Source organism: Eretmochelys imbricata, chromosome 1 (assembly GCF_965152235.1).
Source record: "Eretmochelys imbricata isolate rEreImb1 chromosome 1, rEreImb1.hap1, whole genome shotgun sequence".
NCBI lineage: Eukaryota > Metazoa > Chordata > Testudines > Cheloniidae > Eretmochelys > Eretmochelys imbricata.
The window spans coordinates 154366714-154431013 of record NC_135572.1 but is presented as its reverse complement, the minus strand read 5'-3'; the positions used below and the strand labels follow the sequence as shown (position 1 = coordinate 154431013).

The 64300-nt window shown below is 41.9% G+C and overlaps 2 protein-coding genes across 4 annotated transcripts; one reads left to right on the top strand and one right to left on the bottom strand.

Annotated features, from left to right (window-relative positions):
* Window positions 1-4464: 4464 nt before the first annotated feature.
* On the top strand, window positions 4465-30959 carry C1HXorf38 (chromosome 1 CXorf38 homolog). Of its 3 annotated transcripts, none has more exons than XM_077817359.1 (7): window positions 4465-4706; window positions 12166-12300; window positions 19025-19147; window positions 19279-19428; window positions 23863-24045; window positions 28512-28683; window positions 29320-30959. In XM_077817359.1, exons 1-7 carry the CDS (start codon window positions 4503-4505, stop codon window positions 29367-29369), a joined length of 1017 nt encoding a protein of 338 aa, XP_077673485.1. In that variant the 5' UTR covers window positions 4465-4502; the 3' UTR covers window positions 29370-30959. The 3 variants fall into 3 exon arrangements, with proteins under 3 accessions (XP_077673485.1, XP_077673503.1, XP_077673494.1); XM_077817377.1 differs by lacking the exon at window positions 4465-4706 and adding an exon at window positions 4843-5174; XM_077817368.1 differs by lacking the exon at window positions 4465-4706 and adding an exon at window positions 7562-7626.
* A 13654-nt stretch (window positions 30960-44613) lies between these two features.
* ATP6AP2 (ATPase H+ transporting accessory protein 2) lies at window positions 44614-60160 on the bottom strand. Its single transcript, XM_077817346.1, has 9 exons — window positions 60032-60160; window positions 57755-57885; window positions 55022-55150; window positions 51897-51992; window positions 51561-51698; window positions 51210-51263; window positions 47266-47415; window positions 46085-46201; window positions 44614-45694 (listed from the first exon to the last, which is right to left on the bottom strand). The coding sequence occupies exons 1-9, from the start codon at window positions 60081-60083 to the stop codon at window positions 45509-45511; spliced, it is 1053 nt and encodes a 350-aa protein (XP_077673472.1). The 5' UTR covers window positions 60084-60160; the 3' UTR covers window positions 44614-45508.
* Window positions 60161-64300: the final 4140 nt, after the last annotated feature.

Genomic DNA, 64300 nt, shown 5'->3' with positions numbered 1-64300 from the left:
TCCGGGTTTTAAATGTTGCCTCACTTGCCAGTCCTCAATCCTGGGGTCTGATGGGCACTCACAATGTCTCTGCTGTCTTGGGGAGCGAGACCTACCATAGAAGTGCTCATACTGCCATACTTTCCTTGTGCCAGGAAAGCTAGGGATCTACAGCTAAAACTCCTCATGATAAAGTCTCTGTGCCTGGTGTCTGAAATCACAGACCCCTCCTGGGCACTGAGCACCAATGGTGGCATCTGGTAGAGGTTCCCCACCACCCTCTCAGAGGAACACTGTGCCAAAAGGACGACAAATAAGCGGGCTCAGACCTCCCGTCCTCAGGAATCCGCCAAAAAGAGACGTTCCCCAAACTGTCGGACCCCATCGGTACTGACCGCACCAACACCGTTCATCTCTGAGGTAGCAGGAACATCCAGTACAATGGGTGCTATGTGAGGGAAAGACCCTAAGCAGGCTGGCTCGGAAAAAGGCCCTAAAGGGAAACTATCACACCTACCTTGGTACTGCCAGAGTTGCTCAAACGTGGCACCAAGCAGCTTGGCAATGCTACAGTCTGGTGCCACCTTCTGCCTCTACAGCACATAGTACATGACCCTCCTCACTGAGGTAAAGGCATCAGTATGGCCGACAATACCCTCCTCGGTACTGATGCTCTTGGTACCGCAGCAATTTCTTCTCCATAAAGATCTTCTAGTCTTGGCACTGGAATCTCCACTCCTCGGTTCCGACCTTACTCCAGCATGCTTGATATTGTGCAATCTTACCACACCACCCAGATCAGCTCCCCCTTCATCTAGCAATGAGGATGATGATAATGAAGAAGGGGAAATCTCCTCCTCCCATCACTCCTCGCCTATCCTCACAGCTACAAGACGAGGTCCACCAGAGCACCATAAATACCAGATCTGAAACTCAAGGATGGTACAGACACCCATGAATGCTGCCACCTATGTCATTTCTACCACAGTGGCCTTACTGGGACCCATGAGCAGCATACTGCACACACTACCCTAAGCCTCCCAGTCCACTCAAGGAGAGGTCAAGGCATTCTCCATCACTCTCTGTACCTGGGCCCTCTGAACCTCTGGAAGAGGCAGTCGAGGAACTGGAGGAGACTTCAGATTAGGAAGTCATGCCAGATGCCAATTTTTCATCCTCCTCTCCAGATGAATCTATTGTGCTTCCACCACCCATGACAGGGATTGACTTTAAATAGTTCCAAGAAAAGTCTGAGGATTGCAGATTCCCTGGAGATTCTGTTGGAAGAAGTTGCGGAGTCCCAACGTAAGTTGCTGGACCTCCTCCAGGATTGCCCTCCCAATAAATGAGGCTCTTGTGGACCCAGCTAAGACCATCTGGCAGATCCCAGCAACAATTCCGCCCGTCTGCAAAAGAGCAGATTAAAAAATACTATGTCCTTTCCAAGGGAATGGAATTTCTGTTTTTACACCCCACATCAAACTCTGTGATGGTAGAGGGCATGAACAAGTGGGGCAGACAACACCATTCCAGATCCACCCCATATGACAGGGAGTGGAAAAGGTTGGACTTTTTTGGACGTAAAGCTTACTCTTAAGCAGTCCTACGGTTTTAGGATCACAAATTATAAAGCACATCACAAATTATAATGGCCAAATACAGTCACTCAGATTACTCAATGTCTGACTTTATTGAACACATACTTGAGGACAAAAAGAAACAATTTAAAGCGTTTATATCCATGGATCAGCTCCTAGTTTGCACAACTTTACAAACTTTATTGGACTCTACAAACATGGCGGCACATTTCAGTGCCATGCCCATAGGAATGCAACAAGCTTCCTGGCTCCACCTTTCTGGTTTTCCCAAAGAGGTACAAACAGCTGTGTCCTGTTCAAAGGCCCCAAGTTGTTTGCAGCCAAAACACACGAGTCCCTTCACACTTTGAAGGACTCCCGAATGACTCAGATCTTTGGGGACACACACACACACACACACTCGGGGAGGTATTACTTGACGATGGAAAGATCTAGATCTGCGCCTTACACACAACCTCAGAGGCAAAGTGACCCGCAGAGGCAGCGACTTGCAAGATGGAGACCACTCCCTTCCCAGCCCTCAACATCCCAACAACTTCCCTCTAAACAACAATGTTAAGGGTTCGGTCAAGGACCAGAGACACCTGCCACTTTTTCTATTGCTGGACCCATCCAACACCATCCATCCATTCGTTTCTCCACCTCTCGATTAAAGGTGGCCTTTCTCGTCACTATCACATCTGCCCGACCAGTAGGAGAACAGGGCCCTTGTGCCACACCCTCTACACAGTATTTTTTTAAAACTATTACCCTGAGACCAGATCCGAAGAGTGCTAGCATTTTACATTGAGAGGCCAAAGTCTTTCAAAAAGTCACTAAAGTCATTTCTTTCCATCACACAATGATCTAAGGGGGATACCATTTCCAAACACAGGCGGTATAAATGGATCTCCAGCTGCTTTTACCTTTGCTGTCGCCATCAACAGCTAGAACGCCCACCAGGGATCCATACACACTCCACCAGAGCACACTCTGCCTTGATGGCCTTCCTCAACAATGTACCAATTATGAACATCTTCAAAGCAGCAATCTGGGCATCAGCCTATACATTCACACAGCATTATGCCATAGAGCAGCACTTGTCATCAGATGCTTTACTGGTAACTGGTTTTATCATCTGCCATGGCTGCAACTTCGAAGCCCCTTCTTTCCATAGAGGGGCACTGCTCTACAGTCACCTAAAGTGGAGCACCCACATGGACGCTCCTTGAAGAAGAGAAGGTTCCTCACCTTGTGCAGGAACTGAGGTTCTTTTGAGATAGTTGTCCCTGTGAGTGCTCCACTACCCTCCTCCTTCCCCTCTCCTTTGGAGTTTTTTTGCATCATAGAATGTAATAGAGAAGAAACTGAGGGAGAGTTGGTCGCATAGGGTTATGTAACCATGTCAGATGGCACAAGATTGGGACAGCACATGTGTGACCCAACCAGGTATTGTTATTAAAAATCTCTGATTACAAGTGTGGGGGTGCAGATTCACAAAGTGAAGCACCCATGGGGACAACCTTGAAGAACCTCAGTTACTGCACCCCCTCCCCAAGTCTTATAATGTGGTCAAATTTGGGTGTGTTTTCACAAGGATGATAAAAGGCACATCCCTGACTCAAAAGTTCATCCCCTACCAAATTTCAAGTTCCTGCTCCAAAGCTTGGGAGCACTAGAGTTTTCAAAGAAAAGGTTGCCAGAATTTTTTTTTAATGGACAACAAATCATTCCCAACCCTCCTTTTTTTGGCATTGCTGAAGTGTGTTTGGCTGAAATTTTTTATTTTTAAAAAACTGAGGCAGACACCTGGCAGGGAAAATTTCAGTCTAAATACTTATTATGTTGCTAAACTTTTAACTAACTGAAAACAGTGTCTTATAGTGGAAACTACATTGAGATCCTTCTGCTGTTGCACAAATACTAAGGAAGACCATTATGCAAAGTGTGGATATTTATTTTCAAAAGCAGATGAGTGATGCTTCTAAATGCTGTTTACTTTTATTTCCCTCATACTATGTGGGTGGTGTAGATTCCACCTGAGGGATAGTAGGATATATGTATTTTGATAAAAATGTGCAGGAGAATGATCTCTTAGAGAATTTTTAGTCTCTAGCATATGTAATAAGTCTGTCAGAAATAAGCTCCTCTGTCAAAGCAGAAAATGTTTAACTACACTGCATGCTGAGGGATAAACGTGGCTTCTAACAAGGGTTTTTGTAATATATTAGTGAATGGTCAGCCATTCAGCAATCTGAGTGGCTACCAGGAATTCCCCTGCAATTACATTTCAGTAAGATACTTTTTAATTGATCATCACAGGGCTCTGTGCATGGAACCTTTTGAGGTATACTACACTAACAGACTTCTCCCCTTGGACAAAATTAATTTGGCTGGACTTACACCAAGGTAAAGGGTTCTCTTCCTCCATAAAGGTATAAGCCTGAGCTGTAAGAGGTACTATTTTACTTATGCTTTTCCTAACTTCTGGCTCTGGTGACCTTAAGTGTTCAGGGTTCTGCTAAGGGTTTTTTGTCATAGGTTTGTGACATTGCAATGTTTTGGGAATATGGCACCTTATGCTTGGGCTGTATTCTTTATTGTCTTAGTCTTTCCTTCAAAGTAGCAATCTCTCATTATATCAACCTTTAACATACATGCATCATAATCTAAACTGCCATCCTTTGCTATGCTATCAGAGCAGTAAGTAAGTGGCTCATTGAGGTGGTATTCCTTCTCCTTACTTAGCAATGAGGGGTAGATTATATTAATTGAGGAAGATGAGATTTGCATTTGGATCTGAAAAAGAAGGGCCCAGGACAGGCGTAATCATGACTCATGCAAGTACAGCCCCTGAAGGTTAGCTTGTCATTTCAGTAGGCGAATTGCAAGAGGAGTTTCTCTTAAAGCCCCGGAAGGCGATACGGGGCCGGGCCGGGGCGGGCCATGGAGCTGGCGGAGCTGGCCGCGCGGCTGAACTGCGCCGAGTACAAGAACTGGGTGAAGGCCGGGCACTGCCTGGTGCTGCTGCGGGACGCCCTGCAGCGCTTCGCCGGGGAGCAGCTCCGCGCCTTCCACCGCCAGCTGCTCGCCCGCCTGGCGCCCCCGGGCCGCCTCTGCCGCAGCCGCTGCCTCCCCCGCGGCCGGCAGGTGAGAGCCGGAGCCCGCGCGCTCGGTGGGCGGGAATTTGCTCTGGCTGGGCTGCAGGCAGCGCCCACGTGCTGGGGGTCCAGCGCGGGGGAAGCGGGTCCCTTACAGCCCCTCAGGCCCTCCCCGCCGCTCAGGGGCGCTAGGCTCAGCCTGTGCATTTTACTCCCCCAAGGTGTAGCCGGCCTCCCGCAGCCCGGTGCGAGGGTTGCAGGTGTTCCTGGAGGCTTCCTCCCATGACGCTCAGTCTTTAATTCAAGATTCATCTTTAACTCCCGGAGTCTCCGGGACGCTCCTGCAAGGTCGGCACGCCTGTGCCGCGTGGAGAGCCCCAATCTTGCGCTACCCCGAGGAAGGGAGCATGGCCCGCCCTGGCGATGTCATTGTGCCTCTGGTGATAACTGAGAGTTTTCTTAAAGCTCCAGTTTCTGCAGTGGGGTGATGATGAGAGATTCTGGACTGTCATTTGAAGTAAGTTTTTTACCTCTCTTGGTGGCAGAGAGAACCTTGAAAACATGATGTGAGAGCAGCCTGAAGGCTGGAGAACCGGCGGGCAACTAACCCCCCCGCCTCCCTCCAAGCATATTGCTTTTTAAAATTCTAATGATTTTTAGAGGGCTGATTCATGAATTTTGAACACTGGGCATCAGCAGTGTTACGCGTGGCACTGCTGCTTAAATAAGCACCAACAAATATAGGAACTGGGCTGATCTGAGGAGGAGGTGTTGGAGTTTAGGAGCAGAGCACAGAGTTGTGAGCGTTATATTGTGTTAAACCAGGGGTCGGCAACCTTTCAGAAGTGGTGTGCCTAGTCTTCATTTATTCACTCTAATTTAAGGTTTTGCGTGTCAATAATACATTTTAACGTGTTTTAGAAGGTCTCTCTCTATAAGTCTATATATTATATAACTAAACTATTGTCGTATGTAAACTAGGTTTTCAAAATGTTTAAGAAGCTTCATTTGAAATTAAATTAAAATGCTGATCCTACGCCACCGGCCTATTTTGATGGCCTGGGGTTCCGTTCACCTAGGCCGGCAGCGGGCTGAGCAGGGCCTGCGGCCAGGACCCCGGCTGGGAAGGGTCTGGCAGCTAGAACCCCAGACTGGCAGCGGGCTGAGCAGGGCCGGTGGCCAGGACCCCAGACTGGCAGTGGGCTGAGTGGCTCAGCCTGCTGCTGGTCTGGAGTCCCAGCCCTGTCCACATAGAGTAGGTACGTACCTGGTTCTAGCCATTCTTTTCCTTTCACTGAGATGAGGGTCAGAGTGTGCTGTGAACAGGGCTGGGGGTAAAGGAGCAGGCTGGGGGTTGGAGTGCCCTGATTCCACCCCCTTCCCTGAGGTCTCTGGAGCAGAGAGCGTGCTGTGGCTCCACTTTTCCCTCTCCCCCCTGTGGCAAGGGCTGTCAGCTAATTGGCCACAGGGAGGGAGAGAAGGAGGGGCAAGAACCCTGCACACTGGGGGAAGAGGCGGGGGAAGAGGGAAGCTTGCTACCCTGGAAGGAGAGAGCGGTGGGTGGAAAAGAGCGGGCCGGGCAGGATTTTTAGTGGCACGCTGCTGTCTGCCTGGGTCCGGCAGACAGCAGCGTGTCATTAAAAATTGGCTCGCGTGCTGTGTTTGGCACGCGTGCCATAGGTTGCCGACCCCTGTGTTAGACCATTATCCTTTTCTCCTTGTCTATTTCAGTCCTTTATTTTGAATACCTTAGTTCTTAAAGTGTTGGGGGGGCTGCTTCTCTCTTCCAGCCCTAACTGCAACTAGACCCACATGAGACCTCGCAGTTCTACCTGCACAACTCCATTTACTTAATCACTGACTACAGTCCCAGGAAGGCTGCAGGATTGGGCCATCCCTCCTTCCTTCACAGTGGGGTTCCTGATTGTTAGCCCAGAAAAGAAGTTCTAGGTGGGATGTTAGACAAGAAATTAGGAGATGGAGAATTTCTTTGCTTTCTAATTCACAGTTTTATGGTCCATTATTCCCAGCCATTCAATTTATGAGTCCAATATTGGCTCAGCAGAGGGTGCTATGGGACTGACTGGATCTCTACTCTGCTCCTTCTGCAGCTTACTGTGTTCTCATCTACAAGGCACTTAACTGCTAAAGCCCTGTTGACCCTTGTATTTGGTCTCAAACTCCTATCTCTTTGCATGGCATACATAGCAATTATACAGAGCTAGATATCTTTTTGTTGTTGTTTGAAGATCAGTTGTGATTAGGGCTGTTGATTAATTACAGTTAATTTGCAATTAACTCAAAAAAATTAATATCAAAAAATTTATTGCGATTAATCAGTTTTAATCTCACTGTTTAAACAATAGAATATCAATTGAAATGTATTTAATATTTCTGGATGTTTTTCTACATTTTCAAATATATTGGCAAAGAGTCCTGTGGCACCTTATAGACTAACAGATGTATTGGAGCATGAGCTTTCATGGGTGAATACTCACTTCGTTGGATGCATGTAGTGGAAATTTCCAGAGGCAGGTATAAATATGCAAGCAAGAATCAGGTTAGGGATAATGAGGTTAGTTCAATCAGGGAGGATGAGGCCCTCTTCTAGCAGTTGAGATGTGAACGCCAAGGGAGGAGAAACTGCTTTTGTAGTTGGCTAGCCATTCACAGTCGTTGTTTAATCCAGAGCTGATGGTGTCGAATTTGCAAATGAACTGAAGCTCAGCAGTTTCTCTTTGAAGTCTGGTCCTGAAGTTTTTTGCTGCGGGATGGCTACCTTTAAATCTGCTATTGTGTGTCCAGCGAGATTGAAGTGTTCTCCTACCGGTGTTTGTATATTGCCATTCCTAACATCTGATTTGTGTCCATTTATCCTTTTATGTAGGGACTGTCCTGTTTGGCCGATGTACATAGCAGAGGGGCATTGCTGGCACATGATGGCGTATATTACATTGGTGGACGTGCAGGTGAATGAACTGGTGATGGTGCGGCTGATCTGGTTAGGTCCTGTGATGGTGTCGCTGGTGTAGATATGTGGGCAGAGTTGGCATCAAGGTTTGTTGCATGGATTGGTTCCTGAGTTAGAGTTAATATGGTGCGGTGTGTAGTTGCGGGTGAGAATAATGCTTCAGGTTGGCGGGCTGTCTGTGGGCGAGGACTGGCCTGCCTCCCAAGGCCTGTGAAAGTGAGGAATTGTTGTCCAGGATGGGTTGTAGATCAGTGATGATGCATTGGAGAGGTTTTAGCTGAGGACTGTATGTGATGGCCAAGGGAGTTCTGTTGGTTTCTTTCTTGGGCTTGTCTTGCAGCTGGAGGCTTCTGGGTACACGTCTGGCTCTGTTGATCTGTTTCCTTGTTTCCTCATGTGGGTATCGTAGTTTTGAGAATGCTTGGTGAAGATTTTGTAGGTGTTAGTCTCTGTCTGAAGGGTTGGAGCAAATGCGGTTGTACCTCAGCGCTTGGCTGTAGACAATGGATCATGTGGTGTGTCCGGGGTGGAAGCTGGAGGCATGAAGGTAGGCATAGCGGTCAGTGGGTTTTCGGCATCGGGTGGTGTTAAAGTGACCGTCACTTATTTGCACCGTGGTGTCTAGGAAGTGGACCTCCTGTGTAGATTGGTCCAAGCTGAGGTTGATGGTGTGGTGGAAGCTGTTGAAATCGTGGTGTAATTCTTCCAGGATTTCCTTCCAATGTTGTCCAGATGATGATGTCATCAACGTAACATAGGTAGAGAAGGGGCGTGAGCGGACGAGAGCTGAGGAAGCGTTGTTCCAGGTCAGCCATAAAAATGTTGCCATATAGTGGGGCCATGCGGGTGCCCATAGCGGTCCCTCTGTCTGGAGGTATATATGGGCACCAAATTTGAAATAATTGTGCATGAGGATAAAGTTACAGAGCTGAGCAACCAGTTGTGCTGTGGCATCAGGGATACTGTTCCTGACAGCTTGTATTCTATCTGTGTGTGGGATGTTTGTGTAGAGAGCCTCTACATCCATGGTGGCTAGGATGGTGTTTTCTGGAAGATCACCAATGCATTGTAGTTTTCTCAGGAAATCAGTGGTGTCATGGAGATAGCTGGGAGTGCTTGTGGCATAGGGTCTGAGTAGAGAGTCCAAATATCTGGACAGTCCTTCAGCGAGAGTACCAATGCTCGAGATGATGGGGCATCCAGGGTTTGCAGGTTTGTGGATCTTTGGTAGTAGATAGAATAACCCCGGTCAGGGCTCTCAGGGTATGTTGATTTGTTCCGGTGTTAGTGTAGGGAGTGTCCTGAGTAGATGGTGCAGTTTCTTAGGGTATTCCTCAGTGGGATCTGAGGAAAGTGGCCTGTAGAATTTGGTACTGGAGAGTTGTCTGGCAGCCTTCTTTTGGTAGTCAGACCTGTTCATGATGACACAGCACCTCCTTTATCAGCCTCTTTGATTATAATGTCAGGGTTGTTTCTGAGGCTGTGGATGGCATTGCGTTCTGCACAACTTAGGTTATGAGGCAAGCGATGTTGTTTTTCCACAATTTCTGCCTGTGCACGTTGGTGGAAGCATTCTATGTATAGGTCCAGACTGTCATTTCGATCCTCAAATGACAGTCTGGACCTATACATAGAATGCTATCTACTACCCAAGATCCACAAATCTGGAAACCATGGACGCCCCATCATCTCGGGCATCGGTACTCTCACATCCTAGCCACCATGGATGTAGAGGCTCTCTACACAAACATCCCACACACAGGTGGAATACAAGCTTTCAGGAACAGTATCGCATCATCAGCATGGACGCATGTCCTCTGGAATGGTGGTTGAATCATGAAGGGACATATGAATATTTAACATATCTGGCATGTAAATATCTTGTGACGCTGGCCACAACAGTGCCATGCAAACACCCGTTCTTGCTTTCAGGTGATATTGTAAACAAGAAGCGTTATTGAGCAGCATTCTCTCCTGCAAATGTAAACAAACTTGTTTGTCTGAGCGATTGGCTAAACAAGAAGTAGGACTGAGTGGACCTGTAGATGCTAAAGTTTTACATTGTTTGTTTTATTTTTTAATGGAGTTATTTTTATACATAATTCTATATTTGTAAGTTCAACTTTCATGATAAAGCGTTTTCACTACAGTACTTGTATTAGATGAATTGAAAAATATTTTATTTTTACAGTGCAAATATTTGTAATAAAAATAAATAAAAAGTGAGCACTGTATGCTTTGTATTCTGTGTTATAATTCAAACCAATATATTTGAAAATGGAGAAAACATCCAAAAATATTTAAATAAATGTTTAACAGTGTGATTAATCACAATTAATTTTTTTAATCGCTTGACAGCCCTAGTTGTGATAAAACTTTGTTTTCAGTTTCTAGGAAGGAGAAAGAAGGGTTAATACAGTAGAACTTCAGAGTTACGAACATCAGAGTTATGAACTGACCAGTCAACTACACACCTCATTTGGAAGTGGAAGTATGCAATCAGGCAGCAGCAGAGATGACCCCCTTCCCCCCTCCTCCCCATTCCCCCAAAGTAAATACAGTACTGTGTTAAATGTAAACTACTAAAAAAAATTGAGAGATGAGCATTTTCCTTCTGCATAGTAAAGTTTAAAAGCTGTATTAAGTCAACGTTCAGTTGTAAACTTTTGAAAGAACAACCGTAACGTTTTGTTCAGAGTTACGGAACACGTCAGAGTTACAAACCACCTCCATTCCCGAGGTTTCATTACTCTGAGGTTCTACTGTAGTAAGTGTTAATGCACACGAAAGTGAAGGTTTAATAGGACTGGCTAGGGTTGGGCATAGTGGAAGCTTCTCGCATGCCTTCTTTCGTACTCTTGTGAAGAAAATCTGATGCTTGTGCCAATCTATGTAGGGTAGTTTAATATTGTGAAGAGAGCTTCCCCTAAGCACCATAATGAGATTCCTCAGCTCCTTTTCACTCATGTTAATTTATTGTGTTAGATATCGCTTGTGGATATTGTAATTATCTATAAAGAAGCATTATCAACCCAGGAAATTCAGAGTTATGCTTAGATATAAAAGAAGTCCAAACAAATTAAGGTATGGAAATGCAGTAAGGGCACCCAAACTAGCTTGACTGCACTATAGTAACACCATGAAGAAATTAAATAAATTAAATGTATTTTAAAAATCTGTTTAGTCTAATCTGGGACTACATTCTCAAATGCCTTAATCATGATCCTATTGTTGTTATGATGATGTCCGCATACTCCATTATTAAGCTCATAGGGCCAAAAAGGACTTAGACAGGATGAATATTATAAAGGACCTATTTCAATCAATAGAAACTAATGAATGAGTTTACTTGTACATTCTCAGAAAACTCATTCTGTGCTCAGAGTAAATTCCATAGTCTTGTGGAGGATATACTGTGTTTTTCATACGTAACAAAGAGATTGAATTTCTGTGTTAAGTTCAAAACTAAATTCAACTTCAACTGTGGAAGCATGACCTGTGACTCCATAATATCCAGTATTAATCATCACTATTATTACATACCAAAAAATGTGTATTGAGAGCTGGCAGTTCACTGATCCTCTCTGATAGAGTACATTTAAAAAACAAACAAATCCTGTAACATAATTCAAGATAACAAACATTCACTTTAGTGTTCTTCAGTGCCACCCACAATTATTTATTTGTGCAGCCCTATAAGAGTGCTGGGTGCTATATTAGACCTACAAATAAAACAAAGTTTCTGCCCTGGGGAGTTTACAGTCTAATTCACATACTCATTTAATCCATCTGCCCCACAAAGTTAATGAAAAAGGTGGAGGAGTGTTTGTATGTGCGTGCACATGTCCCGATTTTATAGGGGCAGTCCCGATATTTGGGGCTTTTTCTCATATAGGCTCCTATTACCCCTTTCCCCCATCCCGATTTTTCACACTTGCTGTCTGGTCACCCAAGTGCAGATGGAGAAAGAACAATCAGAAAAGTTAAATCGGAATAAACTGTTATACGCTTTAGCTGTTAGGACATGCTTCCCAGTTGAAAATTCCCTAAGGATTCAACCATGTTCAGGTATGGCTTTCATTAACCCTAATGTAAACTGTAAAGAAAAAAATGCATAACTTCAAATTCTGCTGCTAAAGTATTCTTCTCTTTCACCACGGGGTTTGTCATGCAAGCCTCATTTGAGACCTCTGGTTAGCATTGGCCTCAATCCCTGATAGGAGAAGCTTCAGACTCGTTTCTAGTTAAGTCCTGACTCTCATTGAACCCAGGTCTCTAGAGGTGAGAGGCTACTGCCCTAACCTACTGTATTATACCTAAATTTTCAATTACATCTCTGCCTAACAGTTCAGCATACTGCATAAGAGAATTTGTGCATTTGATCAAATTTCTGACTGAACGTTCTTTGAATCCTTTTTCTAGCCTCTGCTGCAATGTAATAATAACCCAGTGCACTTTTTAAAGTGTAATTTAAAGGGTGCAAGTACTAAGGTAAATTACTTTGGATTCTTTCCTATTTTTTTTTTTTTTTTTTTAGTTTCAGCCTATCTGTTCACTGTGCACCGAGTGGAAAAAGGAGATTTTGAATCATCACACCAACAGGAATGGAGAAGTTCACTGGGGAAACTGCAAACCTTGGCTTTGGCCTTCTAACTCATGGGAACTTGCAAAGGTAACATAAATTAAATTAGAATCACACTTGGGGTCAGCTCCTGTTCTCACTTTCATCCGTGTGTGGTTCTATAATGAATTCAGTTTGGTTGCATAGGAGTCTGTCAGGGCAGGATTTAGACCTATGGTGCAATCCTGACCCTGTAGAAGACAATGGCAAAACTCCCATTGTCTTCAGTGGGGGCAGGATTTCATCCATGGAGAGCAAACTGTTGCACATGTATTGTCCTTTTTTCTTGCTAATAGCAGACAAAAGGAAAGGTTTCAGGGGCTAACCTTGTGTCTACCAACAGTGACCAATGCCAGGTGCCCCAGAGGGAGTGAACCTAACAGGTAATGATCTAGTGATCTCTGTCCTGCCATCCATCTCCACCCTCTGACAAACAGGCTAAGGACACCATTCCTTACCCATCCTAGTTAATAGCCATTAATGGACTTAACCTCCATGAATTTATCCAGTTCTCTTTTAAACCCTGTTATAGTCCTAGCCTTCACAACCTCCTCAGGCAAGGAGTTCCACAGGATGACTGCGTGCTGAGTGAAGAAGAACTTCCTTTTATTTATTTTAAACCTGCTGCCCATTAATTTCATTTGGTGGCCCCTAGTTCTTATATTATGGGAACATATAAATAACTTTTCCTTATCCACTTTCTCCACACCACTCATGATTTTATATATCTCTATTATATCCCCTCATAGTCTCCTCTTTTCCAAGCTGAAAAGTTCTAGCCTCTTTAATCTCTCCTCATATGGGACCCGTTCCAAACCCCTAATTATTTTAGTTGCCCTTTTCTGAACCTTTTCTAATGCCAGTATATCTTTTTGAGATGAGGGGACCACATCTGTACGCAGTATTCAGGATGTGGGCATACCATAGATTTATATAAGGGCAATAAGATATTCTCCATCTTATTCTTTATCCCTTTTTTAATGATTCCTAACATCCCGTTTGCTTTTTTGACTGCCGCTGCACACTGCATGGACATCTTCAGAGAACTATCCACGATGACTCCAAGATCTTTCTCCTGATTAGTTGTAGCTAAATTAGCCCCCATCATATTGTATGTATAGTTGTGGTTATTTTTTTCCAATGGGCATTACTTTATGTTTATCCACATTAAATTTCATTTGCCATTTTGTTGCCCAATCACTTAGTTTTGTGAGACCTTTCTGAAGTTCTTCACAGTCTGCTTTGGTCTTAACTTTCTTGAGCAGTTTAGTATCGTCTGCAAACTCTGCCACCTCACTGTTTACCCCTTTCTCCAGATCATTTATGAATAAGTTGAATAGGATTGGTTGTAGGACTGACCCTTGGGGAACACCACTTGTTACCCCTCTCCATTCTGAAAATGTACCATTTATTCCTACCCTTTGTTCCCGGTCTTTTAACCAGTTCTCAATCCATGAAAGGATCTTCCCTCTTATCCCATGACAATTTACATAAGAGGATTTACAATTTAATTTACAATTAAATTTACAATTTAATTTACATAAGAGCCTTTGGTGAGGGACCCTGTCAAAGGCTTTCTGGAAATATAAGTATACTATGTCCACTGGATCCCCCTTGTCCACATGTTTGTTGACCCCCTCAAAGAACTCTAATAGATTAGTAAGACATGATCTCCCTTTACAGAAACCATGTTGACTTTTGCGCAACAATTTATGTTGTTCTGTGTGTCTGACAATTTTATTCTTTACTATTGTTTCAACTAATTTGCCCAGGACTGACGTTAGACTTACCAGTCTGTAATTACCAGGATCACCTCTAGAGCTCTTCTTAAATATTGGCGTTACATTAGCTATCTTCCGGTCATTGGGTACAGTAGCTGATTTAAAGGAGAGGTTACAAACCGTAGTTAATAGTTCCGCAATTTCACATTTGAGTTCTTTCAGAACTCTTGGGTGAATACCATTTCGTCGCGGTGACTTGTTACTGTTAAGTTTCTCAATTAATTCCAAAACCTCCTCTAGTTGCACTTCAGTCTGTGACAATTCCTCAGATTTGTCACCTACAAAAGACGGCTCAGGTTTGGGAATCACCCTAACATCTGAAGACTGAAGCAAAGAATTCATTTATCGTCTTTATCGTCTTTAAGTGCTCCTTTTGTGTATTGATCATCCGGGGCCCCACTAGTTGTTTAGCAGGCTTCCTGCTTGTGATGTAACTTAAAAAACATTTTGTCATTACCTTTTGAGTTTTTGGCTAGCTGTTCTTCAAACTCCTTTCTGGCCTTTCTTATTACATTTTTACATTTAATTTGGCAGTGTTTATGCTCCTTTCTATTTACCTCACTAGGATTTGACATCCACCTTTTAAAAGATGCCTTTTTATCTCTCACTGCTTCTTTTACATGGTTGTTAAGCCACAGTGGCTCTTTTTTAGTTTTTTTTTAATTTGGGGTATACATTTAAGTTGAGCCTCTATTTTGGTGTCTGTCTTTCAGCTTGCAGGGATTTCACTCTACCTTTTAATTTCTATTTAACTAACCTCCTCATTTTTGCATAGTTCCCCTTTCTGAAATTAAATGCCCCAGTGTTGGGCTGTTGAGGTGTTCTTCCCACCACAGGAATGTTAAATGTTATTACATTATGGTCACTATTCCCAAGTGGTCCTGTTATAGTTACTTCTTGGACCAGATCCTACACTCCACTCAGGAATAGATCGAGAGTTGTCTCTCCCCTTGTGGGTTCCTGTACCGGCTGCTCCAAGAAGCAGTCATTTAAAGTATTGAGAAATTTTGTCTCTGCATTTCATCCTGAGGTGACATGTACCCAGTCAATATGGGGATAATTGAAATCCCCCACTATTATTGAGTTTTTTATTTTGATGCCTCTCTAATCTCCCTTAGCATTTAATCGTCACTATCACTGTCCTGGTCAGGTGTTCATAATAAATCCCTACTGTTATATTCTTATTAGAGCATGGAATTACTATCCATAGAAATTCTATGGAACATGTGGATTCATTTAAGATTTTTATTTCATTTGATTCTACATTTTCTTTCACATATAGTGCCACTCCCCCACCCGCACGACCTGTTCTGTCCTTCCGATATATTTTGTACCCCAGAATGATTGTGTCCCATTGATTGTCCTCACTCCACCAGGTTTCTGTGATGCCTATTATATCAATATCCTCCTTTAACACGAGGCACTCTAGTTCATCCATCTTATTATTTAGACTTCTAGCATTTGTGTACAAGCACTTTAAAAACTTGTCACTGTTTATTTGTCTGCCCTTTTCTGATGTCAGATTCTTTATGTGAATGTTTCTTGTCTGATCCCGCCCATACTTTATCCTCTTCCATCCCCTCCTCCTGACTAAAACCTAGAGAATCTCTATCAATAGACTCTCCTCTAAGAGAAGTCTCTGTCCGATCCATGTGCGCGTCTGCAGCAATTGGCTTTCCCCCATCGCTTAGTTTAAAAACTGCTCTGCAATCTTTTTAATGTGAAGTGCCAGCAGTCTGGATCCACTTCGGTTTAGGTGGAGCCCATCCTTCCTGTATAGGCTCCCCTATCCCAAACGTTTCCCCAGTTCCTAATAAATCTAAATCCCTCCTCTCTACGCCATCGTCTCATCCACGCATTGAGACTCTGAAGCTCTGCCTGCCTACCTGGCCCTGCGCGTGGAACTGGAAGCATTTCTGAGAATGCCACCATAGAGGTCCTGGATTTCAGTCTCTTTCCTAGCAGCCTAAATTTGGCCTCCAGGACGTCTCTCCTACCTTTCCCTACGTCACTGGTACCTACATGTACCACGACCACCGGCTCCTCCCCAGCACTTCGCATAAGTCTGTCTAGATGCCTTGAGAGATCCGCAACCTTCGCACCAGGCAGGCAAGTCACCATACGGTTCTCCCGGTCATCACAAACCCAGCTATCATTTAGTTATTCTAATGATCGAATCTCCCATTACTAACACCTGCCTTTTCCTAATGACTGGAGTTCCCTCCCCCAGAGAGAGGTAACCTCAGTGTGAGAGGATATCCCAACATCATCTGGAAGGAGGGTCCCAACTATGGGAAAGTTTCCCTCTGTTCCTGTTGACTGCTCTCCTCTGGGCCTTTCATCCTCCTTAACAGCACAGGGACTATCTGACTGGAGGTGGGACAAATCTACAGTATCCCAGAAAGCCTCATCAACATACCTCTCTGCCTCCCTTAGCTCCTCCAGTTTCACCATCCTGGCCTCCAAAGCCAGTACACGGTCTCTGAGGGCCAGGAGCTCCTTCCACCGAATGTACACATATGCCACCTGCCCACAGGGCAGGTAATCATACATGCTACACTGAATGCAATAAACAGGATAGCCCCCACTCTGCTGCTGGCTTCTGCCTGCATTTTCTCCTACAGCTACCTAGGTTAAAGATCGGGTTTTTGTTTAAATCAAGAAGTTTTGATTATAGTTTAGGTTTTAAAGGTTTTAAAGAATGGCAAGTGTACCTTGCCCCCTTCCCAACTCTCTCTCGAAACTCCTGTCCCTGTTTGCAAAGCTCTCTGTTTGCTTGCTCACTGCTTTATAAAGCCCTGACCTTCTTGATAGCCCCGCCCCCATAGGGCTCAGCCAATGAACAGGGGCTTCTAGATTTCAAACCTTGTTTAGAAGCATATATAGTGTAGCTGGGTCGTGTTCAGGGAACAGGGGTGGTATGTCATGCTGGAACATGTGAACAACAAAGCATCTGAAGTGAAAAGTAATATTTCCCCCCCAAAAAAACTTACTATTTGTGTCTGCTATTGCAGGTATGTGTATTTAAAATATCTTTTTCCTTTCACTCACTAACCTCCCACCTGAATGGCTGAACTTGCATTGCTCTATGCTCAATTTGATGGGATACATCTGTTTGTCTGTAAGGTGATAACTTTTCAGTGCCGCATCGGATCAATTGCAAAATTTCAAAGAATGTTCTAGGCATTGGTGGGGAGAATATCAATTTTGGTGAAAATCACAAAAACAGAAGGGTGAAATGTTGGACACATGGTGCCCTGGCATCTGGTTAGCAGACCTAGCAACTTTAACCAGATCCATTATGGTCTATTGCTGTGGTTCTCAATCTTTCCAGACTACTGTACCTCTTTCAGGAGTCTGATTTGTCTTGCATATCCCAACTTTCACCTCACTTCAACCTCCATTAACGTTCTTGTACACATCTGTAAATGACATAAAATGCATGTCTAATACATTACGTATCCACACATCACGTTACCATATAATACAGTATATAGAGCAGTATAAACAAGTCATTGTATGAAATTTTAGTTTGTACAGACTTCACTAGTGCTTTCTATGTAACCTGTTGTAAAACTAGGCAGATATCTACATCAGTGTATGTACCCCCTGGAAGATCTCTGCATACCCCCAGGAGTACACCTACCCCTGATTGAGAACCATGGATCAAAGAACTGGTTGATGGCAGCCATGAACTCCTTCCATTGTAACAATACTCCCCTGTCTCAGTTCTGCCCAGCCTTTCAATGCAGTTTAAGATGTTGACATCCTGAATGATTTGTCTCCTACTCCATGGGGGAACAGGGGGCAGGGGCAGTGGATTCTTCCTAAAAGTGGTGGGGCTATGAAGCTCTGCCCCCTCCATGGCCCCTGGCCAAGCTGGAGCTGAATTGGGAAGACTGGGCCCCTCCATCTGCCCTGGGTAAGGGGACCCGAGAGCAGTCCCTGGCGTGTGTTTTTCCGCCTCTCCACCCCCCTCCCCCACCTGGACCCTCCATCTGCCCTTGCAGGGGACACAGGTTTGGGGCTGCTTTCGAGCCCGCCGACCCTGGACAGGTGGAGGGGTGGGTCCCCACAGCTTCCTGGGCTCCCAAGGCGGGCTACAGCTTCCAACCTGGCCGGGGGGCAGAAGAGCGGCAGGGGTCCAGACCCGTTTTGAAAAGTGGAAGACTTTCAAAAGTTGGAGGGCCTTGGCCCGCCCTGTTCCGATGCCCCTGAAGGGGGGCACAGCACCTGACATGGGGTGTGGAATTGGGAGGTATAGATGGTGGGAGGGAACACAGAGCCCCTGGCATGAAGGAGAGAGTTGGAGGTTTGGGGTGTCCCTGAAATAGAGGGGGATAGGAGGGTTGCACAAAAGAAGCTCATGGAGGGAAGAGCTGAGCCAACACAAGCTTTAAAGTGTGCAACTCCCTAATGACGTAAGAAAACCATGAGTGTGTATAACTATACAGGTTTCAGAGTAGCAGCCGTGTTAGTCTGTATTCGCAAAAAGAAAAGGAGGACTTGTGGCACCTTAGAGACTAACCAATTTATTTGAGCATAAGCTTTCGTGAGCTACAGCTCACTTCATCAGATGCATTCAGTGGAAAATACAGTTCCACTGAATGCATCCGATGAAGTGAGCTGTAGCTCGCGAAAGCTTATGCTCAAATAAATTGGTTAGTCTCTAAGGTGCCACAAGTCCTCCTTTTCCTATAACTATACAATACATTATAGTGTGTGTTTAACATTGTGACTTCATTGCAGAATCAAATCATCAAGTAGGGAAAGATTTAAGGGTTGTGAAGGAAATAACCATTTGCTTGAACACATTGTTAATTGGCAAAAGTAGCAAGTGGAGTTGTAGAGATTGTGTTCTAGTTTATTGCATTTACTTTAGGCAATATCATTTTGAAACATTAACAGCGCTTATAGGCAGATAAGGAAATCACATATTTGTGTACTTCCTGAAACCAAAAATGACATTGGTATCATGCACTTCTGTTACGTAGGCTTATATGCCTCGTGGGCAGATGGATATTTCTGGACCGGACAAGTGTGATGCAGCTGCTCTTCTAAACCTTTTCAACTTGTGTGATCACTTCAGTGGAATTGACCAGAAGAAAGTCAGAGAGGTAAAATCAACCAGACCATTTCCAAGAACTATTTTTAATTAATATATATTCTGTAAGATACTGTAAATTGTGTGCTAGGATGGCTATGACCATAATGTGGCAGTGCTGTTTTTCTTCATTCTCCTGTTTAGGTGATTAAGTGCCGCAATGAGTTAATGCATTCTTCAGAAATGAAAGTTTCTTCTTTATGGTTGGAAGAGTTTGGAAAGAAGATTCAGAATTTATTAAAGGAACTCCAGAATGTTCCAGAAGTTATGACAGCTAGTACACGGATAGAAAAGGTAAAAGAAATAATTCTGATCTGTAGTTTTTTATTATAAATTGTAGGTATAATCCAGTACATTAGAAATCTGCAAGGACTTCTAAAAGTCTGTGGAATTTCACTGGAGGTTTATATTTTTCTACTCTGTTTATTTAAATGTCCAGTTTCATTGTATGTGACCAAAAAAGTCAGATACCTTACATCAATGGGACTATTCATCATAGGAAGCACTACGCTCTCGTGTTTGGAGGTTCTGGGTCAATGGTAACTCACCACTGTAAATCAAATATTTGTGAGGCTGAGTGGGAACCAGCCAATTCTCAGAAAAAGCCCTTTTTTACCAGATGTTTTGACCCTGATCCTACAGTTCATCCAAGCTCTGTTTGGCACAAGACCTGGTTGGTGTGGCAGAGGTGACTATGCCACCTTTGAGCTTCCCCAGTCCCTGGGCTGCTCAGCCATTTGTTCCTCCGATGCAACCATCCATGCTCCTTTCTCCAGTTTACCCTCCCTCTATGAGGTAGTTACACTAACCTGCGTGTCTCTTCATATTCATATACAGTTCAGAGACTTACCTCTCCCTCCCCCCTATAGTGAAGAGACAGCATCTTCCTAACTTGCCCTCTGAATGCAATCCTCTATCTACTACTGTAAGCAACAGACCTGAGTCTGCCCCATCCATCTATCTTGTACCTAGTCTAGAAGTAGTTATTTATCTAATCCTCTTCCTGATGTTGGGTCAGGACCACACTATTCACATGCAGCGCAGATATCCCTCTTGACTCTGTCTTCTACGCAAATACCATCTCCACATCCCAGAGTATCTCATTCTTCTGCACATGCTCTTGTCTTACCTGTTTATATCTAGAGAGCCTAGGGGAGTTGGCATGTCTATCCAACTTATTACTTGCTCCAATATTAAATACTACAGCTGCTTTTCAGGTGTTTAAGAGGTTATATAGACCTGTATTTACTTTTATATCTGTCTGTTGCACAATGTGGTGGGATGAGGGGATAAAACGAAAGGCTGTCTGTGCCACGCCGCCTATTTGCCAACAGATTTAAGCAGCAGTTGGGAAGGTGGTTTTAAGGGAATATTCATTTGAAGAATTGGTCTGCAGAAAAGAACTGAAATTGATCATGCTGCCTGATCAGAGGAAATGTAGGGTTTTCTGGGCTTAAGTCACTGTTAATATTGCTTGTTTTCTGTTACTAATTGACCGAATAGAGTGGTTTTATTAAAATAGGCTTTTGAGCCTGTGACCGACTGACAAATTTTCTGCAATATCCTGAATGAACTTTATAGAATTAAGCTACACTTACTGAATTAGGCTTACTATCTTTGGGGTCCACTGTACTAAAAATTCAATTGTGTACGTGCTGTTGTGGAATTATATGCACCTGCTCTGGCAGAAGGGGAATGCTAATGAAACTCCTCCCTTATCAGACCTTTGATGCTACCCCTTGGATAGGTTGGAATATACTAGTTCAAACTGGATTCTCCAGGGACCACCAGGCAAAGAGGATTTTTTTGATAAATAGCCTGGTTTTAAACTGGCTCAGGTTCTTCTTCCTGATCCAGCAAATGGACAAGATCCCTGTCCACGGAGGGCCCCACTTCTTAGGGTAAGGCTGGAAAGACTGGGCCTACTGAGGCCACGTAAGACTGTGTGCTAGTTCTGAGCTGAGGCTGTGATGAACTTGTATCCAACACTTTGGTAAAGTGTTGAAGGACTGCTCCTGGAGCCCATGGTGCAGTTGGGGTGATCTCTGGTGAGCTTATTAGCATGCATGTAGCTCTTTTATTGTATTTAATATATTTTCTCGGTACTACTTTTACCTTAAGAATAAAGAAGGCTTGCATAAAAAGAGCTGTGAGGTAGCATACAACCGTTGACAATCGCTCTTATCAGTCTCTGAAGAGAAAGCAAACAATTGTGCTTGGACAGCCTGTCTCTGCTGGGAATAACACAGTGAAGACAGGAAACTGTGCAGCCTAGAAATATTCCATTCTGACCAGGGTGAGAAGTCTGTCTCCGCCCAAGAAAGGCAATGGCTGGAACTGTAAGCCTGAAATGTGGGTGCTGTTGCTGGACCACACAGGGAACTACAGGTGCAGTTGCCCTCAGCTGTGACAAAGCCCATTAAACAAGCTCTTGCAGAGGCTCTAGAGAGAACAAATAACTCTTCTTTCATTCTTCCCTGTAAGGGCTATGTATAAATTCCAAAAAACTGTCACACAGCAAGCTGATAACTTCTGACACTTGGTACGCGGTATCCGTAAATGTCCAAGAGATACAGCCCCTGTCTGTCCTGTCTTTGGGCTGAGGCTACAGACTGAGAATTGGTTCTGAGCTGTTTAATTACACAATACAGTGTAGTTATCATAGATGCTTCCTTTATACACATTATCACCAATCTCTACCACAAGACTGATTTTCGTGTTTCAAACAAACAAAAAATGGGGGGGGGGGGGGAGAGGGGAATGAGTGGGGTTAAAGGGCACTGTATAATGACCATCACACCAAGGGAGTTCAGCCTCTTGTATTGTGAACAACACCATGATGGACAGATTATTTCAGGGATCTCTTCCTCTCCCATTCTCCATCACATGGACCACCTCCCCGTCTTTTTTCCATTCCAAAACCAATTAAGATGGTTTTATTTAACAAAAAAAGACCCTGAGGCAACCACAGCAATTTCTTACATGAAAAGTAACAGCAGGTGTATGGAAGTACGTATTTATGTTTCTGTCTTTGGAATGATAAATGCTTTGTACTTTTCAGAAAGAGTTATTCACATTCTCTCCTTTTTGGGATGGATTCATTTAAATCAAAGCAATTTATATAATTGATTTTAGTTTTGTTTTGCATTGCATTTATACTTTAGTTATTTTCTTAAAGAAAGGTTGAGCCTTACTGGTTGGGAAGCATTAAAACATATTGATTTGCAACTAAATACAGCCTTTGTACTAAATGTGGTACATCTTTTTTGCTAATCAAGAACATATCCTATATATATACACATTTATTTAAGCTAAAGAGCTTAATATACATTTATTCAGATTCTTAACACTTACATTTTTTAATTAGAAAATGGTGAATGGTGCATTTCTTATTTACTAGATTGATTTTTTTTTTTTTTTTTACTTCTGTTGAGCTCTATTTAGATATAAATTCAATTAAAAATGCACAAAAACAGCATGGGGGGGTTGTTAAATAAAACCATCTTAATTGTGCTGGATACATGAGAAAAATTTAACAAAATATGTTTGCATTTAAAATTAATTTATTTATTAAACAAAGGAAGTATTATCTGTAGTTAGTGAATTGAACTGATTGTTTTTGATCACCATGTCCTTCAAGATTTTAGAACTAGTAGATCCTATCCTCTCACATCTAGCTTTTATTCATAGATTAAAAAAAGGAAAACAAGCTTTTATGCTTTTTCAACTCCCATTGTTTTCCTTACTTTGAATGAACTAATCATTGAACTGAACTAGCTGAATAAAATAAAATGAGAAGATATTCTCTCTGCACCTGCAGAAGATGCTACTGTTGTCAAAAGCTGGTTTAACACTTCAACAAAATCAGATTACAAGTGTTTAGCCAGGAACTACCACCAATTCAGTGGTTTGGCTTTCTTTAAAACGTGGCAGCAATCATGTACTGCTTAATATTTTTTTTTATTTAATGTAATTAATTTTAATATAGTAAATTTAGACCTTAACACATTTCATAATTTCACATTTAATTTTAGAGGTTTATTTTTTAAAAATAAATCTGTATTTAATGTAAATTTTAAAAAATCTGATTTAAATAATCTATTTTTCTAAAATCATAGATTTTTATCCAGCCTGTTTGTTTTGCTCTTCCTTTTGTCCCCTCCACCTCACCCGTGCTGTTTCTCTCAATGGAATATGAGAGCCAGTACCATGTGATCAGCCAGCTCTGTACAGACAGCTGTTCAAGAGCACCTAAGTTTGATCGCTTATGCATGTTGGAACAAATTAGCTGAAATCCTGAAATAACCATTTTATATGTACCCCCATATATTCTAAATTATGGAGTTAGTGTTCCATATGTCAGTTTCATGTGCTTAGAGCACTAGACCTTTGTGCTGGGCACCAGGTTAATCAAGACATGACACCACAAGTGCTTGCTTTGTGGTGTTGAAGGTAAAAGTTAGCATAAAAATTCACTTTGTACAGTGATAGAAATGAGGAGCTAAAAGTATTCAGGAGCAACACTGATAAAGATTATAGAAAAGTATTTACAGATTCATTTAATCTGAATTTATTGCATAGTTTAAGTAGTTTGTTACACTACTGAAACCACAGAATGTAGGGCTGCTCTATTACAGTAACATTAACTGGAGCTCTCTCTATGATACCAGAAAGAGTGCCTTTTTAAATTTAATCACTTATTTCATTTTCCTCTTGTACACCAAACAGCTTCTGTCATCGGATTGGACTGTTTATATACCAGGGGAAGAAGATCAACCAGATGGATTGGAAGGAGAAACAGAAGTTTGCATGAGTGGGAGCCAAATAAGTGAAATAGAGATGGAATTAATAAAGGAAAGACTTAAAGAGATCTATCTTCTGGTAGAAGAGCAGGAGATGCTGTCTGAAGAGGTACTTTTAAAATTAAAAAAACATAAATGAAGGCTTAATGTATTAGTCAGATATTTAAAGGAAAGCAGTTAATGGCTCATTCTGGGTAGTGAACAGGATTCCTCTTTTGAGTTCAAACCAATATTTACTGGAAAAGGCCTAGCCAAGTGAAGGCAGGCTTACAGTTTACCATATAGTAAACTTGAAATCCCTCCAGGAGCATAAGAGATATTCCAAAAATCTCCAGCTTTAGTACTACATCTAGGCAGTTTGACGCTGGGATATCGAATGGAATGTGACTGTCCTGAGAGCACCTTTCCAGGGACTCCTAAACTTCAGCATTGAAGACTGGCTAGTTGAGATACAGAAGATGCTTGAAAATGTGAATACTGTATACAACATACATTTAATTTCCCTGGTTTAACATGGCAATAATCTGTGCACAAGATCTCTGATATGCATGTGTCTATATAGTCTGCTTTTCAAGATGGTCTCGTCCTCTTTTGATATAGTTATGTAACTCCCTTCAGCATTAATAGTAGTTACATGTTTGTATCTAGAATAGAACAGTTCCCTTAAGCAAGCAAGATATCTTTGCTGAATTTTCTCCTGTACATGTTCTATATTTTCTTTAAATTTTTGTCCTAAAATTAATGGTGTTACATTTGAGTTATCAGAATTTCTAAAGGTGCATTTTAAAAAAAATAACTTTTGAAGATTTTTAGCACAAACTTCTAATTGTCTTAAAACCTGCCTCTGCATATATAGCTGAAGGAAGCACTACTGGGAATTTTAATTAACAAAAAGTTTTCTTTAAAACAACATTTTTACAAAACCTAAAATTGATTTTTTTTATTCCGATGAAAATTAGTTTTTTAAAATAGAAACATCTCCCTCCCATGTTTGCAAACAGGAGCATTGTATTCACTAACGGAAACAAAATGAAACCGACTAGTCAATTTTCCTTGTTGTACATGTGTAAAAATCAGAGAGCAAACACCACAAAAGGAGAAAAGTAAACTAGGTTCAAATTATTTTGCTTTCAATACTTTAACCTTTTGTTAGTAGCAGACGTATGGGAAGACTTTTTTTATTTAAAAAAAAAAAAAAAATCTTACCTTGACAGTATTTCTGTGAATTTTTAAATCTCTCCTCTATTTAAGTTACAAGAAAATTTTAAAAATGTAACCTTGATCTCAACGTAAGGCTTTGCACAAGCATGCTGAAAGCTGTGACAAATTCTGTAGATCCTCTCCAGGGATAGTCAGAAAGAGGGTTAACACTGACTGTAGTCAAAACTACAGGAACTTGCTGTTATCCTAGTGATTGTCAGAGTAACCAGGCTGGGCCAGCTGTTATGTATTAATTTCCCAGGATACTAATAAGAGGGAGGTACTTCCAGGTGCTGTTGAGTGCCACAGCACTTGGAGAAGAACCTTCCTCGGAGGCAAAAAGAAGAGAAACATGCTATCTAAAAAGCTCTTTCTTGTTTTAAAACAGACTGCAGCCATGACTGCACAAAGCCTTTTTGAGCTCCAAGTAAGCCTTGACTGGGGGAAAGAATGTTTACTTTTTACAAGGCTCTGAACCCAGGCTGAAAGGAAGATTTTTTTCTCTGTTTAAATTCTGTGGGAAGGTATTGAAATAAACTAGTAAAATAATTCCCAAGGCTTGGACAAACCTGGTTGAATCCATGTGATGGTCTGTGGACCTTGTGATACTGTCTCAAATTTCATCTGGCTTGTCACAATAGAAATTAAAAGCTTTAAACAGGTTTGATTAAACAGGGATAGAACCAGACTTGTTGGGTGTCTTTTTTTAAAATCTTTTCTAAGCACCTCTACATCTTTCTTGCATCTTCAAGTTACCTGGAAAGAACCTAAAGTGAAACCTTGAGCAAAAAGCTTTCTTAAAGTAAGTGAAACTTTGGCCCTGAAACCTGGATACTGTCCAATGTGTATGTAATTTCTAGCATCTTTTTTTTCAGTGTCTTCTGTGAAGAGTATGTTGTCTGGATCTCCTTTTTCTGTTGTAAGAAATAGCCCACCTTTTCAACAGTGTCAGTTGTTATTTACACAGCAATTCCTCCCCCTCATTCTGGGAAATGGTGTACATGGCTGTACATGGCTCATTCTCTTCCTCCACTGTAAATTAGGAAGTAAAACAAATGCTTAACAAACTTGGCATTTCTTTATCCTCTGTCTTCCATTCTCATTGACATCTTTATTGAACAAACTCAATTTTACCTTTTGCAAGTGTTTTTGAAGAACTTTGCTAATGAAAATTTTCTCTGCAGTTGAGTATTCCTCTTGGAAAAATGCCCTCAGTTTGGCTTTCCTTTCTGTTTCAGTAAAAAAACAAAATTGTTTACTAAAGTATGTAGCATGCATAATTCTCATATAAATTGAATGCTTCTCACCCCCAGAAGCATGCATGATATGCTTAGCATCCATAAGAAAACATTTTAAAAAGAGGGAAAGACTTTTGCCCTTTGCTGATCATTTCCACGTCCCATATTTCATATTTATTCCCCACTTCTGCTGTGCTCCCAAAACTGAGTTGAGAATATCCCTTCAATACAACTTTAAAATGGTGCCATATTTTAAAATTCATCTTTTTGGTCTAGGTGTTTTCCAACTCTCATTTTTCTGTCCACTTTGAGAGAGAGCCTTTCATGGTCACCTTCTTCCCCTCCTTGCCCGGTCACCAAATGTTTGATTGCGCAGGTTGAAATTTTGACACTATTGGTGGTCCACAGACATAGTCTGAGAACCTTTGTCCTGGTCTACATTTTCCTCCCATCATCAAATGCTTCTAACTTTTTTAAATTTAGCTTTTTCTCTACGCCAGAGGTAAAAATCCTCATCTTAACCCGATGAGAATTTTTTTAAAGAACCCCACCTTTCCAAATAAATTCTAAACAATAGTTAAATTTAAAAAAAAATCCTTCAACATTATGTCAGATATTTTAAACTTGCATGCCATGCAAAGATGTGGTCACCACAGTGGCTTCGTAATTTGGCTTCCTTGCATGTGTGTAGTATGTGCTGCCTGCTGGTCTCTGGCAGAGTTGGGAATTGCTTTTCTCAGGCCCTTCTTGCTGCATGCTTGAGTTTCCCCAGAGCTGCAGTTGCTTGTACCATCTGAAAAGATCTCTTCTGGGATGAGCTGCCTCCCGTAGTCTCCATCTGTGAGCCGGGAAGACTTGATTACCAAAGACTGCAAGTGAATTTTCCTCTCACATCATCATACGATGAAGGGGGGGAACCTGCCAGAAATTGGGAATATTTTTTCAATTGAAATTGCAAATAGGCCAATATCTTACAAATAAAATTTAACTTAACTCATTTCACCCTCGCTTTTAAAAAATAGAGAGTTTAGATAGCCTTAAGTCTTTGCACTGAATTCTTGCTTGTGGGGAGAGGAGAAATGAACTGGGAATATACATTCAAATACATGTAGCATGTGCTAGAACACACACAGATGAGTCAAGATGAATTAAGGTTACTGTAACAACCGTAAGCTATAATTTTCTTGCTGTTTGTTAGCATCACTCCACTTTAACAGAATATTAATCTACGGGTATAGTTTAAAGTCTGAGACAATAAAATCATAGAAGTGGAAGGGACCTTGAGAGGTCATCTAGTCCAGTCCCCCACACTCAAGGCAGGAGTATTATCTAAATGTAAAATGTACGGTGCATGTGCCATAACAGGTTTGGTAAGATGCATATTGGATTTGTTTTGCTGTGAAGCTGTTCGGACTTCATCGACAGAGGCAGCTTTACAGTCCAATCTTCCATCAGCGATCACCTGCCTTTGTCAAATTTTTATCTGCTTACATGATAAAAATCCTTCGTCCACAGGGATGGTCTGAACAAGTCCTTTACGTGGACCAGTATCTTAAAGATGATGTGTCATACCTGAGTTTAAATTCTTCTCTGCTGAGGATTGTTAGGCAACCTGCCTTCAGCTTCACGTGTTTCCCATATTCTCTGTCCTCGTTTTGCTGAAGCTACACTCCCACTCACCAGCTTTTGCTCTAAAAAGAGCTTAAAATAAATTAGCTCTTAAAATACATACAGAGACAAGATGGGTGAGGTAATATCTTCTGTTGGTGAGAGACACAAGCTTTCCAGCTTACACGGAGTTCTTCAGGTCAGCTCTGTATAAGCTCGAACACGTGTCTCTCTCTCACCAACAGAAGTTGGTCCAATAAAAGATATTACCTCACCCACCTTGTCTTTCTAATGTCCTTGGACTGACACAGCTACAACACTGCATACTTAAAATAAATGAGTCTAATAGCAGGACTATATATTTCTGGCCAGAAAATGCAGAAATCCTAAACAAGCCAACAAAAAAGCCTTTTTATAATTGGAGAATGTGGAAATCATATGCATATCAAGAAAGTGTGATCGTGAAGAAGCTTATATTGTAATGATTTGGCTCTGTCGATGCGTTTTTGTTTTTTTGCTGCTGCTGTAGAACTTAAATAGGATACAGATGACAAAGGATTTCTTAAAGGACAGCGGTGATCTCCAAATAAGTTTTCAGGCAGATATGCAGAGGCTAGAAGGCCTTGAAAAAGAGGTGTACAACCAAAGAAGATCTATGAAAGAGACTGGGAAAGAATATCCCCATCAGGAGGAAGATGAAGGCAAGTTTACTCATCCAGGAAATGTGCTTTTCCTCTCTCTTAAGCTGTCTTGAATGTAGGGTGACCAGATGTCCCGATTTTATAGGGACAGTCCTGATTTTTGGGTCTTTTTCTTATATAGGCTCCTATTACCCCCCCAGCCCCTGTCCCGATTTTTCACACTTGCTGTCTGGTCACCCTACTTGGATGTTACAAGGAAAAATTTGTAAAGGAGTTTGAGGAAAAGAGTACTTTCATGTAGAATAATTCTGTTTATCAGGATGTGCTTCTTTGACACACACGCTTTAGTGGGGCATCTCCCAGGGAACTAATTAGGCTATGATAATGAATGGCAGTGACTACTGCACAGTGTTAGTGAAACTTTTGTTTAATTGGGACACATTTTGTCAGGGCCATCAATTGTTGTATTTCAGCAGGTGTGGAATTGTTCAGATTCAGTCGTCTTTACAGAAATTATCAAACACAGGTTAAAAGAAGGAATAAAGAGATAATCTGGGTGAGGATTTGTTCCACAGGTTAGGAACCACCAGGTTAAAAACCATAAAAAATACTAAAGTAAGAAACAAGTGCAACACTTGATTAGAGGAGGATTCACTGATGCATTTTGTTTTGTTTTGTTTTTTTGTTTAAATATAGGTTGTTCATTAAAGAAAATGAAGTGTATTCCCAAAGAACAACTTTTGTGAAAGTGCCAGTGACTGCATTTTGAAGAGAAGTTCCTGTAAGTGATTGACTTGTCAACTGTCCTTCACTGAATGAGGATATGCCCAACCTCTTCAGTGGCTTGGAAAACCAACTTAAAGGGTGAATTGTCATGAGATGCCTTTCTAAAATTTCAAAACTTCCTGTTGTGGTTTGATGATTTTGTTTCTTGGAAGAATGTCATGTACTCTTTCCCCCCCGCATCCTTTTTCAATTTCAAGAACGTGGAGAAGCATAGCTAGAGCCAGGAAATAAACTGTAGGTTTGAAGGAATTGATCTTGCAAGGGTATGGAAGGCTGAGAGAAGGCAGTACTGAGCCACTGGGGCTTTGTTCTTGTTGATCCATTAAGGCAATTAAGCTGAATGGAATGGATGTTGGGCAGCAAAAATACAGTCCTTAGCATATGCCATGAGGCTTTGAGCAGCTGGCTGTAAGCGATATGGTTTCATTTCTTTCTGTGTCTGGGCCTCAAAACACCCTCTTTTCTCAGTTTACCATTGGCTCCTCAAGTCACTTTTGTGTAAAGCAGCAATACTTAAGGGTGGCAGCAAAATCGTCTTAAAATAATTAAAATGACCACTATACAACAGATTTATACCGTTCCCTGACCATGTCCCGTCTTTTCTGACAGAATGGTCGTTTTTTCCCATTCATGAGCGCTCATTGCAGCATGGCCGTAGAGGTTTGCTTACATGATTCAAAACTGCATACATCTCTCAGTACCACATGCAGACCACTGCACAGTTCTTGAGAAAATGCTCATCACCAGTGCTTTAGCTATCCATGTTTCTTTCAGTGGTGCTTTGCAGGGCTAAGTCCTATGTAGTCACTTAACCCTGAGAACATTGGATTCCAGATTTCTGCTAAATTTGCAGCTGTCAGAACCTTGTAGTATCAATTTTAATGGAGCAAAGTCCTGGCTTTTTGTGCTTTTTAAAATATTTTTAAAGCGTTTTTTGCAAGCGCAATAAAACGTTCAAAAAATAAACCTTTAGTTATGCCAACAGATGTTGCATTTAGTACTGGCAGAGCATAATTTTGTTAATATTTGTTGAGATTATCAATCCCAATTTTTCCCTACTTAGAGCACATGGTCAACTAAAATTAGACATTTATAATAAAATATTTAAAATCAATGACCTTTCAGATTCCTTAAACTGATGTAATTTTTAAAAAATGGGCACTTAAACCTTTTATGTTTTGCTTTTTTCAATTTTATTTCTTTTCTCTTTAAAATAATGAAAATCAGCAAGGTCAGTTTCAATTTTGTGCAGTCCATATTACAACACTTCAGTTTCTTAGTGCTACGTTGTTGTTGTTTTTCTTTTCAGATACTGTTTTTACTTAAATGTTCCCTGCAACTATTTTGTTAGATTTTATTTTTTAAGGGAAACATTTCTATTAGTCTTAAGTTTTATAAAACCTCATTTTTATAAATTGTGAATGTTAAGGTACATTTTGCTTTCCAGTACCCTCTAAAGGGTTGGCAGCAACATAAATGTATTTAATCTCTTCATATCTACCATTTCTTTTTAATAAAGACTTTGCAATCAATAAAAGGAACAAAATTCATATATTATGAATGTGTAATGTTAATATTTGTGTGTCTCCTCTCCTCAGATTCATTGTTTTTGTTATTTTTATGTATATATTTGTCCCTTTTTCATGGCCTAAAATATTTCTTTCTTACTTACTTACTGGGGCAATTGCGTTCTGATGTTACTGGAATTTACCAGCCTGCCTGTTAGAATAGTGGAACAGGTGTATGGGAAGCGAAATGAGCAGATGATACACTTTTGGGATTTTTTTTGCATTTACTCTGAAGGAGGTAGCCTAGCCTCACCTCCCTGGAGGTTCCCAGCAGCCAGTGATATTCCTTATTACTATAGTTTACACTACAATAGCTAATATTTTGAAAATCTGACACTGTGTTGAATATTGGCTACAGCAATTACTAGAGGTGTTCACTTTAGAGAGAAGCTCTGATCCTGCCCCCAATAAAGTCAATGGAAGTTTAGCTATGGAGATAAATAGGAGCTCCCAATTGCAGTTCTGAGTTTGAGTTTGAGAACAATTGGCACATTTTATTTTTTTACTGTAGCAGAGAAGAGGGATGACAGAAATTTGATTTGAGATAGGACTTGAGATAGTTGTCTGAGCAGTTTTAAGGGTTTTGAGGCTCAATGATGAAGTTCTCCGTTAGCTAGGTTTTTGATTGACGATATTCCGGGCTTACTTGCTTTCCTGTGTGATGTAGTAATTGTCTGTCAGTTCAGCAGTGGCCTAAATACTGTAATAGATTATACAAGTGTAGTAATGGACTCCTTTGTACTGTCAGTTATTCTCACAAACGATTTTGACTCCAGCATTATAAGTGAATACTAACAGGGAGGGGCTTACCACATAAATAGAAATATACTGGCACTAAGGCCTTTCAGTAGGCAGTAACCTCTTAATGAAATACAGCACTTAAATTGCTTTTTTTATGAAGCATACAACATTTACAAAATACATTTTGCCAGAGCACTAACCAAGAAATGTATTCGTTTCCAGTAACATGACATTCAGTGGAGTGAAAAACCATCCTTGTGATGAATTGTATTTTAACAAGAAGAAATCCTGATGCATCAAAATCCATTGGTGAGAATTCAAAAAGGTTCTGATTCTTTTCAGATCCAGTTTATTGCTTAAATTACCAAAAAGCCAAGGAGAGGATATTGCCCATCCCTAAACCGAGGGTCTAATGCAAAGGCATCAAATACCCACCTTTCTTTGTGGAATTATGGGGCCCATGTGGGTGTTCTGAGTTAATAGAGTCGAAGATTTCATTTAACCACAACAAGAAGATTCATATCTCTTCATAGTTGTGATGAAAACCATCCATATGAAAATAGAGTAACCTGCTGCAGTATATTTTGTAAGTCTACAGAGAACCTGAAATAATGACTGACATGTGACCTTCCCACCCCACATTTAACTCATTGGGTGATAACACCAAATTGATTACATTTAGATATCAGCATTCACATTTTCATGTCTGATGATCTTAGTGGATGGGCAAGAGGTGGGAACTGATGCTGCAGGGAAGGAAGTGAAGGGGGAAGAAGGGAGAGACAGACGTAGGAGGTGAAGAGGGAAAAACTGAGAAAGATGAAGAATGAAAAGCAATAAAGGACATAAACAGCACTGCTCCGGTGGGTGGGTGTATTTTCCTGCTGAGTGATGTGGATGTGACTATAAGATACCACAAATAACTAAGCTAAACTTGTATTTATTTAGTACATAAGGGCCATATTCTACCCTTGGTTTTGTACAAACCCCACTCACTGGATGAATTGAGTATGTTTTCATACATGTATGAACCATAATTGGACCATAATTAAAAATAAAACATGGCCCTCTGTGATTTGAGTTTGACACCCCCGTGCACTTTGACTGTGCTTATGCAGTGTTCTGGAATATTACCATGAAAATCAGCAGGAAGTAAGTGATGTGTTGAGCGTGGTGATCGTAGGTAAAAGGATAGCTATGGCAAGGCTGGTTGCCGTAGAATCCATCATTGTGCCACGAATCTTGAGATTCCTAACCAGTAGGATGGTTCTCTTTATCCTTTGGTCTTGTATCTGATGATGTATGTCCATGTGTTAGGAGAGTCCTGATATTCAGAAAGCTGTCATTAGCCAGCATTTGATCATAAATGCACCCTAGCTGCGTCATCCCCACTATTCCTCCATCTGTCCCAGAAGAGTTTTCCTAATGACTCATCTCAAATTGGTTTTAACAGATTCTTTTTCCTTAAGCTGCTTTTCCAAGCCAGATTCAGAGCCCTGTTTATCAGAGTCTAGTTAAGGCATAAGGTGGAGAGCATGCGCTGGAGAGAATCACTCCCTGGGCTGTTGTAAAAATTGATTGATCTCACCAGAGGCTGTCTATAAAAGATAAGGGGGAATGTCTGCAGGAACATTATGTGGGTCTCTTGATTCTGGTAATGAATGAGCCTACAGCAGCAGCCACTGTCTCTGCTCTTTTTATCATAACAGAGCATTGTTGCACAGAACTTCCACACCATATATCCCCTCATCTGTCATGTGAGAAGCACAACACAGAAATCTGTGTAGCCGAGGTAATTTAACAAAGGGATGCCTTGAAACCCTGTGTAGTATCATTGTCCTGTGAAGCCCCACTCATGGGCCTTTCCCCAAATCTTCAGCTGATGGATGCAAATCTGCCACTGCCACATTAGCTATATTCACTTAGAGTGAAATCATCAGTGTAAGTGCCATGGAGAAATCCGACCACAGAAGTGGTGTACAGCACTGGAGCAGGTGCCCAGGGGGAGCCTGAAGGTAGTGGGTTGGCGAATGCCAGTGAGTCTTCACTTACGCAGATCCAGCGACCATAAACTTGTGCATAGGGGTTATTGCAGACTATGGTGGCTCTCGCTGCAGGAGGAGGGATGTTGCTGAAGAAGTGAGAGCTAACTCTTGGGGTGAGTGAGCTTGTCTGTCTGTTTTGGTTTTTCTTCTGGTTTGCTTAAAGTTTACAGTGTGGTCTTTTGGGAATTGTGTGGTTGTGGGGGCCAGAGGCCTACTAGCAGCTAGCTGAGTGTGCATGAGCGAGGCTCTCACCTCCTGGCCTCTGAGCCTTGCTCACTCTTTCTCTGTGTGTTAATGAGGGGGGCAGGGCTGACTAGGAGAAAGGGGCTTTAAAGCCAGCAGCTAAATAACCAAGGAGCAGCAAACAGGGAAGTTTCAGAGGGATCTTATAGGAGGGACAGACAATAAAATCATGGTTTGGAAAAGCTACATCAGCAGTGCCCACACTGCTCCTGGCTCCTCTACCTGCACCTGTGTCCAGCCAGAGAACCCAACCATGGAAGTCTCTACCCAGGCTTTGGTGTGGATTTGCAGACACTGTGGCCTGTATTTCCCCATCATAGAAAGCCAGGCTGGGGAGACCACCCAGTGTGAGAGGTACACACTGATAGGCACCACAGGAGGTGTGCTGCATCAGGGACCTGTATCCGATACATTACAGAAGTATTGTCAAGGGTCGTCCAGCCCTATGACTATTACCCCATACTGTTCATCCGTGTAGGCACTAATAATACTGCGAGGTAGGACGCTGAGCAGATCAGAAGTGACTATAGGACTCTGGGAGTGAGGGTGAAGGAGTTAGGGAGCACGTGGTGGTCTCATCAATCCTTCTGGTCAAGGGTAGGAACCCAGGCAGAAGCAGACACATCCTGGAGTGAATGCCTGGCTGTGAGGATGGTGTCGCCAGGAGGGCTTTGGCTTCCTTGACCAGGGGATGCTGTTCTGAGGAGGACTGCTGAGCAGAGATGGGGCCCACCTGTCAAGGAAAGCTTTGAATGCAGACTGGTCACCTAGTGAGGAGGGCTTTAAACTAGGTTTGACTTTGGCAGGAGACAAAAGCCCACAGGTAAGTCCAGAACATGGAGACCAGGGTGAAGGGCTGGAATTTCGGGGGAACATGGGCACTCATAGCGGGGAACAAAGGAGAGACAAGAGGGGACATAGATGTTCATTAGATTTCTCCTCTTAAATGTCTGTATTACTAATACAAGAAGTATGGGGAATAAACAGAAGACTAGAAATACTAGTGAATAATTACAATTATGACATAACTGGCATCTGAGACTTTGTGGGATAATTCACATGACTGGAATATTGGTATACAAGAGTACAACTTATTTAGGAAGGACAGGCATGGAAAAAGGGGAGGAGGTGTTTTCTTGTATATCAAAGATGTATACACCTGTATTGAGGTCAAGATAGAAGTGGAAGGCAGACATATTGAAAATCTCTGGGTAAAGATATTTGGTAAAAAACAAGGGTAATGTCATGGTAGGATCTACTATAGATCACCTAAGCAGGAAGAAGAGGTGAATGAGGCTTTTTTAAATAACAATCATCCAAAGCACAGGACTTGATGGTGATGGGGGATTTTAACTACCCAGACACCTGTTGGGAAAATAACACAGCAGGACACAGATTATCCAACGAGTTCTTGGAATGCACTGAGGACAAGTTTTTATTACAGAAGATAGAGAAAGCAAATAGTGGAGCGGCTATTCTGGATTTGATTTTGACAAATCGGGAGGAACTGGTTGAGAATTTGAAGGTGTAAGGCAGATTGGGTGACTGATCATGGAATGATAAAGTTCGTGATTTTAAGAAATGGCAGGAGGGAAAACAGCAGAATAAAGACAATGGACTTCAGGAAGGGAGACTTTGCCAAATCAGAGAATTGGTAGGTAAGATCCTGTGGAAGGCAGGTGAGTTGTCAGTTTTTTAGAGACGTTAAGGGGACAAGAGCAAACTATCCCTATTTGCAGGCAAGATAGGATGTATGGTAAGCGTGTTTAACCAGGAGATCTTCAGTGACCTGAAACTCTCAAAAGTTCTACAAAAAGTGGACACTAGATCAAATTACGAAGGATGAATATATATAAAAAACCAAAAAAACCCAAGAGCACGTAGGGACAAAATTAGAGGCGCCATGGCACAAAACAAAATTAAACTAGGGATATAAAGTATAACAATAAAACATTTTACAAATACATGAGAAGCACGAGGAAGGCCAAGAGTGAGCCCATTACTTAATGAGGATGGAAAGACGATGACCAAAAACACAGCAATGGCTGAAGTGTTAAATGCCTTTTTTGTTTGTTTTCACCAAAAAGGTTAGCAGTGGTTGGATGGCTAACATAGTGAACATCCGTGAAATGGGGTAGGATCTGAGCCTAAAGAACAAGTTAAGAATTATTTAGACAAGTTAGATGTCTTCAAGTCAGCAGGGCCTGACAAAATACATCCTAGAATACTTAAGGAACTGGATAAAGAGATCTCTGAGGCATTAGCGATTATCTTTGAGAATTTGTGGAGGATGGGAGAGAACCCAGAGGACTGGAAAAGAGCAAATATAGCATTTATCTATAAAAGGGGGAATAAGGACAATCCAGGGAATTATAGACCAGTCAGCTTGACTTTGGTACCAGAAAGATAATGGAGCAAATCATCAATTTTTAAGCACCTGGAAGATAATGAGGTGATAAGCAACTATCAATATGGATTTGTCAAGAAAAAATCAAGTATACCAAACCAACCTAATATCCTTCTTTGATAAGGTAACAAGACGTTGATGGGGAGAAGCAGTAAATGTGATATATCTGAAGTTTAGTAATGTTTTTGATGCTGTCTCGTGACCTTTTCATAAGCAAACTAGGGAAATGTAGCCTCAATGAAACTACTGTAAAGTGGGTGCATAACTGGTTGGAAAACTGAACTCGGAGAGTAGTTATCTATGGTTCACAGTCAAGCTGGAAGGGCATATTGAGTGGGGTCCCACAGGGATCTGTCCTGGGTCCAGTTCTATTCAATATCTTCATAAATGATTTAGATAATGGCATAGAGAGTATGCTGATAAAGTTTGCAGAGTATACCAAGCTGGGAGGGGTTGAGGACAGGACTAAAATTCAAAATTATCTTGACAAACTGGAGAAATGGTCTAAATTAAATAGGATGAAATTCAATAAGGACAAATGTAAAGTACTACATTTAGGAAGGACTAATCTATTGCACACATACAAAATGAGAAATGACTGCCTAGTAAGGAGAACTGCAGAAAAGGATTTGGGGATTATAGTGGATCATGAACTAAATATGAGTGAACAACATAATACTTCTGCAAAAAAAGTGAACATCATTCTGGGATGTATTCGCATGAATGTTGTAAGCAATTCATGAGAAGTAATTCTTCCAGTCTACTTAGCATTGATAAGGTCTCATCTGGAGTAAAAATTGGGTTTGGTTAGACTGGAGAAGAGAAGATTGGGGGGGGGGGGAGGGGTTGTGGGAGAACATAACTGTCTTCAAGGTTGTTATAAAGAGAAGGGTGTTAATTGTTCTCCTATCCAGTTAGGACAGTACAAGAAGTAATGGGCTTAAATTGGAGAAGGGAGATTTAGGTTAGACATTAGGAAAAACTTCCTAACTGTCAGGGTGGTAATGTGTTCCAGTGCTTAATCTAGGGAGGTTGAGGAATCTCTGTCATTGGAGGGTTATAAGCACAGGTTAGACAAAAACCTGTCAGGGATGGTCTAGATCAATGGTTACCAACTTTTTTCCCCCAAGGACCCATTTGGCATCTTACCAAGTGTCCTGGGACCCTTTTCATTTCCAGTACTACTCGGAACACCCCTTCCAGCATGAGAGCACCTCCGCCAGCGTGACCTCTCACACACACTACATGCGAGGTCATGCTATGTGGAGGACTTCAGAATGAGAATAAAATGGCATCCTCTGTGCAGCAAAAGTGCCAAAATGCTGTTCCAGAGCGTTCCGGCCTTGGCTCAAGGGACAGACCCCCCACATAATTCATGGCAGACCAGACCCCCAGAGATCTGAGGAACCTCCTTTGGGAACCATTGGTCTAGTCCTGCTTCAGTGCAGGGGACTGACAAGATAACTTATCAAGGTCCTTTCCAGTCCTACAGTTTTTGTTCTTTCTTATTAAAACAATTTAGGAAGTTGTAACATGTTTAGAAACCCTTGCCATGCAAATATCAAAAACAAAACAATCATTACAGCAGTTAGCTTTGTTTAAAGAGATATACAGGAATATAGTCCTCAGATCTTTCTGTTTCACACAGTGTTACCGTATTTCAGAGTGAACATCATTACAATGCCTATGTCATTTTAGTGATTATATTGATTTCACTCAATTTAATAAATATACAAATATTTAACAGACCAGGTATGTGTCTCAAATGTTAATATTCAAAAAAATTGGACAGATGTGCCTTTTTGTTTTTGCAGGTGAATATAATTTGAGTACTGAATGAAAGGTATTTAATTATCTATCTTCTGTCTATTTTGCTGGATACATAATCGGTGTGTTAATTTTTCCTATCCACCACCTCCCATATTTTTTTAACCATTCCTCAATGGTTGGACTGTTTTTCTTTTTTCCAGTGAGAGGCTACCAGTAGCCAAGCAGCTGCTAGCAGATGAGAGATTAATTCTTCATTTCCTTTTGTGTCAGTCCTATGCGTCTGTGATTCTATGTAGTGGCTGTGGTCGTATGTTGGTTTTATTTATTTAATCTCTGCCATCCTCCTAAACACTCTTTGCATAGTTAGCAGCACAAAGCCCCTTTACAGGAAAATGACTTTCGCATAGTTCTGGTGGTTATAGTTTCTCATTCTCCTATGGCTGCACTGGGACAGCTTGTACTATGGCTCTACCTGACAGGAAATAAGCCCCAAGTTTGCCCTTTCTCTTCCCATATATTTTGCTGTCTTTGACTGGGAAGCATGGCTCCCTCGCTTCAGTCCTCCTACTCTACTCCTAATTCTTTTCTTGGGTGCACAAAGATGAGAAGGCTAACAGATCCAGCTTCCACCCCTCCTTAGGGCCCATTGAGATGAAGATTAACCTAGGAGAGTGGAAGACCATAATCAAACCCCTGCTGAGAGCAAGAGGTCTCATTTAAGACATTTTCCTTAGTTATAGCATGAACCGTGTTTCCCCTGCACCTTGATGTTCTCCATGTAGTGTGTAGAGTGGGAACATGTGAAAAAAAGGTCTCAACTCCTGTCCCATGCCAAAGTGGAACTCAGTCTCTCCAGAGGATCCAAATATTACCAGTCCCTGAGGTAGATGCAAATCTCCTCAACCAGGGGTGCCAACCCCCTGCCTTTAATTTCACTGGCAGAAGCCTTGGCTTTTCATTGGATCTGTAAAATCACAGCAGTTACTCTCAGGGTTGCTCAACATTTGTGTTCTGCAGGTGGACCACAGAAAAGGTCTCCTTTGTGTCCCCTCTCCTTGAACCTGTCCACAAAGCTAGTATTCTTTCAGATTCTGTCAAGGGCTCTTCCTTACTCATACCTGCAAAAGTGCCAGGATCACTTCAAGATCTATGGAGGTTGTCACTGTATGACCATGGACATGTTTAAGTTGAAGGCTGGAATGATGAGGTGAGTGCAAAGTTTAATCTAGGTTTCCGAGTAGCAGCTGTGTTAGTCTGTATCCGCAAAAAGAAAAGGAGGACTTGTGGCACCTTTGAGACTAACAAATTTATTTGAGCATAAGCTTTCGTGAGCTACAGCTCACTTCATCAGATGCATTCAGTGGAAAATAAAGTGGGGAGATTTATATACACGGAGAACATGAAACAAATGCGTGTTACCATACACACTGTAACGAGAGTGATCAGGTAAGGTGAGCTATTATCAGCAGGAGAGCCGGGGTGGGGGGAAGGGGGATGGGACTTTTGTAGTGATAATCAAGGTGGGCCATTTCCAGCAGTTGACAAGAGCGTCTGAGGAACAGTAGGGCAGGGAAATAAACATGGGGAAATAGCTTTACTTTGTGTAATGACCCATCCACTCCCAGTCTTGATTCAAGCCTAATATAATGGTGTCCAGTTTGCAAATTAATTCCAATTCACACTTACCACCTATTAAAAAGTTTAGAAAAACCTGCAGCACTATCTCCACTCAAGTGGCCTGGTATCTCTTGCTGGTGCTGCCCTTTGAGTGATACTTCACTGAAAGGCTCCTATTGGAGTAAGCAGATTAGGAACAAGAGCATATGGGACCGTTGAAAGTTAGAGTTGCAAGTTCTGTTTAAAAATAAATAGAATTTAGCTGTCAGCCTAGACACTTTGATTTCCAATTCCTTCTTATTGCAAAGCTGCTGCTTTCAGCCCTCCTTTGTTAAAATGACAGCTCTGTCAGTCCTTTGTTAGATTTGACAGTTTTGTGACTTACTCTTTAGGTTTAGATAATCCGTATAGAAAAGTACATTAACTAAAGTTTGTAAAGGGCCAGGATATTGGGAATTTCACTTATTGGATACTATTGCAGAAGTATTGAAATCAATATACTGGACAGCACCATTGCCTCTCCACCCCTTCCAAGACTCATCGCTAGCTGAAAGAAAAATGTATAGGTGGAGAGCAGTGGCTTTTCTTTGATTAGTTGAGAACTAATAATTAGTATCACATCTTGGGGGGAGAAAAAAACAATATTTCTAACAGGCTTTGACTGTATGCTCGTTTCAGTTTTTCTTAGAGTACCATAAAAATAAGTTAAACATTGAACTGCTGTTTTTCCCTTTAAGGGATAAGTATGTTTTTTTTTATCTGACAATAAATAGTCTAGTTAAGTAGACGAACTATGGGAAACCAAAATAAATACCAAGGGATAGCTCAGTGGTTTGAGCATTGGCCCGCTAAACCCAGAGTTGTGAGTTCAATCCTTGAGGGAGCCATTTAGGGATCTGGGGCAAAAATTGGGGATTGGTCCCGCTTTGAGCAGGGGGTTGGACAAGATTAGCTCCTGAGGTCCCTTCTAACCCTGATATTCTATGATTGCGTTAGGTCTCAAAACATCAACAGCAGGAAATGGTTCCAAAGAGTCCAACCTCCCCCCTGCAGAGACTTCTTGGTTTTTGTTTAGTAATGGGAATTCTGCTCACTTAACTGTATGACAGAGAATGATATAACTACTTGTGGGGTGGGGAACATTACAAATATTCCTTCTCTCCTCTTAGGGATTAGTGACCACTTGTAAAAGCTTTTTACAGATTATGGTAGTCTTGCGATGTCAGAATGTGAAGTTCTCATTGCACACTTATTTCTACAACAAAAGCTAGTGTTTCATTTTGAATGAACTCTAGTTTTGCAGGCATTTGGTGACGAGATCCCTGTATGTCCTCATCTGTCCCTTCTTCCCATCCCCCAAATCTACTACTCAACTATGAGTTCCTGCTCTAATGGTTAGCCTTGGTGGTTGAAAAAGGAGTAGTCAATAAGGGCCTGACCCAATGCCCACTGAAATCAATTAGTGGTTCCATTGATCTCAATGTGTGTTTATCTCAGGCCCTTACCGACTGCTCCTTTTCCAACTACCAAGTTTTCCTTTGGGGGTGACATATTGGTAACCTGACATACAGATAACTAAAGAGGCACAGTTTTTGTCATTTTAGATATATCTGACAGAGCTAAGACGACTACCTCTCTCCGAGCAAAGGTGCTGCATTTGAGGTGGAATGCAGTGTGGTGGGTTCCTTCCACATCAGCCAAAATCAGCAGGCAGTGAAAGTTAATACCTATAATACTATTTTATAGTCAAAACTGCTTAGCACTTTGAAATGTCAACTCTATTTGGCACTACCCTACTGAAGACGAACTGGAGCTGTGGTATAACTGAGGTATAGTAATATTTAATTCCTGGTTTTATACTTAAATCATGGTAGAACACTGAATAGGTAAATATGTCTTAATCACAACTGAATTCAAGCTTGAGCAGGTAATAGTCAGTCGTTTAGATAAGGCCTATTTTAATTGTTAAAGGAGCTTTAAGTTGTTCAGAAGAACATGTACTGTACTGTCCCTTCTAGGAGACAAGTAATTATAGAGCAAGTGTTTTTTACACACTTCAAGAATGTGACAGTTTACCTAGTATTAATCTAAATTCCATTACATACACTGCTGCTGACTTGTCTGATGGTAGGGCATCCAGTCTCACTAAGCTGCAGCATCTTACCCAATTAAGAATAAAGACACAGTCAAGCTTGCACAGTACGTGAACATGTGACAGACTAACTGCCCCACCCACTTTCAACTTCCACAAAGATGCTGAATGTAACTTAGTTTGGCTGTTTTCTATTTTGGGATGGAAAAGGCTCCACTACTGATAGTGGGAGTTAAACAAGCGAAGTGAATCAATATCCTAGCTTATAAAATGGTGAGACTACACAGCAACTGTCAGTTTCCTAGTCTTAGTACCAGTGAAATAAAACTGTAGTAAGCCATACCAGTTCCAGCTGTTTAATTGCAGTATGCTAACAGGAGCTTTCAGCACACACCTTTATGTAATAAGATTCCATAAGAGTCACTCTGAAGCCTGGAATGGCTGTAGAGGCAGGATGAGGCAACCAAAACAGCTACAAGCATGGCTCAGGGCATTTTGGTTAGAACAGCACCAGATTGAATCATCACTGGGTCTTACAGTAGGCTATTGTTCAATTTTTGAATTCTCACCCCTTTTGATTTTAAATTGTACATCCCTGCAGTACACACTATATTAAGGCGTATATCCATGCCATGCCAAGAGTCCAGTTACCATGCTGTCTTGATAGCTAATTCATGCAAAGGTCATTGGTTGTATGAGGGAGAGTGCACAGCTGGTGGAGTACTTGGCCCAACTCCACAGTTCTTCAAAACCACCTCATTCACCTGCACACATGAACACAGATCTTCCACATACACGCTGTGTATGTATCACTCTGAAAAACCAAGGATCTCTGACTCAGTGTGAAAGGATGGAAACAGCTATGAACATGACTGGGAGCATTTTCCTTTAGAATAACACCAGGTTCGATCACTGGGCCCTGTGAGAGCCGGATGGAACGTTAGAGGCCAAAGGTTCTGTGGCGGTTGGAATGTGACAGTTGATCAGAGGAGGTGGGAGTAACAGCTATGTGGGGTGACTGAGCTGCTTGTGCCTCCAGCCAGGGGGCAGCTCTGTGCACAGGCTTTGGGGACCATGTACAAACAGCAACATGGCTCACTACAGCACAGAACAAGAGCCCCAAGATTCTACCTAGATATGTAGCTTTACTGCTGCTCTATATGGTTTTCTGTTCACTGGTATGTCATAACTATAAAGGGAAGGGTAAACACCTTCAAAATCCCTCCTGGCCAGAGGAAAAACCCCTTTCACTTGTAAAGGGTTAAGAAGCTAGGATACCCTCGCTGGCATCTGACCAAAATGACCAATGAGGAGACAAGATACTTTCAAAGCTGGAGGGGGGGAGAAACAAAGGTTCTGTCTGTTTTTGCCAGGTACAGAAAAGGAATGGAGTCTTAGAACTTAGTAAGCAATCTAGCTAGATATGTGTTAGATTCTGTTTTGTTTAAATGGCAGAGAAAATAAGCTGTGCTGGAGGGAATGTATATTCCTGTTTTTGTGTCTTTTTGTAACTTAAGGTTTTGCCTAGAGGGATTCTCTATGTTTTGAATCTGATTACCCTGTAAGGTAGTTACCATCCTGATTTTACAGAGGTGATTCTTTTACCTTTTCTTTAATTAAAATTCTTCTTTTAAGAACCTGATTGATTTTTCATTGTTCTTAAAATCCGAGGGTTTGGGTCTGTGTTCACCTGTACAATTTGGTGAGGATTTTTATCAAGCCTTCCCCAGGAAAGGGGGTGTACGGTTTGGGAGGAAAGACGTTTCCAAGCAGGATCTTTCCCTGTTATATATTTGTTAAGATGCTTGGTGGTGGCAGCAATAAAGTCCAAGGGCAAAAGGTAAAATAGTTTGTACCTTAGGGAAGTTCTAACCTAAGCTGGTAAAAATAAGCTTAGGGGGTTTTCCATGCAGGTCCCCACATCTGTACCCTAGAGTTCAGAGTTAGGAAGGAACCTTGACAGGTATATGCTGCTTTATGGTAGCATGTTTACTGGTGTGATGTTGGGAAAACAGTACACAGACACACTGGTGTGAAGGCCTACCACAAATACTGAAGTTACCTGGTCCAAGAATTAGACAAGTGAATAGTTTCCATACATACCTATATATGGGAGCACTATTACCAGTACCGATCTAAGCTTTGACCATACCCACTGCCAGGAAAGAAAGCTATGCTCACTGGTCACAGCAACCCTAAGGAAAAATTAACCAGATACAGAGCACAGATGGTGGATTACCTGAGCCACCTGATACACCTGTACAACAGCATAGGCTTTCATCTACTAGTTATCCAAGTAAAGGTTTTGTGTAAACAATACAGAAAGCAGGGAGCAGCTTTGAACAGTTAGATCACTACTGGCTTGTGAAAGTCTTTAGGTATTAACTTTCAAAGCACTAAGATCGCTGCATGAAAAACATGCTACAAAAAGATGGTCACAGTGTCATTCCAATTTTTTACAGACGGGGAAACTGAGGGACAGTGATGGAACCAACTTACCCAAGGTCAGCCAGCAGGCCAGTGGTAGAGCTAGGCATAGAAGCCACAGTTCTTGTCTGTGCGGTTTTTGGTGTTTGTTTTTTTTAAGAGGGCCTAATGTATTTAGATAGATGTAGCCTTCTGCATTTGTTTGGTTTAGCTTAAGTTAACTCAGTTTTGTGCTGAGTATGACTACCCCTTAATGGAACTGTGCAGGAAAAAATAAATGGACTCCAAAACAAGTAACATTTGCTCTGTTTATTGAATGGTTGAAACACATGAGTAATAAAAATGGAGTATGGTTAAGTGCCAGTTATTGGTCCACTTTTACCACCAAAAACAGGTGTTTGAACAGCTACAGCTAGTAACATACATGGAAAGAATTAGAAGCATCATAATGTAAGCTTCTACAGTATATTACATTAAACTTTAAGCACCCAGACTATTTTCTATATTTGTAGTTTCCTAACTGTATAGACCAACCACACCAGTGTTCTTACCTATCATCTCTCTGCAGTCCTTTTAAATGCAGCAGTGAGCTGATAAGATCTACACCAAGCCTCATTTTGGCTATGGTTCATGGTGGTGGCTGGAATGTAAAAAAACCCAAATACTGTTTCAACCAGAATTGTTCTTGTGGAACTATTCCAATTTGAAGGCTTTACATAAATAGCGCTATAATCTGTTTTTCCCTGAACACTACATGTGCCATTACAAATATTTATATCAACAAACATTTACATCTGGTTCATAATATACAACACAGCTTAACAATAGTTTCTAAACCTCCAGTGTAAAAAGTTTAAATCAGAAAGTTGCTATCATTTCAGTGCATTTTTTTCACATATTTATTCACAAGGAATACAGGGTATTATTTCTAAAATTCATTTTGTGTTACCAAAATGGAATGAAGGTATATAGTTTAGTAATAATTAGGTCATGGTTTTATAGCAGGCTGTAGATTCACCTTTGTAAATCCACTCTGGTAGTACTACTCACATCTAAAGAGAGCCAAAAGAAAACACAAGGAACCATTAGAGAAATAAAAGCACCTTTAAAGACGTCCACATTTAACCATGCCAAAATATTATTTTAACACACTTCAGAAGTGGCCATACTCCTTTCCCAGGAATGAAGTTCAATCCATTCTTATCTTCTGATTTGTCATCCTGTAAATAATGCTGTCATAGCCAGGATCCATGTTCCAGAGGTTGTAGGAAATTACAATCACAGCTAATGCAAGGCCTATCATGAGCCACAGAACTATGTTGAAGACCACAGCATAGTTGAAGTTGTATGAATACCCTAGGTTATATGAGGTGCTCTGCAGTGAAAGAAGGAAAGTATGGTTTAAAGAAGTGAGACATCTGGAGGCCAGCAGTCACAATGCTCCTGAAGTCAGCCTTCACGCAGAACACATTTCTGATTATACTAACATTCAGACTGCCCAACCAAGAGATGGATATTTTGCACAGGCAACTCCGGAGTTACTGGCACTAAATACTAATGCACTTAAGTGACTGGCATCATAAATGGATACAAGGTCATTTCACTTACTATGTTTGTTCATCATACCTAGTGTCTAAGCCACTAAAAGTTGAAAAGGTTGCTACAGTATCAAGTCAATATTCTAGTTCTGCAAAATGGAGTGATACACACGTTCACATTTTTAATAATTAATCTGCAGAACAGGGGTTTAAAGCACATTCACTACCTGTGCAGTCTGGAGAATGGATCGACTCTTCCTCACAAGGGGAGTATCAAATGTCTTTGCAGTCACCACCTCTACCACGGCATTCCCACCATAGAGATTATACATCTCATCTGCAAACTGAAAGATCAACAATAGTTTAGTTTCAGATATATGCAATAGTTACTAAATCTGACACTCTTGTAACAGAAGATGCACCAACACAGAAGATCTGAACAATCTGGAGAAATCATGGAAGTCTCCAATGATTTGAGTCTGCGAATGAATGCCAACTGTTAGCTAGTTTAGACCATCTCTTTACAGACCACTGGTCACTTGTCCAGGATCCTAAGAGCTTCTTACTGACCTCCTCTGGATACATGTGCTCTGATATGAAAGCTGCTATATCCCATTACACATACTCTGGGTCATTTTATTTCCCCAGTTCTGTACTTAATTTAAGATTCCTACCGGAGAGCAATTCTGATCAAATGTGAACATCTGACACACACTGGACTGCTGTATATGAACGGAATATTTTACAGAAGAGATGTTTAACTTAGTGAATTAAGAATCTAGTATTTTGCCTCACTATATTTTGGCATCAGACTTTGGATACTAGCAAGATGGAGTTGTCTCAGTTCTTGATGGACATTTGTTTAGATAAAATCCACAACTGGCAGCCTGCTCAGGAAAGGAATGAAACAGCAGGTATTTGGGAAACTTGGAAATGGTAGAGCTGCTCAAGGTGGCAAAAAACATACAGCACCTGACCACATTGTGCTGAGCTAAAGCTAGAGCTATTTCCTTCACATTTTCAGCCAGGTTAAGAAAGAAATGCCTATAAACAAAGTCTCTGTTTTTAAACCAACTCATCAGGACATACTGATTTACACATTTGTTAATATCACCCTCCGACTCCTACACGAACAGCTCTGACCTGCCAAAAAGTCCCTCCAATACCTTTCTAGCCGAGGAGTGACCAAACTACAGAAGTTTGATTTGATAATTGACCCAGGGACTAGAGTATACCCAACCAAGAGATGGTGAGGCCAACACAAAAATGGCAATTCACACCAGAATGCTGTATGACTAATGAATATTGATGTTCAGCTGTCTTGTGAATATAAAACCAGTACTGATCAATTAGAAGTGTTATTCCGACAGACTTTACAGAACAGTATTTATGGCAGATCTCCTTTTACCTTTTGCAGGGAATCAGCAAGAATCTGAGAGGCATCCTTGAATTGCTGAGAATCTTCCCCATAGCGTTTCCCAATCTCTTCCAAGCCAGCCAGTTCCAGTGAATACAGATCTGGGGAGTGATCCTTTGCCAGATGCTTATGTCTAGACAGCTTAACGGGGGGGGGGGAGTGAACCACAGGGAAAAAATGGGTTAGTTTAAATACTCAGTCCAATGAGATTTAATCACTGATTGAGACAGCTTCATTTTTGTCTGACATATTCCATGCAGACTTGGAATTTTGCCAGAACTTGCCATCTTGGATCAGAGAAGTGTCTGTAGCTGGCTCTATTGTCTTCAAAATGGGAGGCAGGGTAGCAAGTGCCTGGGTAAACTTATGCCAGAGATTGTTTTAAAAAAAGGCACATGCAACAAGAGTTACAGTGCCACTGAAAGGGGTCTCATCCATAAACTTAAGGAACGCCTATGGATTTATGTCAAAATCCTGATTCTAATATTGCTGTAGTAAGTAGAAAGTTTGCATAACAGCATGAAGAAAAATGCATAAATTCAATGGATGCCCGTGGTTTCCTGTGCTACTAAATTGACCTTTGCTGTGAATTTTATTAATATGAAGTTTTTTTCTGCTGTCCAGCTATATAAGCAGTATTTCTTCAAGATGTGAAATCTCAGGTATTTGACTGCCCCCCCCGCCACCAATCACCACATAGCACCTCATAATCGTTAATGAATGCACCCCCGTGACCCTTATGAGCTAGGGAAGTCCTATTATCCCCATTTTGCATCTGGGAAGTGGAGACAGACTGTGACCTGCCCAAAGTTACACAATCTGTGGGAGAACAGGGAATTGAACCTGCCTCTATCATCACTGCATTTTTTTTAACCTCGTTTCTGGTCTTTGGTATATTGGCAAGTCCTCATACACGTTAAGGCCAAAAGGGACCACCACGATCATCTAGTCTCACCTCCTGCATGTTGCAGGACATAACCTCATGCACCCATTTCTACAATAGACCCCTAACCTCTGGCTGAGTTACTGAAGTGCTCAAATCATGATTTAAAGACTTCAAGTTACACCATTTACACTAGTTTAAACTGCAAGTGACCTAGGCCCCATAGGAAGGCAACCTCCCTCCCACAGTGTCTGCCAATCTGACTCAGGGGAAAATTCCTTCCCAATCCCAAATATGGTGATCAGTTAGACCCTGAGCATGTTGGGAAGACCTACCAGCCAGACTCAAGAGCCCTCCCCATCTAGTGTCCCATCACCAGCCACTGGAGATATCTGCTGCTAGCAGTCGCAGATCGGCCAAATGCCATTGTAGGCTGTCTCATCATGCCATCCCCTCCATAAATTTATCAAGCTCAGTCTTGAACCCAGTTAGGCTTTTTGCCCCCACTGCTCTCCTTGGAAGGCTGTTCCAGAACTTCACTACTCGGATCGTTAGAAACCTTCATCTAATTTCAAGCCTAAACTTATTGATAGCCAGTTTATATCTATTTATTCTTGTGTCAACATTGGTGCTTATCTTAAATAACTCATTGGCCTCCCTGGTACTTCTCTCTCTGATGTATTTACAGAGAGCAATTGTATCTCTCCTCAGCCTTCTTTTTGTTAGGCTAAACAAGTCATGCTCTTTGAATCTCCTCTTGTAAGGTAGGTTCTCCATTCCTCTGATCACCCTAGTAGCCCTTCTATGAACCTGTTCCAGTTTGAATTAATCTTTCTTAAACAAGAGACCAGAATTGCACACAGTATTCCAGATTAGGTCTCACAGGTGCCTTGTACAATGGTACTAACACTTCCCTGTCTCTACTGGAAATACCTCGCCTGATGTATCCTAGGACTGTATAGCCTTTTTCACAGCTGCATCACAGTGGCAGCTCGTAGTTAGACCCAGGTGTACTGGTTGATCACAGGCTTTCTCCTTCTCTATCATTTCCAACTGATATATCCCTAGTTTCGTGAAAAAATTCTTGTTGTCTTAGTCCCTAAGCGCATGACTTTGCACTATTAGATTTCCATCCCATTTCTATTCTCCAGTTTTCAAGATCATCCAGATTTTTTTGTATGATATTCTGATAACTCCTCCATATTGGCAGTACCTCCCAACTTTGTGATATCTGCAAATTTTATTAGTACACTCCCACTTTGTGTGACAAGGTTATTAATAAAATGTTAAATACAATTAGTCTCAAGACCAATTCCTGAGGAACTCCACTAGTAACCTCCCTCTAGCCTGACAGTTCACCTTTCGGTATGACCCTTTGTAGTCTCCCCTTTAACCAGTTCCTTATCCACCTTTCAATTCTCATATTAATCCCCATCTACGCCAATTTAACTAATAATTTCTCATGTAGAACTCTATCAAAAGCCTTACTGAGAACCAGGTAGATTAGCTCTATTGCATTTCTTTTTTAAATGATCAGTTCTCTTCTCAAAGAAGGAGATCACGTTAGTCTGGCATGATCTACCTTTTGTAAAACCATCTTGTATTTTATTCCAGTTATTGTTCACCTCTATGTCCTTAACTAATTCCTCTTTCAAAGTTTGTTCCAAGCCCTTGCATACAATTGAGGTCAAACTAACAGGCTTGTAGTTTTCCAGATATTTTTAAGAAAGGAAAACATTAGGTATTATATTAGTAATTCTCCAATCATAGGGTATGACCCTCAACTTTACAGATTCATTAAAAACCCTTATTATTGGACTTGCAATTTCATGTGCCACTTCCTTTAATATTCTTGGATGGAGATTATCCTGGCCCATGATTAAATCCCACTAAGCTGTTTGAGTATGACTTCCACCTCAAATATGGTCATTTCTATTTTCATATCCTCATTTCCATTAGCCAACCTCTCACTATCCCTAAGCTTCTCATTAGCTTTATTAAAAACGGAGGCAAAGTATTTGTTTAGGTGTTGAGCCATGCCTAGATTATCTTTCATCTCCATCCCATCATCAGTGTTTAGCAGTCCCACTTCTTTCCTTGTTTTCTTTTTATTTATATGGCTACAGAACCTTTTACTATTGGTTTTAATTCCTTTTGCAAAGTCCAACGCTGCTTGGCTTTTGACAGTTCTCACTTTATCCCTACACTTTCTGACCTCCAAGAAGTAGTTTTACTTGCTGATCCCTCCCATCCCATGCAGGCTTGCTGCTTTCTCTTAAGTCACCTGTTTGAGAAGCTTGCTCATCCAGCTTGGTCTGAAATCCTTCCCTATAAATGTTTTTCCTTTGCCTGGGATGCTGTCTACAGATAGCTTCTGCAGCTTTGACTAGATGACCTCTCAAGGTACCTTCCAGTCCTATGATTCTATAACAACTCTGTATTGAAATTTAACCCACATAGCCAGCTATGGCTTTTGACTACTGGTTGTGGAAACATGCACTAAAGCAGCAATATCCAACCCTCTTCACCTAGAGGGAAGAACAATAATTTCATTTCAAGAAGGTCAAGGAGCAAATATCAGGTTCATAGTCTCTAACCCTGTTCTACTCCTATTGCACCACTAGGCAGCATATAAAGAAAACAGGAACCAACCACAAAATCACCTGCTGGGGATTCCCCAGAAATGTTGGAAGGGAAAGCAGCAGCTCAGAGTGCCCCAACTCACACCAGGATTTTTGCAGGGGGACAAGAAATGATGCCACCTCCCCCATTTTAGTGGCAGAGCTGATTCAAAACACTTCAGTTTAGAAACTACAAGGTACATCTCAGAGAACACATTTTCAATCTCTAAATACACACTTTATTAAGTCACTTTTGAAGGCCACAGTTCAAATCCCTAAGAACTACAAATGGTTCCTGGGAATGCAATTTGGATGTCACTGCCCTAGAGATCTTCAAACATAGGATGACAGACTTTAAGAAAAGCGTCTTTCAAAATTCCCTCTATCATATATATAAGACATATAGAGTGTGTTTGAAAAGTTGTGCTCACCAAGCTGGAGATATCATGCAAGACTTGTAGTTCTGACAGAAAAAGCAGGTCAACCTAGGGGAGAGAGAGACAGGTATTTTCTGAATAGAAACTGAAGATGATGCAGCCTAATTTTGTTGCACATCTCAGCAGACTGCAGCTATAAGCAGTAGCTTTTTGTTACTGGATCTAACAATGCCCAAAATCAATTAATCACCATCTTCTAGTACTTAAATATTGAAACTTGGGGGGAAACTTCCCCCTTGGACAACAAAGAGATGAAAAACAAATGAGCGTATTTCTTAAACTGAACTTAGAAAAGTAGATCAGAGGCAGTTTAATTAAAGCAGTATTCATCGGCCACTGTCTTACCTCATTGTTTCTGCTGAGGGAGTTGAGGGGAAGTGAACTGAGAATGGAGTTATCCTGGAAAAGGCGGTTCCGTAGCTGTCGCAGCGTGACGGAAAGGTCTTCAAATACAGAGTTTGCCTTTCCCACCATATAAACTCTCTGTAAGAACAGTCATTATGTAAATATGAACATAGTTCAGTTTTGGATTTTTCGAATTTCACAGATTAATTCCATTACACATGCATGTGCTTTTGTAATACAAGGTGGTCATACAGCCAAGAGGTTTAAGCATATCAGTTCCCAATTGTGTGGTTTAACTCTTATTTCAAATGGTTTAGGAGATGCATCAATACTCACTTCCTCACTGGGAGCCAACTGCAAGACTACAGGGGTTTCCTCAGAGAACAAGGTGTGAATAGCATTTGCAACACTGTCAAGACTGAAAGGAACAGCCTGAAAAACAATAAAGCTCTAATAAGGAATTCTGGCCAAAATGGGGTTAAAGCAACATGTCCCAAGGAATTTCCATCCTTCTCTACAAGAACTGTGACTGTTTTGTACATTGATTACATACTTATGCTCAAACAGAGACATTTATACAACAGTCAGCATGCAACCAGCCTTAATTGATAAAAGTGCAACAGATGTGTCTGTGCATTGTGGGCATGATATCAGCATTTTAATACTTTCCCCAGAAATTTAGAAAAAGGGAATAATTTTAGACTCCTTTGTTAAATACAAAATTAACCTCATTAAATTGTATTAAAAATGAAGATGCAAAATGGAAAGGAATGCATACTATTCACCCTACAGCTAAGATGTTTTCTATAAAAGAAAACGCAAGCTTCATATGCTCATGTTACATCTACAAGGGGTGCTAGGAAATTCAGAGTAAGGGTTCCCAAAGCAACCTCACTGTGATAGAGTTCAAAAGTTCAACACTAGAAAATGTGACAAAATATAAACTGGGTAATTGTGTCAAGATAAAGACATTCCTTGAGGGATGTTGGAGAGGCACATGACTTATGAAGAGATAGATGGACTAATTTAATAAATTAGTATTAGTTTTGTTCTCAAGAACAGCTCGACTTTGCAAAGTTTTAGTCACCCATTCACTTTTGATGACTGAGTAAAATATTAACTACTTCATCATTATGATAAAGGTGAAACAGGTTTTCTACCTACAATAACACATTTCAGGAAGATTTTGCAAAGGTTGACTGCTCTTTTAGGAGTCTGTAGGGGTATTCAGAGTTGATTCGCTTTCACCCTCAAAAGGAAACATTTTCCAAAGCTGAGGAAAAATGAGTGAAATTGATTGGGAGGAATAGTTTAGACAGAGAAATGTGAATTAAAACTGACAGTTCTTAAAGAAGAGTTTATTAGATGGCCAAAAAGACATGATTCTACAATCAAGAACGAGGACAACTTTGGCTAAAAGCCCATCCTGGTTCAGTGGCACAGTGATGGCAACAGTTAGAAATTTAAAAGCAATACATAAGTGGAAAAAGGAGGAAATAGATATAAATTAGAAGTTATATGGTATAAAAAATTTGAGGGAAGGTAAAGACATTGGGGAAAAATCTGGCTGGCGAGGTTAAGAGCAATAAGAAATTAAAGCTTATTTGGAACAAAATAAATTCTAGCAATGGAATAAGCCCATTACTAGACAGATCGTTAAATTGTTAATGATGGTATAAGTAAAATAAATATTTCTGTTCTGTATTTGAAAGAAGCAGGATGTTGTACTCTTATCACATGAGGATGATGAAGTACTTTCCAGTCCATTAGTAACTAAGGAAAATGCTAAACAATCATCTACTAAGAATAAACAATTTGTAACCACCAAACCTAGATTATATGCACCCAAGAAGCCTGAAAGAGTTCACTGAGGAGATCTGGTTTGCTAATGTTAATTTTTATTAAATCTTGGAATACTGGGGAAATTCCAGAAAATTGGAAGAGGACTAATGTTGTGCCAATATTCAAAAAGGGCAAGCAGGATGACCTGGATAACTATATGCCAGTTAGCCTGACATCAATGCTGGTGAAAAGAATGGAAAAGCCAATACAGGGTTCAATTGATAAAGAATTAAAGACTAGGAATATAATTAATGCCAGTCAACTTGATTTTATAGAAAATACATCTCAAACAAACCTGATTTCATTGTTTATTAACTTTATCAACCAAACTTGTAATTTCAACTACACATTTGTAATATACTTTGACTTAGTACCACATGACATTCTGAGTACTGATATTGTAAAGTGTCAATTTTAAAAAGTACATGCAAAATGGATTAAGAACCAGCTAACTGATCGATCTCTAATTGTCAACGGGGAAATCATCATTGAATGGGAGTGATTGTAATTGTGGCAGGATCAATACTAGGTCCAATGCTATTCAACATTTTTGTCAATGATCTGACAGTAAACATCAAAATCATTGCTGATAAAAGATGACACAAAGATTGTTGGAGTGGTAAATAATGTGAGGATAGGGTAGTCATACAGAGCAATCCACATTGCTTTGTATGCAGGGCCTATTCAAACAAGTGGCTTTTAATACAGTCAAATGCAAAGATATACATGTAGGAATAAGGTAAGTGGGCAATACCTACAGAATGGGGGACTGCATCTTGGAAGGCAGGGACTCTGAAAATGATTTAGGATTCCTAGTGGACAAGCAATTCAATATGAGCTCCCAGTGCAATTCTGTGGCAAAATACGATTCTTAAATATATAAACAGGGGATTAGTTAGTAGGAATAGGGAGGTGATTTTACTTCTGCAGACAGTATCGGTGAGACTAAAACTGGACGACTGTGTCCAGTTCTGGTGTCCACATTTTAAAAAGAATTTTGAAAGATTGTAGAGGGTTCAGAAACCCAAAAAAATGATTGGAGGGCTGGAGAAAATGCTTTATAGTAAAAGACTTAAAGGGAACCTGTTTAATTTATCAAAAAAGATTGAGAGGTGAGTTAATTTCACTGTATAAGTATTTTCACATGGAGAAAACACCATGTATACTAAAGGGTTCTAATCTAGCAGAGAAAAGCGTAACACGAACCAATGGCTGGAAGCTGTAGGTGGGCAAATTCAAATTGGATGTGAGGCACAAATTTTTAACAGTTACAGCAATTTAACATTGGAACAAACTACCAGTAGAAGTGGTGGCTCCTTCACTTCTTGATGTCATCAAAACAAGACTAGATGCCTTTCTGGAAGATGTGCTTTAGCCAAACACAAGTTACTGGACTCAATGCAAGGGTAACTGAGTGAAGTTTACCATCCTGTGATTTCCAGGTCAGACTTGATCTAACGGTCCCTTTTGGCCTTAATTCTTTGACTCCATGAAATATAAAAAGCATAACTGGTGAAAGGTTAGCTTGTGGGATTTTTTTCAAACACCAAGCAATACTTTCAGTATTAACAGAAGTAGGAGTAACACAGACACAAATACAAAAAATTGCAGATACTTACATTCTCAACAGGGTATGAAATTCCATCTTTAGGCATCACCAGCTTATCTACTCCCTTCACAGTCACCAGAACAGTAGCTCGAGGACGATGAAATATATCACCCACTGCAAGCCCAGGCCAGGAAAGGTCCTGGTAACAAATTTAAAAGCAAAAACTTTTGCTTAGCTCGAAATCAAATCAAACTATATCAAATGATTAATGTAGAGAATTTGCAGTGATATCAATGAATCTTTATAGGAGAATCCACTGGAAACTTAGTAGGGAGTCTAAAAGCTTGAAAGGATCTACCATCCCACAAAAGTGTGTTCCCCTTCCCCCATGGAAGTTTCTTTGTTAATTCTCTATTAACAGCAGGCCATCCATAACATTATTGTAAGAAAAAGTGTCATTCACACACTGTACAATGTTGGCTTATTAAACGGCCTATGTGGCTACTGAACCAAGTTTCACAGTTGAGACTGCCACATTCCACAAGATTCACTGAGAGAGTCCATTTACGATGATATTAAAAGCAACTTCCCATGATTTGAGGGAAGTAGCAAGCTTCTCTAGTATGCAGGTAGCTGGAGGAATATTTTTATTCAAATACATGCTTTTTATAGACCAATAATATTTAGCCACAATGGAAAAATACATTGCCGGGATGTTTCTGGCACAACTATAAACAATAAAGGCTAATGATTCTGACATTTAAGTAGAAGTAATTAGGCTCTAAAGCAGTGGAAAGGTTCTGCAACACAGACAGATGCTTTGGCAACTTGTTAAGTGCAAGAGCTGGGTCTATTTTGCATGTAATTGTATATCTGCAGAAATTACATGAACATTGGCCAGGGTATTTTTCAACCACAAAAAAGTTACTCAATACAGGTGTCAGTTTTACAAGACCAAGATAAATACACTTTAAAATTAACCATGTTTGCTATGACCTATATATTCCTTATAGGAGAAAGAGAAATTGATTGAGATCCCCATTAACAGAAAAAAAGATGATTAGTTTTATCCCCCCCTACAGGGAGAGAACAGCAGAAGGATTTGTTTTGGAGACCCCTATTTTAACATTTCAGCCTGTTCAGCAAATGGGGAAATTCAAATCTTTTACGTGTTTCAGATTGCCCAATAACTTAACAGTGCATTAGTACACACTGTGATCACTTTTTAAAAAAAAATTAAAGTTTGAATGCCAGAGGGTCTGAAGGGAGAACCCCAAAAATCCCCTACAGCGCAGTTTCTAATCTCCTAGATTATGATTCATATCAAGACCACAAATTAAGGCTCCAATCCCGCAATGAGCTCCCCACAGCTGCAGGAGTCTGCCTGTATGGAGTTTATTATGGGATCAAAGCCTTAATCATGATACACCTCTACCCCGATATAACGTGACCCGATAAAACACAAAATTGGAAATAACGCAGTAAAGCAGCACTCTGGAGTGCAGGGCTGCACGCTCCGGTGGATCAGCGCGTCAGCACGTCTGGCTCCGACACGCTGTTCTGAGCAGTGTGTTAAGGGTGCTGGGCCCGAGCTCAGGGGTTGGATAAGGTGCAGAGGGTCTCGGGGGGCAATCAGGGGACGGGGGGGGGGTTGGATGGTTTGGAGGTTCTAGGGGCAGGGCGGTCAGGGGCATTGGATAGGGCGTGGGAGTCCCATGGGGCCTGTCAGGGGGTGTGGATGTTGTTAGGGGCAGGGGCAGTCAGGGGACAGAGGGATTGGGGGTGATTAGGGTCGGGGGGGGGTCCTCTGGATGGAGCGGTCGGGGACAAGGAGCAGGGGGGCTCAGATGGGGTGGGGTCTTGGGAGGGGGCAGTCAGGGGACAAAAGAGCAGGGGGGGTTGGATGGGTCAGAGGTTCTAAGCAGTCACTCAGGGGCAGAAAATGACTATTAATAATGGAAATGCTTGAGGCCAAAGCAAGTTCGATATAACGCAGTTTCACCTATAACACGGTTAGATTTTTTGGCTCCCAAGGACCGTGTTATATCGGGGAGAGGTGTACTTGATATCTACTTTCACTTTGTGTGTTTGTTTTTCTGAGTGGAGGAATAGTTAGCTGTAACACAATTTGAAGGGTTCTCTCCTTCCCCACACTCTTCTAACATTTTGTTCTTTATGTGTATGGGGGGAGGGCGGAGCCTGCTAGATCTGGACAGTCCGAAGGGCCTGAAGTTAAGCAGGGACCACTTAGCTTAGAAGAAGGAATAGACTGTTGAACAGAATAAGTTTTCCATTTCATATCACAGATACCCCAGGAAAAGCAGCGTGGTGAAAATCATGTTGCCTAGTTGGCCAAAAAGCATTTGATTTTACCTTGTGCCTCAAGCGGATGTTCAGCGCATGTAATACATAATCAGTCCTGCTCTATTTAATGGAGAAACTACTAAAACTATTCTTAAGAAGTTCTGCTCTTAGTTTCAAGACAGCAAGTGTAGTTACCTGTTAACAGGGTATTTTCATAGTCCAAAAGATAGCACACAAGAGGCCCTGTAGACATTTTATTATTAATCATTTATATTGCAGTTAGCCCTTTAATTACAGTTTCACTGTAGAGAAGGAAGAACACAAGTTAGATTCCCAAGGTTTCTGAATTTCCTCTTAGTGGTCTGTTTTACTAGTTCCTACTTTATTTCCAGCACATTTTATAACATCTGTGTACCACAACTACAACTGAAAGCTCTCAGAAACAACCAATCTGAATTTTACATTTTACAGCTTTTTCAAAATTAAACCTGAAACATACTTCTTCAACAGAAAAGCCCATGGATAATGCAGCTATGTCTGGGATCCGCTCCCCTGGTATTGGCCAACTTCCATCTCGGAAAACGACAGATTGGGGTGATCGTAAGACACTAAACTCATCACCGGAGACACCTAAAACAGAAACACTATTGACAGGCAAGTCTGGTAAAGCATGAGTTTTTTAAAACCCTGTGAAGCAGATGTGTATTGCAACAACCTCTTCTTGATTCTCATCCTTCCAGTGCACATATCTACCAAGTCAAGAGCGAGAGTTAAAGAGAGCCATAAATTTCAATGTATTAGGATGCAATGGAAAATTCCAGCACAGTTATGTATAGACAAACTGAGGTATTAAACTAAATCAAGGCACAAAAGCATGAAAGAGGTTCTATTAGTAAATTTTTCAATTAGTTATACCATTTTGACCTTGGGGAAAGAGGGGAATGCTCCAAAACCTGATTCTGGATCATAAATTCCAGGCAGGTATTGACAGTAAATATAAGCCATGATATGACATATTCATACCAACTGAACAAAGCATGTCTCAAGAATTTCAATTTGTTGCTCTCAAAACAATGACAGGCAGAAGAACAGAGGAACAGGTCAACCTATAGTTGTTTGCCAAAAATTCAAGCACTTTTTTATTGATGGCAGCTCATCCTGCTGAACAGCTGCAGTTTTAATAGAGTAAGGACCCTCATTTCTAAGGACTATTTTTCTGGATCAATGTGGGTGGGGGCAGTTTACAGACTAACAATAATAATACTGGTAGCCTGTCAGCCTTAACATGTTTTTTTTACTACTTTACAGGCTACAAGACACTCACACAATTTACTCTGGACAATTTGGCTTACATATGGTATCTGATTTAGAGCTTTTTCTTTTTTAGACCCAATTTTCCTTGCTGGGTTGACAGGCACAAACAGTTAAGTTACTTGCTCAAGGTCACAGTGAGCAAAACTGCATTTAAACTCAGGAGCCAACCGTCTTTCCAGCTATGCTATAATCATTTGACCAAAAATGACTCATTGGGCTACAAGTTCCATGAAGCCTTGGAACACAATTTTGAGTTACAATTCATCAAGCATATTCCTATCCAAATACTGAAGGGTAACCTAATCATAAGGAAAGGAGGACTTGTGGCACCTTAGAGACTAACAAATTTATTTGAGCATAAGCTTTTATGAGCTACAATGTTAGTCTGTAAGGTGCCACAAGTCCTCCTTTTCTGTTTGCAGATACAGACTAACACGGCTGCTACTCTGAAATGTTTCAGAGTAGCAGCCGTGTTAGTCTGTATTCACAAAAAGAAAAGGAGTACAAGGTGCCACAAGTATTCCTTACTCTGAAAGGTACTCATAAGGAGTCACCTTATGGGTCAGGTGGTAACTCTTTCCAAGACCAGAAAGTTCTGGCATTAACCACAACTGACACTTTGGGTCACACCCTAGGACACGGATGTCCAACTTGTGGCCTCCAAGGGCAGCTGTGTGAAAGAAGAAGGCCTGTTTTCCACAACCGTTCAACTTTTTGAACCAACCCCATTGGTCCGCCAAAGAGGTAGGGGTACTGCCTCCCCCGCAGCACCTCCGAGGCGAGCAGGGCAGGCTCCAGCAGCAGCTGCTGCAGAAACGGGTTGGGGCACCGATTCCTCTGGCGATGAAGCTGGTGAGGCTCTGGGAACTTGGGGACACCGCCAGGCTCCGGGCTGCACCGGCGCGTGGATGCGGCTACCCGGGCTCGCTCTGCGGCGCAGCCACACCCGGCAGCAGAGTCCGCCGCGGGTCACCCGCGGGGAGCGGCCCTTCGGCCGTGACAGCGACCGGGCACGCGCCCGCCTTCCCCCGGGAAGCGCCGATCTTCCCGCAACGGCCACCGCTGGCGCTGCCCAGTGACAGGGCCGCGGACTCCGAGGGGAAGTCACGGGAGCGGCCCGGGCTGATCCCACCGGCCCCGTCAGTCAGCGGGAGCCGCGCAGCAACTCAGCGTCACCCGCCCCGCGCGGGCCGGATCCTGTCGGGCAGCGCCCGAGCCAGAACGTCACGAGACCCAGGCAGCAAAGCGGCACGAGCCCCCCGGCTCCGCCTCGCGGCCGCCCCCGAGCTCAGGCGCCGGAGGCTGCTCACGAGGGAGCGGGCGGCTGTTGAGCCGCTCGTTAGCCTCGGTGACCACCGCTTGCCGCCGCCTCTCCCCGGGCCGAGCTGGGGCGAGCGCGCCCCTCGGCCCCCGCGGGAGGAAGGAGCTGGGGCCCCGCGCTCTGCCGACCCCCGGCGCTTACCAGCCAGGAACGCCGCCGCCAGGGCCCAAAGCATCATCCCCGCCCGCCCCATCCCTGCACAGCCACGGCCCGACACCTCGGAGACTGGGGCGGAGCGACACCCGGGCCGCACACACTGAGTCCCACAAACCCCGCCCTCCCAAGAATACTGACTGACAGTCCCGCTAGCCACTCACAGAGCGCCCATCTGGCAGGTCCGAGGGGCAAGGGGTGGGATATGTTCTGAGTGACAGGGGAACTGACCACTCATCGTGTGAGGGGCCTCTTCCTCTCCCCTTCCACCCTCTCCCAATTCGTCACTGCCCCGGAACTGACCGGCCAGTCCCTAGTCCGGGCAGGAGGCGGGGCTTTTTCTTGAGTGATACCCAGCCTGGCCGCTCACAGCGTGAGGGATCGCAGCATAGAGGCCTCGTTGCCGTCGAGGGGGGGGGAAAGGGGCGGGGTCACTCCAGCAGCAGGTGGGGTCTACTCATAAATGGCAAGTGGTGTGACCACTCACAGTGCCGGAGATCTACCCCTCCCAACCCCCAGCCCCACTGTGCCCACTCCTATCCCACGTGACCACGTTTGCAAGAGGCAGGGCCTGGCCGGGATGTGGGCGGGGCATCTACCTGATTGACAGTTAAGTTAACCATTCACCGTGTAAGGGGTCGCTGTTCCACCCTCTTCCACACATAGATGAGGAGACAGGCCCAGCTGCCTTGGTGGTTCTGTGTGACCAAGCTGGCTGTTCCTGGTGCAGGTGAGGGCTGCCATGTGTTTATAATTATTGTGTCAAGCCAGGGTGTGTGGTAGCACCCCTGGTCCAAGCACCACTGGCAGAGTATGGCAGCCCCTTCCCCACCTCGCTATAGAGACTCCTCTGAGAGCAGGGTCTCTCCCGCCCTGGCTGTGTGCCTCAATGACTCCCTGCTCACCCCAGAGTGATGTGCGTGACACTTGCTTTGCTGCCGCTCTGACCCCTGCCCTGCAATGCTGCCCCTGGGGCCAGAGGGCGTGGGGTAGCTGGTGTGTGGTGCACTCGGCCTGACGGCAGTGAAGGTTGGCGGGAGCCTGCCAGTGGCTCCCAGCCTTCTTCAGAGTGGTGTCAGCCTTTGCTGGTAGCCCTGGCTGTCACCCTTGGGGCTGCTGCTGGTTCTTGTTGGTAACAGGAACATGCTGTTGGGTACTTATGCCCTGCTTCTGTGTGTTGTTCATAACAGCTGTAGCAAAAGCTCCCAAAGACAGTGGCCCTGGCAGGGATTTCCTTACCCCTCCTCAACTCCCTTATCTCCCCCTGCCCAAGTAATCAATTAGCTATATGTAGTGTTGCTAGTTTAGTTGTTTTCCAACTAGATTTAGTTGTTTTAATTTTTTTCTAGTGGGGGGAATTCCGTTTAGTTTTTTATTAGAAATTTAAATTGAAAATGAAACATTAATACTATGAACATACAATCACATTTTGCCTGGGACAGTTCCTTTTTAAAGCGCTGTCCTGGCTATCCCAACTTTTTTGGCAAAAGCAGGGTGCAGAGGAACATGTGAGGGTGAGTGGTGATGGCAGCCCTGTGCAAGGGGGAGGTAGGGGCCCCAGCCTCACATAGGTGGCAAGCAGGACTTGGGCAAGCAGCTCAGGCCAGGGTCGCTCAGGTTAGCCCCACTTGGTGTTCCGTTTTCCCTTTGGGAAATATGGTCTCCCTAATACACACTTTAAAGCATATATATGATAAAATACTTGTACCAGAAAAACCATAATAGGTTTGAAAGGTATGAACAATGACTTGCTTTCTTGCACAGCTGTGTTTTTTATGCAATATCAGAAAATTCATTTTGGCGATGTTGGCTGACCTAATGCTTACAAATCATCATTTGAAATTAAGGTCTGAATGAGCTCTCCCCGATGGCTAGTGATGAGCTGGGGGGAAAAGGCTTCAGGACCAGACTGTAATTAAATGAACACACCTACTCTGCCTAGGTATCCAGCAGGCAGAGCTGTGTTGCCCAAATGATCAGTTCTGGCTGGTGTTGGGTTACAAATCACTTTTTGCTTTCCACAAGTTACACTTAGTATAACTTTTTATTAGTGATGTATCTGAATATTTGGATGCTAATATTTAAACTGTATTATTAGTAAATTTATTAACCTTAATTTGGGATATTGCAGATTATGTACTATATGTATTTTATGACTTTTTAAACCAAACTTTGTACTTTTGAATAATTTAAGCATTATACCCAAATGAATGAAACTATTTCTTTAACCTGTGTATTAGATAATTTTAGCATTAGCTTTAATAAATAAATTTAAATTGAATGCAGTGGTAATAAAATGTGGTTATCCTTATTGTATGAGTGAAGGGCAGCAAAATTGTATTTAGCCTGTCCTGTTTGTGGGGGTCACCCTCAATTGAACTGAACTCACTAAGCAGGGTGTTCAGATGCCAGATCCCCGTTGAGAGTGAGGATAGGTGTTTTGTCTGGTGGTGTGGGTTCTGCCTAAGGCACCACTGGTTACAGGCACCATTTGACACCCCCTTGCTCCTGTTTAAAGATAGAGCTGATTAGACTCCATTGAGAGTCTTTTATTAGAGCTGAAATTACTGCTAACCACGTCTAAGTGCTTAGGCCTGCTCTGGGACAGGGTTTCGGTGGACCATGCTGTCTAGCCTGCGCGAGCAGTGAGGTTGCCCCACTGAGAGCTGAAATCATGGGAGCTGGGTGGAACCTCAAGATGCCAACTCTCAGAGGTCACAGTAGAGAGGCAGGTGGCAGCAGAAGGTGGTTGTCAGGATTCTCTCCCCACTCTGGGGAACAGATGTGGGGACCTGCATGAAAGACCCCCTAAGCATAGTTCTACCAGTTTAGGTTAAAAACTTCCCCAAGGCGCACATTCTTCCTTGTCCTTGGGCGGTATCGCTGCCACCACCAAGTGAGTTAGACAAAGATTCAGAAAAAGGACAACTTGGAGTTCCTATTTCCCTGAAATATCCCCCCGTCAACCCCTTCACCCCCTTTCCTGGGGAGGATTGAAAATAATATACCAACCAAAAAGGTAATCAAGGTGAGCACAGACCAGACCTTTGGGTTTTTAGGACACTGAAAACCAATCAGATTCTCAAAAACAGAATTTTATTATAAAGAAAAAAGTAAAAGAAGCACCTCTGTAAAATCAGGATGGAAGGTAATTTTACAAGGTAATGAGATTTAAAACACAGAGAATTCCCCTCTAGGCAAAACTTTAAAGTTACAGAAAACCAGAAATAAACCTCCCTCTTAGCATAGGGAAAATTCACAAGCTAAGACAAAAGATAATCTAATGCCTTTCTTTCTTATTACTTACAATTTGTAATCTTAGATGCTTATTTCAGGTAGGAAATGTGTTTTTCCTGCCCTGGTCTCTCTTTGTTCCGGAGTGAACAACAAAAGACCCCACAAACAAAACCTCCCCCCATAGATTTGAAAGGATCTTCTTCCCTTATTGGTCCTTTTGGTCAGGTGCCAACCAGGTTATTTGAGCTTCTTAACCCCTTACAGGAAAAGGAGGTATTTTATGCTACCCTTAGCTGTATGTTTATTACAGTGGTGATGCAGGGCCTTTGGTGATGGAGCAGATGATGGAATGGTGGTATGAAGAACAACAGCAGATGGAGGAACGAGCAAGTTCCCAACCCCCCGAACCCCTCGGGGTGGGAGGTGAACTCATGTGAAAGCATCTCTGTACTCTGGGTCTCCATTGACCAAGGACAACAACCGTGAGTGAGGAGGGGCACATTAAAGGAACATTTGTCTGTTGGACTATGTTTTAGTGACTTTGCTCCAGACTGCTAGACTTGTGACTGGGAAACATATAAATGTATGCTTCCTGGTAGGCCAAGTTTTTTAAAATGCATTATTTGCCAAGGTTGTTATCTCGCATCATTGCTATCTTGAGAGGTCACTATCTTGGGGAATTTCTGTACTAAAGATTTTATTATTATATTATAATTTTTTCAAACGTCAATTTAAATTAAATACATTTTTGAAATTTTCTTTTGTTTTGTTTTAGAAATCTTTTATGTGATTTGGTATAATTTGCATTATCATTATGTTAAATTTACAGTATCCTAAGAAAACATTTAATTTATTCATATCTGTTTCATAGTTGCAGGTCAAAGTGAAGATAAAAAGACCAAAAAAATTTCTTTCCACTCAAAGGCATCAGAAACGAACCAATATGAAGAACACACCAAGAATATACCAACACGTCAGCTGACTGTTCAAGTGCTGTATCTACATCTGAACAGCCCAAAG

Bases quoted from the DNA above. Each gene is read 5' to 3' on its own strand.
- ATP6AP2 (XM_077817346.1), bottom strand. From the start codon at position 60,083: ATGGGGCGGGCGGGGATGATGCTTTGGGCCCTGGCGGCGGCGTTCCTG. The intron at 51,699-51,896 runs GTGAGTATTGAT...CTGTTCTTACAG, and splicing joins AGTTGGCTCCCAGTGAGGAA to AGAGTTTATATGGTGGGAAA. The intron at 46,202-47,265 runs GTAAAAGGAGAT...TTGATCTTTCAG, and splicing joins TTGCTGATTCCCTGCAAAAG to TTTGCAGATGAGATGTATAA.
- C1HXorf38 (XM_077817359.1), top strand. From the start codon at position 4,503: ATGGAGCTGGCGGAGCTGGCCGCGCGGCTGAACTGCGCCGAGTACAAG. The intron at 24,046-28,511 runs GTACTTTTAAAA...CTGCTGCTGTAG, and splicing joins AGGAGATGCTGTCTGAAGAG to AACTTAAATAGGATACAGAT. The intron at 28,684-29,319 runs GCAAGTTTACTC...GTTTAAATATAG, and splicing joins CCATCAGGAGGAAGATGAAG to GTTGTTCATTAAAGAAAATG.